The sequence below is a fragment of the Nicotiana sylvestris genome, chromosome 5 (assembly GCF_000393655.2).
Source record: "Nicotiana sylvestris chromosome 5, ASM39365v2, whole genome shotgun sequence".
Taxonomy (NCBI): Eukaryota; Viridiplantae; Streptophyta; class Magnoliopsida; order Solanales; family Solanaceae; genus Nicotiana; species Nicotiana sylvestris.
Window position 1 is genome coordinate 66779221 of NC_091061.1, and position 72089 is coordinate 66851309.

At 41.8% G+C, this 72089-nt stretch overlaps 1 protein-coding gene across 4 annotated transcripts; it reads left to right on the plus strand.

Moving 5' to 3' along the window:
* The first annotated feature begins 6541 nt into the window (after positions 1 to 6541).
* Positions 6542 to 41314, plus strand: LOC104232476 (K(+) efflux antiporter 6-like). 4 transcript variants are annotated; one of them, XM_009785697.2, is made up of 20 exons: positions 6542 to 6937; positions 7774 to 7817; positions 9175 to 9242; positions 9359 to 9437; positions 9569 to 9630; positions 9749 to 9824; positions 9977 to 10051; positions 10507 to 10578; positions 10665 to 10748; positions 10917 to 10985; positions 11815 to 11892; positions 12074 to 12162; positions 13142 to 13238; positions 13335 to 13388; positions 13550 to 13645; positions 38058 to 38246; positions 38525 to 38602; positions 39083 to 39127; positions 40516 to 40605; positions 40889 to 41314. In XM_009785697.2, the coding sequence occupies exons 1-20, from the start codon at positions 6700 to 6702 to the stop codon at positions 40916 to 40918; spliced, it is 1713 nt and encodes a 570-aa protein (XP_009783999.1). In that variant the 5' UTR covers positions 6542 to 6699; the 3' UTR covers positions 40919 to 41314. The 4 variants fall into 4 exon arrangements, with proteins under 4 accessions (XP_009783999.1, XP_070030530.1, XP_009783998.1 ...); XM_009785696.2 differs by having other exon boundaries at positions 6543 to 6937; positions 40736 to 41314; XM_009785699.2 differs by lacking the exon at positions 38058 to 38246 and having other exon boundaries at positions 6544 to 6937; positions 40736 to 41314.
* The last annotated feature ends 30775 nt before the right edge of the window (positions 41315 to 72089 follow it).

Below are 72089 nucleotides of genomic sequence, written 5' to 3' on the forward strand. Positions count from 1 at the left end.
TTGAGACCTTTTAGTATGTGGCCCAGAGGCTTGCATAGTTAACTATTTTGGATCCGGTCTCCGAATCGGGTTACGATTCGAGCTCATTTTAATCCTCAAGTTGTCAAGATTTTTTAGCTGGCGACAATGGCTCTTACGTTGTTTGGTCATAGAGACCTTTGAATATGAGACCCGTAGGCTTGCTTAGCTGGCGACAATGGCTCTTATGTTGTTTTTGCCCGTGGGCTTTTTTTTGTAGGCTTTGTTTCCGCTCATTAAGGTCTTTTCAGAGTATTTTTGCTTGACCCATTGTCGGTTCTAGAGGAGCCTCGATTTCAAGTTGTTGTCGGCGATGTTTCGAGCACCTCGTAAGGTTCATAGCTCATAGGTCGAGTAGATCGACGCTCTTGCATTTTGGAGCTGACATGGTTGGAGCTCGTTTTTGCTTGTTGAGGGAAGCCTGTTTTAATCGGTTATTTTCGAAGTATATTCAGAGTAGTGGCCTGCAATTTTTAGCGACAGTCGATCGTCCCCGAGTCACGTTATTTTGGCTGTATCAGCCGTTTTAACCGTAGTCATATGCATTTGGCCGTAGCCTTTTTTTATCCCAAGTGATAGTTTAGGCGTCTACATCGAGGGTATGCCCTTTAGGGATTCTTACAAATGCAATGTATAGCATAAACTTCGGGATTTTCATGTCTGTTGAGGTCTTACAGTTTGTCATGCCTATTGAGGTCTTACAGTTTGTCATGCCTATTGAGGTCTTATAGTTTGTCATGCCTATTGAGGTCTTATAGTTTGTCATGCCTATTGAGGTCTTACAGTTTGTGTAGAATAGATTTGGTTATGCCGAGTCTGCCCGCTAGGGTCTTACAGTTTCGGATTTTCGAGTGCATGGCGATTGGCGACAGTCTCCGAGTCATCGAGTTTGTTTAAGCTTGAAGACCGCTTCTCGGGAACTCGGAGTTGCATTGTGAGGGCTTTGTGAGCCCGGGGTTCCGACCCTGGGGTCGTGTAGGCGTTTGAACCGTTTAAGTCTTCGAGTATCTCGGGACGTATTTGGCGGAGAGGACTTTGCTGTGAATATGCCAAAATAGCCTTTTTCGAAGTGTGAAATGCCGAAAAGATATCCTTTATTGCTTGGCGTAAACATAGTTTGTAAATACATATTGTCCCGTTAATGCGGGCTCGGCCCGCGTGGGTGCAGCTCCTCGGGCTACTTGGCCCGGTGCATTGCCTCTTATCGGAGCCTCGTTCGTTATTTTTTCAAGGCTGGGCTGACTGTAAAAGGAGTCTCGTAGGCCCTTCAAATTCTTCTTTAGGGAGTGTGCAGACGTCGCCTCGTTGGAGAATCTTGCCGGCAAGAAACCTATTTCGGGAAAAAAAATCCGATTGAGGGAAAAAGAGTGCGACGTTCGCTCGAGGGCTCCTGTGGGGTTTCATGATCGGATGCCTTAACAGTAATACCACCTGAGCATCGACACATTCCAGTTGCTCGGGAGCTGCTCGCCTTCCATGGTGCCAAGCTTATAAGAGCCTTTGCCAACCATCCCGAGGACATGGTACGACCCTTCCCAATTCTGGCCTAGCTTCCCTTCATTGGGGTTTCGGGTGTTGAGAGTAACCTTCCTTAGGACGAAGTCTCCGATTCCGAAATATCGGAGGTTCGTTCTCCTGTTGTAGTATCTTTTGATTTTCTGCTTCTGGGCGGCCATCCAAACCAGCAAGGCCTCCCATCTTTCATCGAGCAGCTCGAGGGCCGTTGCCATGGCCTCGTGGTTTGACTCTTCGCTGGTGTGCCAGAATCTGGCGCTTGGTTCCCCGACCTCTACTGATATTAGTGCATTAGCACCATATAGTAGAGAGAAAGGTGTCTCCCCTTTGCTTGATTTTGGAGTTGTCTGATATGCCCACAGTACTTCAGGCAGCGTTTCTCGCCATTTTTCCTTGGCGCATTCTAATTTCTTCTTCAGGTTTTGAATGATGGTTTTATTTGTGGATTCGGCCTGGCCATTCGCACACGGGTGGTATGGCATTGAAAGGATCCTTTTGATTTTGTTGTCCTCAAGGAACTGTGTTACCTTGCTCCCGATGAATTGCCTCCCGTTGTCGCATGTTATTTTGGATGGGATCCCGAACTGGCATATGATGTGTTCCCATATAAAGTTGATGACTTCCTTCTCTCTTATTTTTTTGAAGGCCTGCGCTTCCACCCATTCCGAAAAGTAATCAGTCATAAACAAAATGAATTTAGCTTTACCTGGTGCCGTTGGCGATGGGCCGACAATGTCTATTCCCCATTTCATAAATGGCCATGGTGATAAAATGGAATGTAGCTATTCGCCGGGTTGGTGGATCATGGGGGCGAATCTCTGACACTTGTCGCACCTTCGGACGAAATCCTTGGCGTCCCTTTCCATGCTATCCCAGTAGTAGCCTGCTCTGATTACTTTTCGGACTAGGGAGTCTGCCCCGGAGTGGTTTCCGCAAGTGCCCTCACGGATCTCTCGGAGCACATAATCCATGTCGCCCAGTCCCAAGCATACTGCCAGGGGGCCATCGAAAGTTCTCCTGTACAGGGCCCCATTTTCGTCGAGCGAGAACCGGGCCACTTTGGTTCGCAAGGCCCTTGATTTTTTTGGATCAGCGAGCAGTTTCTCGTCCTTCAGATAAACGATGTATTTGTTTCTCCAATCCCATGCCAGGCTGGTGGAGTTAATTTCAGTGTGACCTTCCTCGACCACGGACTTGATTAATTGGACAACAGCTCCGGGGAGCAGGTCTTCCTCTTCAGCAGATAATCCCAGGTTCGCCAGGACATCGGCCTCGCTGTTCTACTCTTGGGGTACATGGACTAAGGTCCATTCTTTAAAGTGGCACAAAGTGATTTGGATCTTATCCAGATACCTTTGCATCCTGTCTTCCCGGGCTTCGTAGCTCCCGTTCACTTGACTTACCACGAGGAGCGAATCGCATTTTGCCTCGATAACCTCAACTCCCAAGCCCTTGACCAACTCCAAACCTGCAATCATAGCCTCATACTCGGCTTCATTGTTAGTTAGCTTTGTGGTTTTTATGGACTGTCGGATTATGCCGTCGACGGTCGGCTTTAGGACTATACCGAGTCCGGATCCTCTGACGTTTGTGGCACCATTCGTGAACAGCGTCCATACCCCGAAGTACGTGCATAATTTTAGTAAAAGTTCCTTCTCTACCTCGGGGACGAGGGATGGTGAAAAATCGGCCACAAAATCCACCAGGATTTGGGATTTAATGGCCTTCCGAGGTTGATACTTGATATCATACCCTCCGAGTTCAATGGCCCATTTGGCCAGTCGACCTGACAACTCGGGTTTGTGCAATATGCTCCGGAGAGGATAAGTTGATAGGACACAAATGCGGTGGCACTAAAAGTAAGGCTTCAGCTTGCGCGAGGCGCTTATTAGTGCGAGCGCCAATTTTTCTAGATGGGAGTACTGGGTTTCGGCGTCCCCCAAGGTTCAACTTACATAATACACAGGAAATTGCGTACCTTGCTCTTTTTGGACTAATACACCGCTCACTGCTATTTCGGACACGGCCAGGTATAGGTACAACGTTTCATCCTCCTTGGGTGTGTGCAGCAAAGGCGGGCTAGACAGGTACCGTTTCAGTTCTTCCAGAGCGTGTTGGCATTCCGGAGTCCATTCGAAGTTGCTCTTTCTTTTGAGTAGGGCGAAGAAGTGGTGGCTCTTGTCTGACGACCTTGATATGAATCTACCCAAGGCCGCGATCCACCTAGTCAGCCGTTGGATGACTTTCACGTTGTTCACCACTGTGATTTCTTCGATGGCCCTTATTTTGTCGGGATTGATCTCGATTCCCCTGTTTGAGACCATGAAGCCCAGGAATTTGCCCGAGCCTACTCCGAAGGCACACTTTTCGGGATTGAGCTTCATGTTGTAGCTTCTGAGGATGCTAAAAGTTTCCTGCAAATGGGTCAGATGGTCCTCTGTGCGCAGGGATTTAACTAGCATATCATCAATGTATACTTCCATCGATTTACCTATTTGATGCTCGAACATTTTATTAACTAGGCGTTGGTATGTCGCTCCTACGTTTTTTAGCCTGAAGGGCATCACGTTATAGCAATATGTACCATATTTCGTGATAAACGAGGTCTTTTCCCTATCCTCGAGGTTCATTTGGATCTGATTGTACCTCGAGTAGGCATCGAGGAAGGTGAGGGTCTCGTGGCTGGCTGTGGCATCGATTAGACAATCGATATTAGGCAGCGGGAAGGAATCTTTGGGGCATGCTTTGTTTAAATCTTTATAATCTACGCACATCCTTAGCTTATTCCCCTTTTTTGGCACTACCACTACCTTAGCTAGCCATTCAGGATACTTTACCTCCCTAATGGATCTGATTTTAAGAAGTTTTGCCACCTCTTCTTTGATGAAGGCGTGTTTTACCTCGGACTACGGTCTCCTCTTCTACTTCACGGGTTTGAATTTGGGATTGACGCTCAGCCAGTAGGAGGTTATTTCTGGTGGGATACCTGTCAAATCTAGGTGGGACCAGGCAAAACAGTCAATATTGTTACTAAGAAATTGAATAAACCCTATCCTGAGTTCGGGGGTCAGCCCCGTTCCCAGGTATACCTTGCAATCCGGGAGGTTCTCGATCGGAACGGTCTGCTCCAGCTCTTTGACTGTTGACTTGGTCACATTCGATTCTTCGGGGGCAATGAAATCTTCCTCGTCATGTCCAAGAGTTTGCATGCTTCTCTCCTCGTTTGAGGTCGAGTGTATGGGGATTGGTGTTTCATGGTGGATCGCAAACATTTCCCTTGCTGCACGCTGTTCTCCATGTATCATCGTGATGCTGTCCCTTGTGGGGAACCTTATCACCTGGTGCAAGGTCGAGGGCACTGCCCATATATTATGTATCCAAGGCCTGCCAAGCAAGGCGTTGTATCTTGTGTCGCCGTCGATGACCTGAAACTCGGTGTTCTGGGTTGTGCCAAACGTGTGGATCGGGAGGGTGATTTCTCCTTTCGTTGCTTCTCCGATCATGTTGAAACCGTGGAGGATTTGAGGGATGGGAACAACTTGATCGAGCAACCCCAGCTGTTCTACTACTTCTGACCTGATTATGTTGGCCGCACTGCCCGGGTCCACAAACACGCGCTTTATCCTTGTGTTGTTTAAGAGAAACGAGATCACCAACGCATCGTTATGCGGTTCCCCCCATGGCCTCGAGATCATCTTCGCTGAATATGAGGGTTTCTTTGGATAAGCATTTTCGGGCCGGTCCCTCTTCTGTAGCGGATGTTTTTGTTCGTTTGGACTTGGGTCCTTGGTGATCATTAGTTCCTCCGTTAATCATGTGGACACTATGTTGGGGACCCCTCCATTTCGCTCGGATTGAACCCGGGGGTACACCAGACTCTAGTTGGTCGTGTCCTCTTCTCCGCCGCTTTTGGGGTTTCGGCTTCTCATTTCACTAGCCGAGCCAGGCGTCTTGCCCTGAAAGTGAAGATTCTGGGCAAGAAGAAGTGTGAAAGATAACTCGCGTTTTTGCAGCGAAACCAGCAAGAAAATAATCACTATTATTTTTAGCTCCACGGTGGGCGCCAAACTGTTTACAGTGAAAATGGTAACAATAATTAAATTTGCAAATGAGATTCTAAAAATACGTGATCTATTCTCGAGCTAGTTGTTAAAGCACTTAATGCTAAGAATGTTAAGTTTAATGATGAAATTCGAGTTAAAAAGAGGCAGTAACCAAACCGAAAGGGGGCCGTTGCCCGAGTGCATAGATGGTCGATGGGACCTCGGGGCCGACATTAATATCGATCTCGAACTATCGGGGGCAGTCGAAAATGGGATAACAGGCAGAGATATGATCGAGCAAGGCTCTATGTTACCAATATTGAACAAAGTAGTGAAGAATAAATAAGAGAATGATAAATGCTAAAGCGGCCTCGGGTTAGTGAGAACAACAACTTAGAAGAAAAGAGAGAGAGATATTGTTGCACTTGTGGAGAAATGGAGCAACATCCGCCCCCTGCAAAGAGGTGGGGATCCCCTTTATATAGGAGGGGAATTTCTTGTAATACAAAACATGTTAACCGTGAAAGTACAGAGATAGGACGGCTAGATGTGACACCTCGAAAATAGGCCTTAGATAGGCCGGCCTTAGATAGGCCGGCCTTGTCAGGTCGAGTCGCGTGACTTGGGAACTTCCTCCTTGCTTGATGCAGCACGCTGCATTAGTCGGAATGCTATACCCTTCGGATCAGCTCTAGACGAACACCGAGGATGAGTCTCGACCTTGGCTCCGAGCTTCGAGGGGCATGACCGCGAGATGACCTTACGATGGGGAATTCGGGCCCCCGGATTCGCCGCATACAACGTGGCCGAAAAACTAATAGATTTTAAAAATAATATAAATACGTAAAAACCTGTAACCATTTCAACATTATAAATTATAATTATAATTATAAATGTTAAGAAAAAGAAGAAATACTAGTATGCTATTGGTTACATTAACTCCACACTCAACCCCTACCGCCATCCCTTTCTCTTATTGCCCGTTTGGGGAAAACGTAACTGTAAAGGACCTCAACGTCGGTTGGCGAACTTCCACCAAGAGGGGTGCACTCTGCGCACCTTTAATTTCTCTCTCTAAAACCCTAACTAACCACATTTTCCTCTCTAACTCTCTAACACCGCAATGCCAATGCGAAGAGGGCTCTGCCTGAACCTTCTCCTCCTCCTGTCCTCCTTCTCCTTTTCTTCTGCTGATCCGATACCTGGTGGAGATTCAGAAAATGGCGTCGTCGTCGTCGGTGTCAATGCTACTGCTGAATTGAATGCCTCTGCCGTTGCGAGATCTGAGGAAGGTAGTTTCGCCAACATGATTGATCGAGCTCTGGAAAAAGAGTTCAATGAGACCGAAGAGCAGCCCGGTGGTTAGTCACATCTACCATTTGATTTTCTTCTAGGTTTTGTCTTTGCTGAATTACATTCTTCCAATCATGGGTAAGTTGCAACACTAGGTACATTCAGAGGTGGATTCAGGATTTGAACTTTATGCATTCGGGATTCTAGGACAGCAAGCTCGAGTGCTTGTAACTGGGTTCAAAATTTAACATTTGTACATATTTAGTGGTTTTGTTAAGACACGGGATTGGACCAAAGCTATTTAGTAAAGCACAATGTGGGGCTTAAATTGCACGTCTAAAAGTTGCAGTTTTTCGCTATTAATTCTTTTTAAGAAGCAGTTTTAATATAATTACTTGCTTGCGTGGCAATTTTGTGCTTCTAAAGGCTATTTTTCACACACATGGGGCAATGTAATTGTGTTTCCAGATTTGGTTGGTTGTTCTCGGAGATGTTTTTAGAAACTTGAGGTATTTACTGTTTATGTTCGATGCATAAGATTCTGTTTTGATTTTGTGAAATGGTCTTTAATAACTTCAGAACCCCAACTTGCCCCTAAATCTCAGGAGTCAACGTGGTTCGTTATCACTTCTCTCCGATAACTCGAACCCCCAACCTCAAAGATGGAGGAGGAATGCCCGTCCACTAGGCTATCTTTTGCTTGTTAGAACTTAGAACCCCTAATTTGCTTTGAAAGGGAAATTATTTAGTATCTAAATGAAGTGGACTTGAATAGAGCTGAATGGATAGAGGATTAATATATTATTGATATAGCTGATTGATTGATTTGTCTATTATAAGCTCACATATGTGTCTTTCTCTTTGCTGTCCGTCTATCTCATACTATTACTGTTTCTTGTTTCAGCAATAGATCACGGGAGCTTCAACAATAGTGTCTCGGAGCAGGAGGTTTGCGCGATGTTCCTTTAAGTTATTGTCTTAAGGAGATAATAAGAATAATTGGTTGCCATATGTTAGTAAATGATATTGGTTTGAACTTCTCATGGAGTCATGCTTTATCTGAAATTAATTGCAATAATCTTTAGGTAATTTACTCCTATGAGTAGCTGGATGGATTGGAGTTTGTTGGACTGATGTTGATCCGTGACATGTTGATATCTTGTTTAATGGGTTTACTATGTATTTATTTGCTAGATTCTTTGTAGTTTTAGTTTAGCTCTAAAGGGGAAGTATGTGAAGATGTTTTTATGTCAAAATTGTGGGCAAAGATTTATTTTATATGTTTGCTTTCATTTTGTGTAATACATATCTAATAGTTGTGTATTAATTATGGAACCTTCCTTTATTTTACGTACCCTAAAACTCTATTTAAGGAACCATCTTGAATGTAGTTACTCATAATTTCAAACTAATTCTCTCTCTTCTCTCTCCTTTTCGCGCTTGGCATCATAGTTGCTAGCTGTAGATAGATAACTTTCTGTTTAGGTAGTTGTTTGACCAGAAAACTTTTTCGCCATTGTCCAAGTCGTGGTGAGCTTGTTATCTCGACATTCGTGTTCCATCTAATAGTCAAATGATATCTAGAGTTTGGTCTCGACAAGACAAAACGATCATCAATACCATGTCCAGATACAGACAACAATGCGCGGTCACGTCGTTAGAAGTTCCATAGCCAGGCCCAACACTTGCATCGTCATGTTTCTTTTGCATTTTCCATGGAAAATGGGAATACCTGCTTGTACAGATGGTTAAAATTTGGGAGGTTTAGTACATTGATTCCGTACTTTGTAACGATAATACCAGCTTGATGTGAAATCAATGGATTACTTTGCTTTCTTAAAAAGAAACATAAAACCAATGAAACAAGGGCAGTCAGTGGTTAATTTTCAGCCACATAAGAGGCCACAACAGTGGAAGCTGTGAATGAGTCGTCCCTAGGACTTCTCGACATTCTGGCTCCGTCATTTCTGTTCCTTTTATCACATTCTGATCATACATTAGTCATCATTAATTCTGGAAGGATTTCAATATTAGTTGCTTTAGTAAAATGAGTTACAAACGAATTCTCCAAAGTAGTCATAGTATGTCATTTTGAGGTATTGCCAAAAACATATTTTTAGAGTATTGCAGTTTTTCCTAGTCCATTAGTCAATTTGCTTATCTTACTGTAGAACTTGCAATTTAGAAAAGCAATACAAGAGAGAATCTTATTATGCTTTTTTAAGTTTGATTTTTTTGATTATGGCCTATTTCCAAGTACTGGGGAACATATATATATGCATTTATGAAGCATGTCAATTCTCAGGCAGTTCTGGAAACCGTTGCTAGGGTTGGTAGGGTCAAGTTTAAGAAGAACGAGACAAATGAGGAAAAGTATGCCATGCTATCTTAAGATTCATTACATACTATGCTACTTCTTTAAAGGTCTCCCTGTTGTCACAAGATGGAAAGACTCAATGCTGTTGGTATTCTTTTGAGTTTTGTACTAGGTCATTCCAGTTGCAGAGTGTTTTCAACCTGGATAATGACAATGGAGCAGAAGATACGCCTACATTGATAGATCGAAAGGTACTTCTTACATCTTCAAAAGTTCTTTTGAGAAGATCACCTCTGTGCTCCGCTAGAAAGATGATTATGGATTCCTGACAACACGATTTACTAACTGGTCCCCCCCTCCCAAAAAAATAAAAATAAATCAGGATAATGTTTTTATCATGTCTAATCCGAAGTCAAAGTTTCCAGTGCTGCAGCTAGATTTAAGGTTAGCTTACTCCCTCTTTGCCACATCCTGGTTACTGTAAAACTTAATAACTAATAGAAAGACAAATTTATCAGGGTAGTTTGTTAATCGATCTGATTTTATGTAACTCCATTCGCAGATTGATATCTGATCTGGTTGTTGTCATTGTTTCTGCAACTTGTGGTGGCATTGCCTTCGCGTGTGCTGGACAACCGGTCTGATAACTTCTCCTTTTGCTTGTTCTGATGATAACTGCAATAGCTCCTTTCACTGTCTTCTGCATATGGTCTGTTTGACTTGCGGATTATGTTTATTTGACTTCTTTTATGAATCTTGTTTTATAGCATATGCTACTAATGTCTTGCAGGTTGTCACTGGATATTTGCTGGCAGGATCAATTATTGGACCTGGTGGTTTTAACATTATCAGTGAAATGGTGCAGGTATGTTGATTTCATGTCTTTTTCAGTTAAGTAACTCAATCAACCATTCAATTAATCAATTAACTCATTCCCAAGTTATCTTCAATCAAGTAACTAAGAAAAAAAATTCATGTGGTGTACAGAAATTTCTCTCTTGAATTTATTTGACTTATATATGTTTATGCGTGCTGTTTTGCTTTTGCGGTTTGTGTTCCATTAAGTGTTAATGAGTCATTTTGTACATTTGAGAGTATTGAGATGTGTAGAAGTTATACATTCTGTTCTGCTTCATACTATTAGCACTTTCCAGCAGTTTAAAGTGTTTTGGGTTTCAATGCTTTATGGCTTATATCAACTGTGTTTGTTGTTTGACGGTCATGTATCCTGTGGTGTTAATGGTATTGCTACTATGTTCTAGTATTCTTTCAGTCTTTTTAAATTTATGTTTCCTGAATTCCTGTGGTACAATTTTGCAGGTTGAAACAGTTGCTCAATTTGGTGTTATCTTTCTTCTTTTTGCGTTGGGCTTAGAATTTTCCACTGCAAAGGTTGGCTTTTGGTTATTAAATGAAAACATTTTGTCGTCTCATCTTATAAATTGAAAGAGGATGTGCAATTTAACTTGTAATTGCAGCTTCGCATTGTTCGTGCTGTTGCAGTGTTAGGAGGGTCACTTCAGATAATTCTCTTCATGTGTTTGTGTGGAATAACAGCCTCGGTGTGCAACTTTTATCATCACCTATTTCAGAGCTATTGTTATGACTAGTTCAATTTTAGTTATCTGCAGTCTGGGCAAGCTTTTATCTAAATGTTTGAGGCTCCAGCTATGCAAATTTGAGCTCTTTGATATCACCTTATCTTAACCGTGATTTGTTGATACTTGCAGTTATGCGGTGGGAAAGCATCTGAGGGTGTTTTTGTGGGTGTCTTCTTGTCAATGTCTTCAACAGCAGTGGCAAGTCCTTGTGGATTTTGACTTTATCTTTCCTATTGAATTTATTGGACCGCCAAGTATCTTGTCATGGACTCTTATAGCATCTTTTGCACGAGGGGCGAGGATTGGGAATATTCCAAATAATTTAAGTTCACACAAGGTGTACTTTAGGAGAGAAAAATGGGATAGTTTACCAGTAATAATATAATTCACTATGGTATAATTTAGGGGAGAAGTAGGGAAATGTCGCTGTGAATGCACGGATCACCTTTTATATTGGGTTTCATTAGTTTCAACCCTATATCAGTTGTTTACTTGTTTCTACAAAATGTTAGGAGCTCGGTTGGGTGTTGGAAGACTGGAATTGATCATCAATTTTTGGAGAAATGTATTGACTGAATAATCTTTAAAACAAGTGTATTACAGAAAATTGTGGAAGAGGATTTACTTTAATTCTTTTACAATCACAAGAAAGATGACAAAAGCTTACCAGTTCTTCGTGCATCCTGTTTTGTGCTTAACTTGCTGCTAAAGATGTAATTTCAAATGTTGTTTAGGAATTCCTTTTTACAATTTAGACAAGCAATATTTCTTGGATATTCTCTAAGACCTTAGGCTATCTCAATCCTCTATGGATTTCTTTCTCCCAACGTATTTGCAGCCTAAAATTGCGATTAACTGGATAGATATAACGGGAAGAGTGCGAAAGGAATAAATGGGCAGTCTATATAAGCATATTTCATATTCGGGAAGTCATACTATCTTGAATATTGAATTAGATACATTGTGCTGTACCTAGTAAAATCATATTTAACATACTGAAGAAATAATACATCTTGCTAAATTGCAGGTGTTGAAATTTTTGATGGAAAGAAATAGTGTTAACACTCTCTATGGGCAAGTCACAGTTGGAACCCTTATTCTGCAGGTGTTTTAGCTTCCCATCTTTGTTGTTTGTGATATTGCTATTACTAAAAGTTTTATGGTGCGTTATTTTTCACATGGATGGGCTATAGTTGCTCTAACAATTTTCAATGCTTATTATTTTGCTAGTTCTTTTTCATTAAGAATACTTCCCTTATTGAACTTTTGAGATGTTTCACTGACAGGATTGTACAGTCGGTTTGCTATTTGCACTGCTTCCTATTCTGGGTGGTACTTCTGGTGTTTTTCAAGGAATGGCTTCCATGGCAAAAGTGTAAGCAACAGTGGTTGAAAAGTTCTAAAATTGGAATGCAAGCTCAAATCATTGTGACACGTTTATGCTATTACATGCATAATATCGAAATCGTTGAATGTCCATAATATATTGCTCTAATGTAGTCTTTGGTGTTGCTAATGATTTATCATACATAATCCTTGGGTATGTAGCCTCTCTATCTTCACTAGGTAGGGTTAAGTCTGTGTACACACTACCATTCCCAGACCCCACATGTGGTAATATACTGGATTTGTTGTTGCTGCTGTTGTAATCGGTGGGTATGGCGATTATGGTGCCAAGTAAAAGAATTCTCAAGTTATTGTTGTTAGCTTTATGTAATTTCTAATATTCTAAGCATAATTTTGGACAAGTGTCGGTCAACTATTGTCCTGCATCAGGTTGAATTGTGTGACCAAATAATAGTCAGCTGATAGAGTCATAGGGGTAAGTCTGCATACACACTACCCTCCTCAGACCCCACATGTGGGAATATACTGGGTTTGTTGTTGTAATCGGTAGGTATGGCAATTATGGTGCCAAGTAAAAGAATTCTCAAGTTATTGTTGGTAGCTTTATTTAATTTCTAATATTCTAAGCATAATTTTGGACAAGTGTTGGTCAACTACTGTCCTGCATCAGGTTGAATTGTGTGACCAAATAAAAGTCAGCTGATAGAGTCATTTCACCTTGGTTTGGACCTGATATTCTCATGCAGCTTTTATTTCTGAACTTATCAGCCTAGGGCCATTAGCATTTTTTTGTGGGTGCCCAAGGTGTACGTGTCATACAAAGAGAAACAACCTGAATATTCTTGGGCGCATTTCATTTTGTTGTACATACAATCTGAATTCTAGTTTTGATACTCCTCTCAAAAAAAAGTTCTGTTTTTTTCTAAAATTTTCCGACACTAGTAAATTTATTGAACGTTTTAGCAGTCCGTCATGCCCTTAATTTGCTACTTTTCCTTGGATTACAGGTTGGTGATTTTGTTGATGTTCTTGACCATTTTGTCGATCCTATGCCGCAGTTGCGTTCCTTGGTTTCTTAGATTGATGATAGGCCTATCATCACAGGCGAGTTTGCATCTGCTTGAATAATGCATAATTTTACTATCATTTTTGTTTCCTCAGGTGACTATGAATATTTGATTTACTGGAATTATTCTGCAGACTAATGAATTGTACCAACTTGCATCCGTGGCTTTCTGCTTGCTTGTTGCTGGGGTTTGTCTCCCTTTACTATCCTGAGTAGCATATCAGTGCAATCTGACTATCTTTTTCCTTTAACTGTTCATCCTGATAGTTTTTCAGTTAATCACTTCTCAATCATATGACAATGAGCACATATAGCCTACTGGATAAAATGGGTTGTTGCATCTTGTCAGTGTAGTGATAAGCTGGGTTTAAGTCTTGAACTGGGTTCTTTTGCTGCTGGAGTGATGATATCAACTACTGATCTGGCTCAGCATACTCTTGAACAGGTACAATCTTTTGTACATTTCATATGCACACTGCATTTAGCCTTAAATCTTTTGTTGTTTGCCAGGAGTCCTTTTCAGTTGGATGACTCGTATGTCAGTGTATAAGAAGTGTGAGATTTAGAGAACCTGTAGTTTTAAAGAACTCCTAGCTTGGCTTAGAAGTCAGTTCTTTGTGTAGAACGGACCCGAATAGAAGCTATAGATATAGATGATTATATAACTGATCCCTACTACTTTGGTATTGGAGATGTAGTTGCTTGATTTAATGGCTGTTGTTTGTCATGCTCTCTTCCCTAGCTACATATATCTGGCTTTGGAGTATTCTCAAGTAGTCAACAAACTAAGGGACGTTTTCTATTGAAGGTTTAAGATCCTCAATTGACACTTAGCTGTATCACATTATTAAACTTCATCTATATGGATTCAAAAAATTCAGATTTAATCCTGGTAGTTCAGTCATCAATGTCACCAAACTTCAAATTTTTCAACTTCTTGATAGCTTCAGCCTAGAAACTGAAAACTTTCCTGTGAAATATAAAATCTTTAAAATGGGTGTTACTTAATTTCTTTTCCTTCTCAAAAAATATAAAATCTTTGAAATTGAATTTCAGAGTCCTCTTCCTAATGTAGAGACATTTAAGTTACAAACATCATTTGTTCAAAACTATTGGACAACTTAGGCCACCACATGGTCATCATCTGAATTTGAAGAGCTTGAGATCGAGCTTCAATGAGCATCACTTTTTTATGCTCTCATGTGGTCTAGCTGTTGAAGCAATCTTCCTGTGGCCGGTGGTCTAAAAGGCATTTTTGGGGTGCGCTTTAGGGCGCATCCAGGTGCAAGGTGCATTAAGATCCGCTTGGGGCGGAGGTGAGAGGCGTATGCCTCGCAACATAGGCTGTGAGGCATATGCTTTTGGGTGAACATCGAGCCTCAGACTATGCGTCACCCTGAAGTTTTGTACAAATAAATCTTCAAACTGCCTAAAATAGATGTATGCAACTGGTTGAAGAAGATGAAAAGACAAAGATGAGAACCTACTGCCACCTTCTCCTTCTTTTGCTTCACTTAGTCTTCTTCTTCTGCTTGCCGTAATTGACTTGGTAGACTTGGAAGCCATTGTTGGTGTAGATCTGGAGTTAAGGGAGAGAGGAGCACGAGGTTAGCAATTTTTACAATATGGTAATGGATGCGGCGGAACTAGGGTTAGATCAAAAAGTAATTTCGATTGATAAATTCTAGCCATTAATTTATGGGCCTTCTTTGGTCGTGGGCTCCCTAATGGCCGAAGATTATTGATGTTTCGTAGTACTTAATGTAAACAAAATGAGATAACAATAATTAAAAACTGAGGGGAAATGATTCACTTATAAAGAGTTTTTCATGTATTGTTAAATTAATTTGTATGTTTTTTTTTAAATATAACTTTCTACAAATTTTGAGTTCCTCCTCTCCCTTTCTCTACATATATATATATATATATATATATATATATATATATATATATATATATATATATATATAAATTTTTTTTTGTTTAATTTAATTTCAATTTTAAAAATGTTTAAAATATAAAATTCATGGTACTTAAGTCCCCTTAAGGCTTATGCTTCTCTCCATGACAAGTAAAACACCTTGTCTCATCGCTCCTGCTGTCGGTACCTGTGACCATGCCCGTGAATAATACTTGGTGACAAATTGAAAGATACCCGACTTCTTTTTGAAATTGTAGAGGATCTTTCTTGGAAGTTTGGCAGTTAGGAGGAATTCTGAGAGCCATAATGTTAGGTTTTTTACTGATGCCTTACTAGCCAGTATGCTTTAATCGCTTAGACCAGAATAATGTTTGTTTAAAATATAAAATTCGTGGGACTCAAGTCCCCTTAAGGCTTATGCTTCTCTCCATGTCAAGTAAAACACCTTGTCTCATCGCTCCTGCTGTCGGTACTAGTGAACCATGCCCGTGAACAATACTTGGTGACAAATTGAAAGATAGCCAACTTCTTTTTGAAATTGTAGAGGATCTTTTATTTGGAAGTTTGGCAGGAATTTTAAGAGCCCTAATGTTAGACTTTTGATTGATGTCCTACCGGCCAGTACGCTTTAACCGTTTCTACCAAAATAATGTTTGTTTAAAATATAAAATTCATGGGACTCAAGTTCCCTTAAGGCTTATGCTTCTCTTCCTGACAAGTAAAACACCTTGTCTCCTCGCTTCTGCTGTCGGTATCTGTGACCATGCCCGTGAATAATACCTGGTGACAAATTGAAAGATACCCGGCTTCTTTTTGAAATTGTAGAGGATCTTTCTTGGAAGTTTGGCTGTTAGGAGGAATTCTAAGATCCATAATGTTAGGTTTTTGATTGATGCCAGTATGCTTTAACCGCTTAGACCAGAATAATGTCTGCTTAAAATATAAAATTCGTGGGACTTAAGTCCCCTTAAGGCTTATGCTTTTCTCCATGACAAGTAAAACACCTTGTCTCATTGCTCCTGCTGTCGGTACCTGTGACCATGCCCGTGAACTATACTTGGTGACAAATGAAAGATGCCCAACTTCTTTTTGAAATTGCGGAGGATCTTTCCTTGGTAGTTTGGCAGTTAGGAGGAATCCTGAGAGTATGTTAGGCTTTTGACTGATGTCCTACTAGCCAGTATGCTTTAACTGCTTAGACTAAAATAATGTGTTAAAATATAAAATTAATGGGACTTGAGTCCCTTAAGGCTTATGCTTCTCTCCATAACAAGTAAAACACCTTGGCTCATCGCTCCTGCTGCTGGTACTTGTGACCGTGCCCGTGAACAATACTTGGTGACAAATTGAAAGATACCCAACTTCTTTTTGATATTATGGTAGTTAAAGAGGAATTCTGAGAGCCCTAATGTTAGGCTTTTGACTGATGTCCTACTGACCAGTGTGCTTTAACCGTTTCTACCAAAATAAATTTCTCCATTTCTTGTTGGGTCGTCCAAAATAATGTCTGTTTGCTTGAAATAGGAACCTCCATCTATTCCTGGAAAGAAAAAATTACCTTCCATCAGATGATTGCCATCTAACGCTAAAAATTATTGTTTAAGCCTTTCTTTTAAAGGCAATGGTGAGCCATAAGCTGACTTCCAGTCGGGCACAGTACATTGTTAGGCTTGGGAAAACTGGAAATCTCTCAGGAAGTCTAGCTTTTTCTGTGTTAATACTATATCTACTTATCTTGTAAGATTCCTAAGGCTGTGATTGTGTTACTTTGGTTAAGTCTTTTGATCAGATCTGATTATCGTCGTTGTTTGGTTGTTAGTCCTCTTTTTATTACCTATATCTTTTTCTGTGATATGTCTCTGTTATTAAAGAGAGAGCTACATTGTTCTTCAATTAAGCCGGACTATCTTAGCAGTAAGTAGTCCACTCAATCCTTGTGCATAATAATATTTGTATAGTAGATATTATTTTCAATTGTTTTGGACCACCTAGTTTCAGAACTATTTTTCTGATCGTACTTCCCTTGATTCTCTTAGTGCCTTCTAACCACTTCTTGTAATATTTGCAGTATCAAGTTTTAAACGTTTTCTTCATTTGAACCCACGAGACTGTTACTGCCTGCAAAACACCTTGACCCTCTTTCATTCAGATTCGGTCATTGGAAATTATACCTCTTTGTTAAGTCCCCAGAGATCAGGACTTTTCCCCCCTAGCTCTTGCCGATAACCATATTCTTTGTCCGTCCAGTTCCAACTTCCAATAATGGACTGTCACGACCCCGGTTCCCCCTCCGTGAACCATCGTGACGGCACCTAGTCTCTACGACTAGGTAAGCCTAACAATGCGGAAAATAAAAAAAATTGCGGAAGAAATAATAAAACCGAAATAGTGAAATAAAACAGTGTTTAAAAGTGCCGCTCGGCATACACAATAACAACTCTCGAAATCTGAATACATTTCCCAAAACCCGGAATCTCATGATCACAAGCATTTGAATGTCTACAAGTATCTAACTCCAGAATATCTAACAAAGGAAAGGAAAATACAGAAGGGCTAATACTAAAAAAGGGGAGTAAAAAGGGACTCTTCGGTCTGCGGACGCGACAGATATACCTCGGAGTCTCTACAAGCGCCTCGTCAAGCATGATGAGTCTGAGTGGAGGTACCTGGATCTACACATGAAAAACATGCACAGAAAGGGCATGAGTGTACCACAACGGTACTCAGTAAGTGCCAAGCCTAACCTCGATCGGGTAGTGACGAGGAAGGTCAGGGCCCTACTGAGATTAAATGAAATGTAAGGTGCGACAGTATAAGATAAAGCAGTACAGTTGAAAGATAATAATAAGAATCAATACAGGATAATAAGGATAACTATAACTGAAACAGAAACAGGAACAATCACAAGGAATACCACTCTTCTCAAAGATAATAACCGGGGATCTCTCAGTATCCCGATGATCTCTTAGTCTACCCTCAATACATGCTAGGGATCTCTTGGTATCCCGAGGATCTCTTGGTATCCTCATTATATGCTAGGGATCTCTTGGTATCCCGAGGATCTCTTGGTATCCTCAGTATACGTGCTAGGGATCTCTCGGTATCCCGCACCTCAACTCAAATCATAAATACGTACAGGGGATCTCCCGGGATGCCGTCCCGTAGTCCCAAGGTAAAACACACAACAACAACACAAGGAATACTCAATTTAGCTGAATTTCGTACCAAGTAAAACAGGTAATTCTAACCTAACATGCTTCACATAATACAATTACGTCAGTTTAAGCAATAAAGCAATTAAGTAAATTAAACATGCCTTTTTAAGCTAACAACAGATTTAACTTTCAAGTAGAGTAAGCAGGAAAGGAAAACACAATTAAATCTACTTAAGTGAAAACATGATTTTCAACAATTAGCACAAGTACGCACTCGTCACCTCACGTACAAGCATTTCAGTTAACACAATACCAAATTCTAAGGGGAATGTCCCCCACACAAGGTTAGGCAAGCAACTTACCTCGAACCGGCTCAAAAGTCAACTCGAAACCGCGTTCTTGCCACGAGTACTCGACTCCAAATGGCCCAAATCTATTCAATTCAACTGCATAATGTAAATAACACTTCAAGTAACTGATTCTACAAATAAATTCTAAGCTAATACGCGAAATTAGGTAAAATGACCAAAACGCCCCTCGGGCCCAGGTCTCGGAATCGGGTGAAATTTACATTTTCAGAATTCTCATACTCTCACGAGTCTATACATAACAAGAACACTGAAATCGGAGTTCAATTGACCCCTCAAATACCCATGTTAAGGTCTCTTAATCTCAAGCCCTAATTACCCATTTTTTCCAAGTTTTTCTTTGATGAAATAAGTTGTATTTCATTAACAAGAAGCATCCAGGGGATGCATAGGTTACAAAAGAAGGGAAATATTAGCCCAAATGACAAAAAAAAACTATTGTAAGACTAAGGCGCTGATAAATTCCAAATAAGAGTCAGGGTTATATACAGGTCTAAATTTAACCCAACTAAAAAGATTAACTAAACATTTGGCCTTGAGTGCATGGTTGGCAGTTGAAATGCCATCAAAACATCTATGATTCCTTTCTGTCCATATGCACCGCAAAATACAAGCAGGAATCATAGACCATATACTTTTGATGGACTTCCCAACTCTCCAGGCATTCCAACTCAAGAAAGCCTCCCTGACATTGCATGGCATAGTCCAGTGCAGTCCAAAAAGTGACAAAAACATGTTCCATATACTTGTCGCAACTGGGCAATGAAGAAACAGGTGATTAATTGTCTCTGGGTTGCAAAGACACATGTAACATCTGTTAGGTAGTTGAAAATTCCTCCTAATGAGATTATCGTGAGTTAAGCATGCTCTCTTTAAAGTGATCCAGCTGAAGCATGTGACTTTTGGTGGTAATTTTGCTCTCCAGACAAGCTTCCAAAGCCATTGATCAATTAAGTCTTTGTTGGAGCTTAACTGAAGATAACTTGCTTTCACTGAATAAGTGCCTTCCCTGCTATTGGCCCACTTGAGTTTGTCTCTGCTCTGGGTGTTGAAAGAGCTGTTTTGGAGGCTTTCAAGAAGTGCAAATAGGTCCTCAATCTCCCAGTCATTTAGGTCTCTTCTCTGGTTCAGTCTCCATGTGTCGTCCTCCCTGTTTTGAGCAATTGTAGAATCTGGGTTGGTTGCAACTAGGAATAGTCTTGGAAAGGCCTCCTTTAGAGTAGTGTGTCCCAGCCATTTGTCTTTCCGGAATTGAATGAGTGCCCCGTTTCCCACCTGAAGAGATGTGTTGCAAGAGAAGTCATCCCATAGTCTCCTGATACCCTTCCATAACCCACTACCATAAGGTGTTCTGACAGCATTGGTACACCAGTGACTATTAGCCCCATACTTTGCTTGAACTATCTCCTTCCAAAGGCCAGCATCTTCTTGGTTATACCTCCAGTGCGATTTCATTAACATGCTCTTGTTGTGAAGTGCTAGGTCTTTGACCCCAAGACCTCCTAGTGTTTTAGGAAGTGTGACTTTGGCCCATTTGACTAGGTGGAATTTGTGGCTGGAGCTATTACCTTCCCGTAGGAAAGGTCTCCTAATCTTGTCAAGGTGTTTTTGCACTTTGACTGGCATTGGAAAGAGGGACATGAAATAGGTAGGTATGCTATCCAAAACACTATTGATTAGTGTTAATCTGCCACCTAGAGATAGGTACTGTTGCTGCCAAGAAGCTAACCTTTTCTCAAACTTTTCAACAACTGCATTCCATATTTCACTTGATCTTTGACTGGCACCCAAAGGAAGACCAAGATATGAGGTAGGGAAGGAACCAGTGTTGCAATACATAATATCTGCCAACTCTTCCAGCTCAGGAACCACATTAACGGGGAAAATAATGCTTTTAGACATGTTAATGTGGAGCCTGACATGGCTTCAAAAAGCATAAGAGTGAGGTTAAGAAACTGAACTTGAGATTTATCTGCCCCACAAAAAATAAGAGTGTCATCTGCGAATAATAGGTGTGATACAGAAACTGTCAATCCCGAGTTGCTACCCACATCAAAACCTTGTAACCATTGCATCTGCTTGGCCTTTTCTAGCATTCTACTAAGCCCCTCCATGGCTAGGATGAATAGAAAGGAAGATAGGGGGTCTCCTTGCCTGATCCCTATTTTAGGAGAGAAGAAGCCTATAGGGCTTCTGTTAATGAGCACAAAGTACTTCACTGTGGTGAAGCTATATCTGATCCATTTGATCAATTTCTCTCCAAATCCCATTTGTCTTAGGATTGAAATTAGATATTGCTAATTTAGTTTGTCAAAAGCTTTCTCAATATCCAGCTTGAATAGAAGACCAGGTTCACCACTTTTTTGTCTCCAATCTAGCACTTCATTAGCAATGAGGGCGGCATCAGTGATTTGCCTACCTTTGATAAATGCATTTTGGTACCCCGAGACCAGCCTCCCAATCACCTTTTTTAGCCTAGCAGTTAGGACCTTTGCCACTATCTTGTAGACACTACCAATGAGACTGATGGGCCTAAAATCTTTGAGTTCAATTGCCCCTTTTCTTTTAGGAATAAGACCAATAAAACAGGCATTGAATGATTTAACCATGTGACAATTGTTGTGAAAGTGGTTGAAGGTTCCCATGAGATCCTGTTTTATAGTGTCCCAACACTTTTGAAAAAAAAGCCATTGTAAAACCATCGGGTCCAGGGCTCTTGTCCGGGGCACAAGAACTGATAGCATTCCACACTTCCTCTTCCTCAAAATATGTTCAAGACTATCCTTTTCCTCTGCATTTAGTCTTCCAAGACCTTCAAATGTTGCACCAGGTCTCCAGTTTTCACTCTCTGAGTAGAGTTCTTGATAAAAAACAAGAATCACCTCTTTCACCTGCGCTTTATCTTCAATGATATCCTCCCCACCTGTAGTCTATCAATGCAATTGTATCTCCTATGGGAGTTAGCTATCCTTTGAAAGTATTTAGTATTTCTGTCACCCTCTTTCAACCATAAATATCTTGATTTTTGTTTCCATGATGTTTCTTCTGATTTAACTAACTGCTGTATGTCCATTTTCAATTGCAGGATCTTACTCTTTTTCAGTTTGAGTCTGCACCCTTCCTTCAGTTGCTTGCTCTAGGATCAGAAGTTCTTCCAATGCTTTATTTGTTCTGGTGCTGATTTTGCCAAAGACTTCCCTGTTCCATATGACTAGGTCTCTTTTCAAGAATTTCAGCTTTTGAGAAAGAATAAAATCAGGAGAACCATTTATCACATAGCCGTGCCACCATTGTTTTACCATGTCAGTAAACCCTTCTTGGTGTAACCACATATTTTCGAATTTGATATAAGAGGGTTCAGTAGACCAGTCACCACTTTCTAACACAATTGGCCTGTGATCAGAAACAACCATAAGGAGGGCTAATTGCTTTACAGAGCCAAAGAGATCATTTCATTCTGAGGATATCAAGAACCTATATATTCTGGAGGCCTGCAAAGAGTTTTCCCCCCTCGACCACGTGTAAAAGGCTCCCTGCAATGGAAGATCAACTAAGCCCATATCTTGAATAAAGCCAGAGAAGCTTTTCATAGCCCTTGATCTTCTAATACAATTGAATCTTTCACTCTCGAATCTACAAACATTAAAGTCTCCCCCTACAATCCAGTTTTCATCCCAGAGCCCTCTTACTGCAGCTAATTCGTTCCAGAAATCCACCCTCTCCCAATTAGAGTGAGGCCCATAGACTCCAGTGAAACAGAGTCTAATGTCTACCTGAATTCCTTTTGGCATAGCCGAGATAGAATGTTTCCCTTGCTTTGAATCAACGCAATTCCAAAGTCTTCTATCCCATAAGACAACTATACCTCCTCTAGTGCCGCTGACTTTCAACTCCACCCATTCTACCCATCTAGAGCCCCATAATTCTCTAGCTATAGCCACAGAAAAAAGTTCAGTCTTTGTTTCCTGAAGGCAAAGAATGTCCGGCCTCCATTTTTGTATAAGTGACTTGATGGTATTTCTTTTGCTCATATCATTGAGCCCCCTAATATTCCAACTGATAAGCTTGACTTTCATTCAGAGAATGCCTTGTGGTACCTGCCCCTGTCTGAACCTCCACCTTTGTCATAGTTCACAGTGCATACCAGTTTCTGAGCTTCACTTTTACCCTTCTTTGATTTTTTGTCCCCATTTTTATTCCCCCTTTGTTGTTGGAGTTGAGATCGTCTTTTTTCCTCCATTCTTAGAATCATATCAAATATCTCATGCTCGAAGCCTGCCGAATTTACCTCGAAAGCCTTGCATGCCTTGGCCATGACTATCTTGGTCCATTGGGATGTCTCAATTACCGCTGGAGTATGAACCGTTTGTTTCCCATGGGAAGTGTTGCCATGCCAGGGAAGGAATAGGGTGTCACTGCCAGAAGGAGAGGAAAGGTCGGAGAAGGCAGTGTCTGAAGCATTTGCCATAATTAATTCCCGTTGCAATGATGGAAGTTTGAGAAGAGGAAGAGATTGAATGTGGTCTGCTTCATCATCGGCTTCATCTTCTCCAACGCCTGAAGCTACAAGTTCAGAATCAGATACAGGGGCCACCGAAGAGGGGGGCTTGGGATTAATAACTTATTTATTTCTCTCTCCTGCAGCTTTTATTGGGCCATTAACTGGCCTAGTTGCTCTCCATTCCTGCCTTTGCATCCCTTTTGAAGAGTCACTAAACCCTTTTCCCTTCTTTCTTTTAGAATAATAAGTTTGGTCCAGAGACAGATTGGGTTTTGGGCCCTTAGCCTTATGTTGGGCCACTAACTTAACATTAGTAGGCCCAACCCTAATATCCTTTTGAATTTTATAATCTGATGACATATGAGGCGTGAAGTTTGATGTGGATGCTTCTTTAGACCAAAGGTCACAGGACCGAAGATCAATCTTCTTCTTCATCTTTCCATCTCCGGCGCCGGCTTCATCGACGTGCTTAACGATGGTATCAGTGATGATAGAGATTTCGAAAGCCCATTCCCCTACAACCAGATCAATCTTGTTTGGAATCTCGTGTGCACCATTCCTAACACATATGCGAGCCCATAACAAATGATTTCTCTTCTTCGTATCCTCATCTGCATCGATATAGCCGCCACACTTGTCACCAATGTGCTTCAGAGTGCTTTCCGACCATGCATGTAAAGGAATACCGAAAGCCCTAATCCATCGGTGATTTTGATTTTGCCACTGTAGCTTTAGCTCTGGTAGCCGGAGACCACCAATCAAGAGTGAGTCTTCGCCCATTCCAAACCAATCACCAATTTTAACTCTCTCTGCTTCTTGTCTAGAAGGGAACTGGAAAAGAAAATAGTTGGGCGAAAGTGGTGTAACTATCAACCCCGCTGTCATCCTCCATCTCTTCAGGAACGTTGAATGATCTTTGCACTAGGGCTTGAGCAGAAGAGGTCGTTAAAGAAGCCCACAAGGCAGCAGGAAAGGTATTTGATGAGCTTCAAACTGGTTTCCTCTGACGAGATATCTGACGAGACCTGAATTTGAGCTGCTATTTCTGGCCATTTTTGAATGCTCGCGGCTTCAATGTAAGAGAAATCAGGAGTGGTGAATCTTTGGAGGTTTGGGCTGGATGGCTTGCCTAAGAACCTGAGAATTTTGTTGGCGATTTCGCACCAGCCCACGTTGTAATCAACCTCCGAGATTATAATTGCCGAGTTTCTATTTCCCAGCCATTTTTCTATTCTGATGAAGCGCCCATGGATATTGTAATTCTGGTACTCTATGCAAAAGATCTTGTTGCTTCATCCCCATCTTCTGTAAAGATCTCCTTGACCCCTTGATGCCTGCTTCAGGTTATGACAGACCCATCTCAAGTTGCTTTCATCAATTTTTAACTTACCAGTGAAACGCCTATTGTGTTCAATAAAAAGAAACCACCTGCTTTAGCCCTCACTAATATCAGTGATTTCAAAGGATTTGTCTTCATAGGTGAAAAAGACCTTTTCTCCCATAATAAAATTGGCTAAAACCGTTGAGAGGTCTTGCCGGTGAGAGTGACAGATCAGAGAGAGAGAAAGGTTAGGTGCACGTTTCCCAAGTCGGAGAGAAAAAGTAGAGAGAACATTTTTTTCCCTTATGGATGTGTTTTTCCCAAGTTTTTTACCACTAATTAGACCTTTAATCACATATAAACGAGTTATGAAGTCAAAAATGTTACCTCCAAGTGATTCTCCTTTGGTTTCCTCAAAAATCACTTTCAAAAGCTTCAATCTCGTTCAAAAATGGTGGAAAAATGAAGAAGGGTCGCTGATGGGCTATTTAAATACTGCCCAGATATCCCTTTTTCGCGAACGCGGAAGGCCCCTCGCGTTCGCGAAGCACAAATTCGCTTGGGCCCAGATTCCTTCATCACGAACGCGATACACAGGACGCGAACGCGATGCAAAACCTCCTCCTCCTACGCGAACGCGAGAACACCATCGCGAACGGGTAGGTGTGAAACCTCCCAGCTTCGCAAATGCGGGAGAGCCTTCGCGAACGTGAGGCATTAATTCTCCCCCAGCCCCAGCTCCTCTTCGCGGACGCGAGACCCTACTCGCGAACGCGAAGAAGGAAACCAGAACTGGGCTGCTGCAATTTTTCTACAATTTCAACAAGTTCCAAAATGCCTCGTTGAGCATCCGAAACACACCCGAGGCCCCCGGGACCTCAACCAAACATGCCAACCAATCCTAAAACATCATTCAAACTTGTTTCAATCTTCGGAACGCTCAAAACAACATCAAAACACCAATTTAGCATCGGATTCAAGCCTAAGAACTTCAAAAACTCTCAAAATACGCTTTCGATCAAAAAGTCTATCAAACATCGTCCGAATGACCTGACATTTTGCACACACATCACATTCGACACTATAGAGCTACTCCAGCTTCCGGAATTTTATTCCGACCCTCGGATCAAAATCTCACTATCGAACCGGAAACTTCAAAATTCAACTTTCGGCATTTCAAGCCTAAATTAGCTATGGACCTCCAAAACACAATCTGAACACGCTCCTAAACCCAAAATCACCCAACGGAGCTAACGGAACCATCAGAATTCCATCCCGAGGCCGTCTTCACACTGTTCTGACTACGGTCAAATTTCTAGAACTTAAGCTCTCATTTAGGGACTAAGTGTCCCAAAACTCTCCGAAACTCCCAAAAATTCCTCCTGGCAACTCACAATAGCATAAGCAAACACGGAAAAAGCAGTTAATGGGGGATCGGGGCATAAATTCTTAAAACGACTGGTCGGGTCGTTACATCCTCCCATACTTAAACATTCGTTCGTCCTCGAACGAGCATAAAGACATATCTGAAGTAATGAAAAGATGAGGGTAACGACTGTGCATATCCTGCTCGGTCTCCCAGGTCGCCTCTTAACCGGCTGGCCCCGCCACTGAACCTTCACTGATGCAATGTTCTTTGACCTTATCTTTCGAACCTGCTTGTCCAATATTGCTACTGGCTCCTCAGCATAAGATAGATCCTTGTCCAGCTGGACTGAATTGAAATCCAACACGTGCGACGGATCCCCGTGATACTTCTGGAGCATAGAAATATGAAATACCGGATGAACTCCTGCCAAGTCGGGAGGTAAGGCAAGCTCATCAGCAACATCCCCAACACGCCTCAATATCCAATAAACCTCGGACTCAACTTCCCTTTCTTCCCAAATCTCATAACGCCCTTCATAGGCGAAACCCGAAGCAGAACCCGCTCTCCAACCATATAGGAAACATCACGAACCTTTCGGTCTGCGTAGCTCTTCTGTCTGGAATGGGCTGTACGGAGTCTATCCTGAATCACCTTAACCTTCTCCAAAGCATCTTGAACCAAGTCTGTGCCCAATAATCTGGCCTCACCCGGCTCAAACCAACCCACCGGGGATCTACATCGCCTACCATATAAAGCCTCGTACGGTGCCATCTGAATGCTAGACTAATAGCTGTTGTTGTAGGCAAACTCCGCCAATGGCAAGAACTGATCCCAAGACCTTCCAAACTCAATCACACACGCACAGAGCATATCCTCAAGAATCTGAATAGTGCGCTCGGACTGTCCGTCCGTCTGAGGGTGAAATGCTGTACTCAACTCCACCCGAGTACCCAACTCATGCTGAATGGCCCTCCAGAATCGTGATGTGAACTGAGTACCCCTATCGGAAATGATGGAAACTGGAATACCATGCAGACGAACAATCTCCCGGATATAAATCTTCGCCAACTGCTCCAAAGAATAAGTAGTACACACAGGAATGAAGTGCGCGGACTTGGTCAGCCGATCCACAATCACCCAAATAGCATCGAATTTTCTCAAAGTCCGTGGGAGCCCAACTACAAAGTCCATAGTGATCCGCTCCCACTTCCACTTCGGGATCTCTATTGCTGAAGCAACCCACCCGGTCTCTGGTGCTCATACTTCACCAGTTGAGGCACCGAGCTACAAATCCAACTATATCTTTCTTCATCCGCCTCCACCAGTAGTGTTGTCTCAAATCCTGATACATCTTCGCGGCACCCGGATGAATGGAATAACGCGAACTATGGGCCTCCTCTAGAATCAACTCCCGAAGCCCATCAACATTAGGTACACAAATCCGACCCTGCATCCTCAATACCCCGTCATCACCAATGGTCACATCTCTGGCATCACCATGCTGAACCTTGTCCTTTAGGACAAGCAAATGAGGGTCATCATACTGACACTCCCTGATATGATCAAATAAGGAAGACCGAGAAACTACGCAAGCTAGAACCCGACTTGGCTCCGAAAGATCCAATCTCACAAACTGGCTGGCTAAGGCCTGAGCATCCATCGCCATAGGCCTCTCCGATGCTGGTAAATAAGCCAAACTCCCCAAACTCTCTGCCCGACGACTCAAGGCATCGACCACCACATTGGCCTTGCCCGGGTGATACAAAATAGTGATATCATAGTCCTTCAGCAACTCTAACCAACTCCTCTGGCGCAAGTTTAGATCCTTTTGCTTGAACAGGTGTTGCAAGCTCCGATGATCAGTATAAATCTCACAAGGCATACCGTACAAATAATGGCGCCAGATCTTCATGGCGTGAACAATGGCAGCTAGCTTGAGATCATGAACATGGTAATTCTTCTCATGCACCTTCAACTGTCTAGACGCCTAGGCAATCACCTTACCGTCCTGCATCAAAACCGATCCAAGGCCAATCCTCGAGGCATCACAATAAACAGTGTAAGACCCCGAACCTGTAGGCAATATCAAAATTGGGGCTATAGTCAGAGCTGTCTTGAGCTTTTGGAAGCTCGCCTCACACTTTTCCATCCACTGGAAGGGAGCACCCTTCTGGGTCAATCTGGTCATAGGGGCTGCAATCGATGAAAACCCCTCAACAAAACAACGGTAATAACTCGCCAAGCCATGAAAACTGCGAATCTCTGTAGCTGAGGATGGTGTGGGCCAACTCTGCACTGCCTCTACTTTCTTCGGATCCACCTGAATACCCTCACTCGACACCACATGGCCTAAGAATGCCACGGAATCCAACCAAAACTCACATTTCGAGAACTTAGCATATAACTTCTTTTCTCTCAAGGTTTGAAGCACTGTCCTCAGGTGCTGCTCATGATCTTTCCGACTCCGGGAATACACCAGAATATCATCAATAAAGACAATGACGAACGAGTCATGATACGGCCGGAACACACTGTGCATCAAATGCATAAAGACTGTTGGGGCATTGGTCAGCCCAAATAACGTAACAAGGAACTCATAATGACCATATCGAGTCTTGAAAGCAGTCTTCGGGATATCTGGCTCCCGAATCTTCAACTGATGGTAACCTGAGCGCAAGTCAATCTTAGAAAACACCCGTGCGCCCTGAAGCTGGTCAAACAGATCATCAATACAAGGCAAAGGATAACGGTTCTTCACTGTAACTTTGTTCAACTGGCGATAATCAATACACATACGCATAGAACCATCCTTTTTCTTCACAAACAAGATAGGAGCACCTAAGGTGATACACTGGGCCTAATAAAACCCTTATCAAGCAATTCCTGCAGCTGATCCTTCAACTCCTTCAACTCAGGCAAGCCATACGATACGAAGGAATAGAAATGGGCTGAGTGCCCGGCAACAGATCAATGCCAAAATCAATATCTCTATCAGGCGGCATGCCCGGAAGATCAGCTAGAAACACATCAGGAAAATCCCGTACTATTGGGACTGAATCAACTGAAGGGGTATCAATACTGACATCTCTCACATAAGCTAAATACACGTCGCACCCCTTCTCAACCATTCGCTGAGCCTTAAGGAAAGAAATAACTCTACTGGGAGTGTGATCTAAAGTACCCCTCCACTCAACACACGGTACACCTGGCATAGCCAACGTCACAGTTTTGGCGTGACAATCAAGAATAGCATAATAGGGCGACAACCAGTTCATGCCTAAGATAATATCAAAATCTACCATGCCGAGTAACAATAAATCGGCTCTGGTCTCAAAACCACTAAGAGCAACCAAACACGACTGATAAACGCGGTCCACAACAAGAGAATCTCCCACAGGAGTAGAAACATAAACAGGGGAACTCAAAGAATCCCGAGGTACACCCAAATGCGGAGCAAAATAAGAAGACACATAAGAGTAAGTGGAGCTTGGATCGAATAGAACCGATGCATCTCTGTGACAAACCAGTATAATACCTGTGATGACAGAATCGGAGGTAACGGCCTCGGTACGGGCGGGAATGGAATAGTATCGGGATTGGCCTCCCCCTCTAGGGCGACCTCTGCCTCCCCGACCTCCACCTCTAGCTGGCTGAGCAGGTGGGGTAGCAACTAGAGCTGTAACCATAGCCTGAGAACTCTGCGGGGCACGTTGTGGTTGAGAAGTCTGTGGAGGCGCACTCCTCCCAAGTCTAGGGCAATCCCTCACCACATGGTGTGTGTCACCACACTCAAAACAAGCTCTGGGAGGACGTGGCGGCTATGACTGGCTCGGGCCAGGTCTGCTGGACTGACCTCTGAAAGCACCCCGCGCAGGAGGCGCGCTAGATACCGGAGGTGCATAATAAGGCTCCTGAGGCCTAGGAGGAGTTGGAGTACCACTGGCTGCTGGAAGAGCTGAATGAACAGGGCGACTCATATAACCCTTACCATGACGACCTGCAGCTGGGGCACGGGCACCAGAATAATGGCCCGACTCTCGAGACCTCGTGGCCTCCCTCTCCTCTCTCTCCTTAGCATGCATACCCTTAGTCCTCCTAGCAATGCTCACCACCTGCTGATAAGAAATATCCATCTCCAACTCACGAGCCATGCTAGACCTGATGCTGGGAATAAGCCCCTCAATAAACCGGCGAACCCTCTTGCGAACAGTAGAAACCAAGGCTGGGGCATGTCTAGCCAAACTGGTGTAACAGACAGCATACTCCGAGACAGTCATAGCACCCTGGCGCAAATGCTCAAACTCTACGCGCCATGCGTCCCTGAGGCTCTGAGGAACAAACTCCCTCAGGAACATACCTGAAAACCGAGTCCAAGTCAGTGAAGCTGCCTCATTCGGACTGTCTAACTCATAGGTGCGCCACCACTCATAGGCGACTCCTCGAAGCTGGAAGGCAGTGAAAGACACCCCACTCGATCCTGATATACCCATAGTGCGGAGGATACAGTGACACTCCTCCAGAAATCCCAGGGCGTCATCTGAGGCTAGCCCACTGAATACAGGAGGATCATACTTCTTGAACCTCTCAAGCCTCCGCTGCTCATCCTCTGAAACCGCTGCCATATCCTCGGGCTGACTTGGGGCTGCAGGCGGTACAGGAATAACCTCGGGAACCTGATCCACATGCACTCGCTGCTCGGGAGTGCGGGCGTCGGGAGTTTGTGCTCCTCCCCCGGCCTGAGATGTAGCTGCAGCAAGGGGAAGCAACCCTGCCTGAGCCAAAGTGGTGTACATGCTCATGAACTGTGCCAGAGTCTCCTGAAGTGCTGGAGTAGTAGTAGCAGTAGGCGTGTTAGGTGCCTAGACTCCGGTTGGAACTGCTGGTGGTACCTCGGTGGCAACTCGCGCAGGTGCTGTGGCTGCACCACGTGCGCGTCCTCGGCCTCTACCCCGACCCCGGCCTCTGACGGTTGCAGTAGGGGGCGCGGGTGCCTGATCATCTCGGGTAGCGCATGTCCTCACCATCTGTGAGAGAATAGAAGACAGAAGTTTAGAATTGTGATATCAAAATCTCGCACGACAAGGAAATCAAATGAAGTGGAATTTTCCTAACAGTTACATAGCCTCTTGTAGATAAGTACAGACGTCTCCGTATCGATCAACGAGACTCTAATAAACCGGCTTGTGATTCATGACTCCTATGAACCTAGAGCTCTGATACCAACTTGTCACGACCCCGGTTCGCCCTCCATGAATCATCGTGACGACACCTAGTCTCTACGACTAAGTAAGCCTAACAATGCGGAAAATAAACCAATTTGTGGAAGAAATAATAAAAACGAAATAGTGAAATAAAACAGTGTTTAAAAGTGCCGTTCGGCATACACAATAACAACTCTCGAAATCTGAATACATTTCCCAAAACCCGGAATCTTATGATCATAAGCCTTTGAATGGCTACAAGTATCTAACTCCAGAATATCTAACAAAGGAAAGGAAAATACAGAAGGGCTAATATTAAAAAGGGGGAGTAGAAAGGGACTCTTCGGTCTGCGGACGCGACAGATATACCTTGGAGTCTCTACAAGCGCCTCGTCAAGCATGATGAGTCTGAGTGGAGGTATCTGGATCTGCACATGAAAAACATGCATAGAAAGGGCATGAGTACACCACAACGGTACTCAGTAAGTGCCAAGCCTAACCTCGGTCGGGTAGTGACGAGGAAGGTCAGGGCCCTACTGAGATTAAATGAAATATAAGGTGCGACAACAGTGTTTTAGATAGCGTGCGGCGACAAATAGCGATGAGAGCCCGCTTCACTGAGGCGAGAGAGGCGCAGCGAAGCACTCACCTTTTTGATGTGAAGCGACAATTTATACAAAAACATAAAATGTTATATACATATAACTAAAAACTCAATAACAATAATATATTAATAAATATATCATCAAAAATTAAAGACTCAATAGATAGTCATAAATTCATAGTAGATTCATAAATTAAAGACTAATAGTTCTACTCTATAATACTATTTCAATTTTCAACGCTGTTTTATAAAAAAAAATTATCAAGTCAATATGCAATTAATTCTACTCTATAATACTATAATTCTATACTTGAAATAACATTGCAAACAAAACAGAGCAAACAAAAAAAAGGCTACTGCCTCTGGAAAAACATCAAGAAAGAAGAAAACAAAAACAGAGCAAAAAAATAAAAGGCTACTGCCTCTGGAAACAGCAAAATAAGAAGAACAAAACTGAAGAAATTGCCTCTGGTTAAACAGCAAATAAAGAAGAAGACAAACAGAGCAAAAAAAAATAATTAAGAGAGTAAGAAAGAACTCAGTTTTTGCTCGAAAAATACAGCACAAAAACAGACCCTATTGACTCTGTTTCTTTTCGAAAAACAGAGGAAAAAAATAGAAAGGAGAAAGGAAAAAGGAGAGAAAGGAGAAAGGAGAAGAAGCATACCCGTGAAGCTTGAAGAAGACGAAGGATGAAGAATAAGACTGAGCCCTAAAAGTCTGTTGTTTTGTTCGCAGGTGAAAAGCTCGAAGACTTTTGTCAAAAAGCCCTAATCCCGACTTAAGTATTGCCCTTTCTCTTTTTTTTTTTTATTTTTAAAATAGCGACGCAACAGTCGCTTCTCGCGACACAGTCACCTCACGCTACACAGAGAGAGGCGAACGCTATATTGAATCGCAACGCAACAACCCATCTGTAGCGACACATGCTCGCCTTGCATTGCTACACGCTTTTAGCTGTAGCAAGCGCTATTTACAACAATGTGCGACAATATAAGATAAAGCAGTACATTTAAAAGATAACAATAAGAATCAATACAGGATAATAAGGATAACTATAACTGAAACAGAAACAGGAACAATCACTAGGAATACCACTCTTCTCAAAGAGAATGACCGGGGATCTCTCAGTATCCCGAGGATCTCTTAGTACCCTCAATACATGCCAGAGATCTCTTGGTATCCTCAATATATGCTAGGGATCTCTTGGTATCCCGAGGATCTCTTAGTACCCTCAATACATGCCAGAGATCTCTTGGTATCCTCAATACGTACAGGGGATCTCCCGGGATGCCGTCCCGTAGTCCCAAGGTAAAACGCACAGCAACAACACAAAGAATACTCAATTAAGCTGAATTTCGTACCAAGTAAAACAGGTAATTCTAACCTAACATGCTTCACATAATACAATTACGACAGTTTAAGCAATAAAGCAATTAAACATGCCTTTCTAAGCTAAAAGCAGATTTAAATTTCAAGTAGAGTAAGCATGAAAGGAAAACACAATTAAACCTACTTAAGTGAAAACAAGATTTTCAACAATTAGCACAAGTACGCACTCGTCACCTCACGTACAAGGCATTTCAATTACCACAATACCAAATCCTAAGGGGAATGTCCTCCACACAAGGTTAGGCAAACCACTTACCTCGAACCGGCTCAAAAGTCAACCCAAAACCGCGTTCTTGCCACGAGTACTCGACTCCAAATGACCCAAATCTATTCAATTCAATTGCATAATGTAAATAACACTTCAAGTAACTGATTCTACAATTAAATTCTAAGCTAATACGCGAAATTAGGTAAAATGACCAAAACGCCCCTCGGGCCCACATCTCAGAATTGGGTGAAATTTATATTTTCAGAATCCTCATACTCTTACGAATCTATACATAACAAGAACACTGCAATCGGAGTTCAATTGACCCCTCAAATACCCATGTTAAGATCTCTTAATCTCAAGCCCTAATTACCCATTTTTTCCAAGTTTTTCTCCACTAATTAGACCTTTAATCACATATAAACGAGCTATGAAGTCAAAAATGTTACCTCCAAGTGATTCTCCTTTGGTTTCCTAAAAAATCATCCTCAAAAGCTTCAATCCCGTTCAAAAATGGTGGAAAAATGAAGAAGGGTCGTGGATGAGCTTTTTAAATACTGCCCAGATATCCCTTCTTCGCGAACGCGGAAGGCTCCTCGCGTTCGCGAAGCACAAATTCGCTTGGGCCCAGATTCCTTCGTCGCGAACGCGATACATAGGACGCGAACGCGATGCAAAGCCTCCTCCTCCTACGCGAACGCGGGAACACCATCGCGAACGCGTAGGTATGAAACCTCCCAGCTCCGCGAACGCGAAGCATTAATTCTCCCCCAGCCCTAGCTCCTCTTCGCGAACACGAAGAAGGAAACTAGAACTGGGCTGCTGCAATTTTTCTGCAATTTCAACAAGTTCCAAAATGCCCCGTTGAGCATCCGAAACACATCCGAGGCCCCCGGGACCTCAACTAAACATGCCAACCAATCCTAAAACATCATTCAAACTTGTTCCAATCTTCGGAACGCTCAAAACAACATCAAAACACCAATTTAGCATCAGATTCAAGCCTAAGAACTTCAAAAACTCTCAAAATACGCTTTCGATCAAAAAGTCTATCAAACATCGTCCGAATGACCTGAAATTTTGCACACACGTCACATTTGACACTACGGAGCTACTCCAGCTTCCGGAATTCCATTCCGATCCTCGGATCAAAATCTCACTATCGAACCGGAAACTTCAAAAATTCAACTTTCGGCATTTCAAGCCTAAATTAGCTACAGATCTCCAAAACACAATCCAAACACGCTCCTAAATCCGAAATCACCCAATGGAGCTAACGAAACCATCAGAATTCCATCCCGAGTCCGTCTTCACACTGTTCCGACTACGGTCAAATTTCTAGAACTTAAGCTCTCATTTAGGGACTAAGTGTCCCAAAACTCTTCGAAACTCCTAATAATTCCTCCCGGCAACTCACAATAGCAGAAACAAACACGGGGAAAGCAGTTATCAGGGGATCGGGGCGTAAATTCTTAAGACAACCGGCCGGGTCGTTACATAGACCCACTCTACCAGAAAAAAATGTGGCCAGGGATTGGGCACCTTCCTTTTTATTTAATTATCTTTTCTCTACCTTAACTCAATTGTTCCATCATTATTTTTTTGCCTTTGACATTTCTATTTTTTCCGTAGAGTTTGAGATTGAGTAGGATGACATGAGATACAAGTCGTATAGTTTTGAGAACTCCTTCCTAGTTTTGATTGGGGACAAGAGGAAGTTGAGTGGGTGAGTTATCATCTTTTGTCTTGAACCCTGAATCCTCAGCATTCACCTTAAAATTGAGCGAATTATTGCTGCAACACTTTTTGCAAAAGTTCTGATGTGCTGAACTTTTTGGTCGTAAGCCTTAACTTTTTTTTTTAATGGGTAAGGAGTGGCACGACCCAAATTGGAGGGTCATGACTAGCACTCGGGCCATATTTGCCGAGCACCAACGTACATTTTATCTAACCTTCCTTATTATCTTTAAAGGTTGACGAGATCAATATAAATGGTAGACATGGATCATGAGCAACCAACAATGAAAGATAAGGGCATGGACATACATAACATGGGATGACCAGACAATCAAGAAACTATGTATAAGGTACGAGCTACCACGCTACCATGAGAGACTATACAACAAAAATCAGCCGACAAAGCATACCAAACTATACCTGAGTCGACACTTGTCTATGAGCCTCTAAAGGAACATAAGTGCTACAACATTGCCGGAACAGGGCCCCGATATACCCATAATGTCTATAACAAAAATGCATACCAAGATCACGGCAAGTCCGGAGAAGGGATCTCGCCAATAACCGCTGAACTGGGCAGCCTACTGTGGTGTGGGAGTTGCATCTACCCGTTTATCAGGACCTGCAGTGCTGCATGCACCGTCCACAAATAAAAAGGACGTCAGTACGAATAAAGTACTGAGTATGCAAGGCAGGAAAGCATAAGTATGAATAGTAATGTAAATAGGGATAGAGAATATACAACCTGCGATATCTATGTACCTTTGAGGGCTACTGACATGAAATGCATGACACAGACATATATATATATATATATATATATATATATATATATATAAACTTTGAAAACATACGCCTTTGTAGGCATCATCATCATCATATCGTATCCAGCCATAATAGGCTCGGTAGAAACGTACCCGACCATCATAAGGCTCGGTAGAATCGTACCTGGCTACGTGGAGCTCGGTAAAACCCAACTGATCAGTGGTTGCACAATAAGTGCCGTACTCGGCCGTCTATAGCGTGACTCGGTAGAGTAAAATAGATACATATATATAATGCATGCTAGACTCATTGGAAAAATATTCTGAACCTTTCGGAGTGACGTAAGGTCGGTCCTCTGTACACGTTATTAGGACTAACTCTTCATCATGAATCTTATAAGAATCAGGAAGTACCAACAACATTGATAACATAAGAATAAGAGAAGCAACATCAACATCAATTGCTCCATAAGAATAGAAACAATGTAAGCAGTGGCGGGGTTTAGGGGGGCAGAAGGGGGTTCACCCGAACCCCCTTCGCCGAAAAATTACACTATATATATAAGGCAAAATCTGTTTTTTAACTCTATATATTAAGTTTTGAACCCCCTTAAAACAACCCAAAAGTGTAGTTTAGTGGTCAAGGGGGTTCAAAACCTTCATAAGGTCATAGGTTCAATTCCTACTAGCTACAATTTTTTTTTTTTGAACCCCCTTCCTGGAGATCCTGCCTCCGCCACTGAATGTAAGTACTGCTAGCTTCTAAGAGTAGAGTATCTTTGGAAGCTCGTTCACTACATTATGTACAAATCGGAGTCGTGCAAAAGAAGGAAAGGGATAGCCTCACATACCTTGTATATACTGCCCAACTTCAAGCTATGTAAATGTCACGACTCCTTAGTCTATAATAGGAGAAATGACACTATCGGTACCGTTTTAGGGTCGTAACTATTATCTATCGACCGCAACCTATTTTACGATAAAACGGACAATACCTCCCCTATTGAGCCTCCCACAAGTCAAAACAATCACCAAACAACCCAAACAACATCAATAATAATCATATTGAGCCTCTCAAAATAGTCCACCAACCAACAACATTACTACCAAGCCTTTCGACATATATTTCACAAGTTCTAGCTTCAATGACTTAGCCGCAACTTGGATAATCTTACATACATGTAGAGTAAGAGGTTCCTTACCTTTAAACAGAAAGAACAACTCCAATATGACCTTAATTGTCCACGAAATATCCCTCCAATCCTGCAACAAGTACAATGAAGCGAAACTAGTAATCAATTAGGGTTTTTCGGCACTAGAATCACTTTAGAAGACTTGAAATCACCTAGTGTTTATATTAAAACTTGAGGGAGTATTTACAGAACATAAACCACCTAAAACAACCTCCACACGAGCTGGAACAACACAAAAATGAGCAACAATAAGAAGAACAAGAAACTTACTAGCGCCACGGGATTCCCGACACTTGATTTGTGTTGTTTGCCCTTTGTTTGGGTCTTGGATCATGAGAGAAATGTTTTTAGGGTTCTAAGGTCTGAATACACTGAAAAATAATGACTTAAAACGGGTTTGAGGCATCTTATATATACCCATATGTCTTAAACCGCCTGTGTGGGCCCCATAGAGAGCTGCTTGGCGCAGTCTCGCTTAAACGCGAATATCTCTCTACTCTGAGATCGTATCGACAAACGGTTAGTTGGAAACTAGACTCATAGATATTCAATTTGGTGGGTAGATCACCCCTTAATTCCTAGTAAATTGGGAGAAAAACTTAGTAACATTTGACCTAAAGTTTAAGTAAAATTATGAACCTAAGTTGTGACAACTTTTGTTGACTTTTGTTTCATAACTCGTTTGACTTCAAGACTTATGATACAGACATTATATGATTCAAATACCTTAAAACACGACCTTTTGAGTATATTAATCACCTCTAGGTTTACCCGAAAATACAGGTTACAACATTCTTGATTTGTTTAACTTCTAATACTTGTTAACCACCCTTGTATCATTTAAGACCAATAGAGTTAACTTCTTATCATCTTAAAGATAGTCTATTCATGGATTTACGTCGACTACCTTACAGCATGAACTAACGTACGTGCATATGCGTTGTAACAACAAGGTAAGGAATCAAACCCTCACCAACAAGGTGAAAGTTAGGTAGCCAACTAACTGAGTTACTAAGATCCCCGTAAGTCTTAACTAGTTCTTAGCTTTTGTTTAGATCGATAAGTGTCATTTCCAAAACGTATCATTGGTCTTGGCTCTTAGTTGTGTTTTCATTCGTTGCAGGTTGAACCAATCCGGAACTTCTTTGCTGCTCTTTTTCTATCCAGCATTGGCATGCTTATCCATGTTCATTTTCTCTGGAATCATATCGATATTTTACTGGCAGCTGTTATATTGGTCGTCATTATAAAAACTATTGTAGTTGCCACAGTAGTCAAGGGTTTCGGTTACACCAATAAAGCTGCACTTCTTGTAAGTAGTCCAAATTGTTTGACCAGAAAGGTTGCTCTAGTGGTAGAGATCCCTTCACCTCCAACCATGAGGTTGGGGGTTAAGAGTCACTAAGGGGAAAAAGTGGAGAATACCACTGTGGCCCCTGAGCAGGAGGGTTCTGGTGGGTAGGATTCCCAAATCAAAAAAGTACTCCAAACTGTTTTATGTCCTATTGTCCTAAATAAAGCAGTTGGTTAAACTATGTATTTGTACCTCTAGCTTTGCATCACGAAGTCTTTTTTGAATGGTATGTCCAGGTTGGAATGTCTCTGGCTCAAATAGGGGAGTTTGCATTTGTTCTTCTCAGTCGCGCCTCAAATGTTCATCTAATTGAGGTAGTGGTTCAGTTAAAGTACTTTGCTAGCAGAACTAGAAAAAATGTTCTTATATTTGTCTGATAATATGATGTCGTGCTATTTTAAGTAGCACTTGGGAGGAATATCTGTTAAGACTGGAATTGCAAATGATTTTATAAATTTGAGGAAAACTCTCTTGTTTCTAATTTTCTTTTGGTGCACCCTTGAGGTCCCTATTTGCATAGAAGACTGGTTGTCTTTTGTAGAGAACCGTATTTTTGGTGTAGGTTCTCTACCTTTTGATATACGAGTATTATATGGGTTTTCCTTTTTTACATCCACAAATTTACTTACCTTATCAAAAGAGGAACATCTGTTTGCACTGTCGTGAAATAAAAAATTGATCAAGTAAAAAAAATACTCTGCTCGTGTTGCCACTCCTTTATGTAATTTCAATCTGGGTTGATGTTAAGGATTGATGACCTTGTGATGAGTAATGAAATTTGGTCGCTGCTGCAGGGTAAAGTGTATATGCTGCTTCTGGGCACAACTGCACTTAGCCTGGTATGTAATATGTTGCTTTCTCCATTTTTAACACAAATAGGAGTGTGCCTTATGTCTCTCTTTTTTGACTTTTAAAGATTCTCATATCTGTTTTTGTTGTTGGCAATCTAGTTAAATGGTTCTGTGCACTGCAGGCTCTGTACCCACTGCCAATGGCGGAGCCAGGAATCCTAACAAGAGGATTCCAAAAAAATGCAAAAATGCTATATATAAAAGCTTCTCTTATCTTAAGGGGATTCAATATTGTATAGATATACAAAAAATATTTGTTTTTACCCTACTTGCACGGTGTAATTTCCGGATAAAGGGGATTCAGTTGAACCCCGTACCGTTTAGCCTTGGCCAACTGCACTTTTAGACTGTTTTGAGATTCATGGTGACAACTTCACGTAGTGCACCCTTAGGTTGTGAGCACAAGTCTAAAAAGGCGCTAATGGAAGGGCGTAGCATTAATCTGCCTCGATATATAACTCTCCTTTTGGATGCTTTATGTTTCAATGAGTAGCCTAATTCTATTGAAATTTCATGGTCCAGGCAGGTTTTCCTAGTATGCTTAATCTGCTAGTCATCAGGGTAGGGTTTCACAGGGTTCAAGGTTTAGGGTTTAGGAATTCCTTTTCTTGAGAAGGTAACGTATCTGTATATATATAAACAGGAACTACACAAAGCAGTGTCATCCTTCATAATTACAAACAGAAGTACAATCTGATTTCCTATCCCTGACTACCTCATAAATAGTCTAAGACTTCAAAAATGGACTCAGCTTCTTGTAAATACTCCTGTTTACACCAAAAATAAAAAAAGGACTAAGCAGTTCGCCTTCAACTTTTGGATGGAACTGCTATTGTCTTCAAAACATCTTTGATTTCTCTCGTTCCAAATTGTCCATCAGATGCAGACTGGGACAATCTTCCATCGCTTCTTGTGTCCTGACAGGTTACCATCTCTATTCCAGCATGGTAGGGCTTCCTGGATTCTCCTTGGCATGATCCACCTAATTCCCCTCAAGTTAATGAACAACTTCCATAATTGATCTGTCATTCTACAATGTAAAAGAGATGACTGATTGTCTCTGCCTCAACACCACATAAAATAACATCTGTAACATAACTGGAATCCCCTCTTGATGAGATTATCTCGAGTTAATCTCATCAAGTTACTGTTGGTCATTTATGCCTGGTCCAGAATTTTATCAGGTAACCTCAAAATACCACCAATGAGCCTCATGCAAACTGTATTGATAATTTGGGGAAGACAAATTATCAGCATTACATGGCCCAATCTATTTTTTTTTTGGAATGTTCACTATAGTAATTATACTTAACTGTTATACTTTGTTAAAAAAAAAACTGCTGGTATTTTGTGCTCATTCCAAACCATTTCTGCAGGTTACAACACCTTTGCTTTTCAAGCTAATTCCTGCTGTTGTGCACCTTGGTGTTCTACTGAGATGGTTTTCCCCTGATATACCAAATGAGGTAGCTCTTCCTTTAAAAACTGCCGATTCTCTCTGTTTTATCAGCCTGTCTACACTTCTAATGGTTTTTCTCGGAATACTTGGGTTAGCTAAGAGTTTTGAGGTATCTTCAAAATGATTTTTCATCCCAGATTGGATCTAAAGGAGATATCATGCGTGCAGACAGTTCTAAGTGTATTACTGTGCTGATCCAAGGCCCTCATGATTCATGATAATAAATAGAAACATGAACCAGTAAAGCGATTCTCACACTTACCTGATGGCATTCTTATGCTGGGGGACAGGTGCCCAAGAGTGCAAAGGCTGTTGACTGATTGGACAATTTATCATCATGAAGCTCCTTTTATGCGCCAATCGGATGGTTCTTTGATATATCGGAAACTGGTCGCCATATGCAGAGTGTGTATAGATCTATCTGCAAACAATATTCTGGCACTTGTTTCCTGGTACGGTGTTACTCCCCAATGGACTACTCTGTACAACCCCGTCATTTGTAATGCAATTGTTCATATTCTTTAATCTCTAGTTTGATTTTGTGGAATTGGTGTCTTAATCAGGTTTCTTAATATTTCAAGTTGATAAGTGTAAATAGCTGATATACATACTATTTTAGTGTTAGCAATGAAGTCGTGCATTTTATTGTATACCACTGATCCTATGACCTCCATTTGTTTCACAAATTCATTGATTTTCTGCTTTATTTTATTTTATTTTCTTTGCCAAAAAGATCTGTCAAGTCTTTGCATATTGTGGCTCTGCGAGTAATAGATTTGTGGCACTCTTTAGAACTACAAAACGACAAAATCGTGATGGAAAACTTTGCCGCCCGATTTGATTACTAAGTAGCAGGTGATAGTTGATCCGAAAGAGTTCATTAAATGTGGATGTCAAATCAAGTCTGGTCGAAGTAGATCAATGTGGTCATGTGGTCTGGCCCTTTCTGGGCCTCACACATAGAGGAAGTTTGGACTACCTTTTTCTGTTTGTACTGATTCCCCCCCCCCCCCCTCCCCTGGCACCAAAAGCAGTATAGATTCTTTTGTTGTCTTCCCCTTTGTCCTTTATATATGGGGTATGCTGGGAGAATTCTGTTTGATAATGTCCCTATTTTTTCGAAGTCTGCACTTTATGATGAAGCTTCTAAAGGAAGAGGCAAACGGCTTAACTAAAGACCACAGGAAAGGGCTTGTGAGGGAGGGTTGTTGTGGTCCTTCACAAAGGTAGCATTTCTTGCTTCTCTATAACTTCTAGTAGCGCCAGCTATAACCACAACTTTTTAGCAGGTGTGTCAGCTTCTTTGTCACGGTCTCCTATGCAATTCTTCTGAAACCACGCAGTCGGGTAATAACATAAATTTCCCAAATCCGGCAAATTGGCTATCAGAATAGGGTGATGCTGTTTTAACCATGAAAACACTTTTAAGGTACATGAGTTGGAGTTGGTTGAAGAAATGAGACTGACCCTTATTCACCGTGACCCATCCATAAAATTTTATGTAAAATTTCATCAGAGGAGCAGTGTTAGAAAAATTTCATATTGTTACTCCGCACATTCTTCTATTTAAGGAATTTAAACAAAAATCTGAACCATATTTTGATTTTTAAAGAATTTTGGTGACATCTTAAATAAAAGTTCCATATATTTTCTCTTGCTTGATATATTGAAAATGTTGATCTTCTAGTTAATTCTGAGTTTTCATGTTTTTCTTTGGAGTAGGGAAGCAATACAATCTCTAACGACAATCATTAAGCCTATTTATCCAATACAGACACCAAACCAATACACATGTATGGAGTGCAAGTAAAATTGTTTCACTGGGCATGTTACCAAGGGACAATCTCCATCCCGTATGAACTAGAAGCACGCCCAACAAATTTTATATCCTGCGAATTAGGAGCACATGCAAGTTTACGTAAATCAAATGATTGCTTTTGATTTAATCAATCCATTAACTACTAGAAAATAATCAAGAGGATAGAAACTTAAGCCATGAATTCAACCCCTTGCAAAAAAAACAAAAAAAAAACAAAGGTCTAATCCAACATGGTTTGATCCTTCACTGGACCTCAACTGAGAGCTTAGTGCACAAACTGCTGCGCTCCCTGTTTGTAATAGATAGAGAGTGAATGATGATTAATCCTCCAAACTAATAGAGCGATTGAGTCCGGCTCAAGCAAGTGAAAGGCATGGTTTGGAAACTAATAAGAATTCCAACCTTTCTTTGGTTGCATACAATTGTGTGTATTGGGTTGAACTAACAAGGCGTCATGGGAAAATTAACAAAAACAAAAAGAGGCATAATACTTTAATATGATTTGGTCAAGTAACTTACATATGAACGATTCAATAAAAATAAAACTCTCCTTAAATAAATTTAAAAAAACTCTCAAAACCTAAAATATTACATTGTGGATGCTATTGGATTATTGTGTGAGAAGAAAAAATTCTCAATTTATGGATTCCACCAAAAAAATATTTTCAATCAAGAAAAGTAATTCAAATTATGATAGAAAATCAGGGCAAACTCTAACATTGTGTGAGTGTGTGTGTATGGGGTGGTGGTGGTGGTGGAGGGAGTCCCGAACCAAAGTGCTGTCTTTTTGGACTCAAAACACAAAAATGGGTGAAATAAACAATTAAGAATTATTTTATATAATACATTTCTTCACTGCGCTATACCTTAACGACACGTTTGTTCTTTAAGGTATAACGCATGGGTTACATGCGCTAAATTTGAAATTTACTGACCTATCAATAATTCATCTGAACTTTGCTGACCCACCAATAATTGAAGGTATAGTACATGCATAATACGCCTTATATATAGCGCCTCTTATGCATGTTATACCTTCAATTATTGTACGCCGGACTATTATTTTTTGCTTATTTAAGGAGTTTCAGAATTTTAGTAAAAATTCATTCATGTTCCTTCAGGTCTTCTAAAGTATTTGTTTTCTTAATTTATTTTGCATTTTGTCATAATGTCCGAAGAGCGACAAATTAGGGTTTCATTATATTGGGGGAGTAGGGAAGAAGGGGCGAGGTTGTGGTGGAGAATAACTCAGTACGCTATAGTTGTTCTCCGCAGTGTCATGTTAAGTTGCCACTTACAATGGAGTACGATAGATTGATATCGTTGTTATGTAAAAAAATGAGTGTGAGAAAACATTCGATTAATATTAAAATAATCACAAGATATCTGTATTCTGTTACTCCGCAAGGGGTTGCTTGTTATACTGAGTTCAATATCGAAGACAATGAAACTCTGATAGGTTTTTTGAGAACTCCGGTTGAACACCAGGAACTTCTTGTGATAAAAATGTTGGAAATATACGTCAAGGCTGAAGACGTTCTTAATATTGAGGTTCCGCAAAATAGAGATAACCCTCAATCATCGGGTGGTTTTTTTGGAGCAGTTTTATCCGAACAGGTTCCATTTGAAAGAGTTTGGACAGATCTAAACTTATCTCCACGGGCGAATGAGGAGCGATGGCATAATTTCTCCCCAAGTTTACATAATCCACAAGCCGAGTGGTAAACTTCAATTTTTTTTTGTATTACGATATTTTTTTATGTATTGTATTTGTATTAACACTCATATATTCGTTCCCCTGCCAGATATGAATTTTACAAGTTATGAACCAATGGACAGTTGAAATATGCCTAGTTTTAGTGTGTCGAGATCTGGCAGATGCGCAGAGTCAGGAAGATGATAGTGATTATGACAGCAATGTTGATAAGTCTGGAGATGACACACCCTCCATGATGAGGGTGATGATAATGAGGATCAGAATGATGAACCTGATTTGACGAGGAAGCATGCTCCACCTCCCGTTAGACCGAGACTGTACGAGTCCCATCTGTCATTTTATTCACGGGAGATTCCCCACTTTGATCAGTTGTCAAGTATGCCGGATGTGGATGCCTTCACAAGGGATCTTAACGACATTTGGACAGAAATATGGGATGAATCTAGACCAGCGGTGCTGTCAAAGAATATGTTTTTGCTAATAAAGCATGTTTAAGCATGGCAGTGCGAATGTATATCATAAAAGAGTGTCGTGAGATCGTGGTTCATGAGTCATCTCCGAAAGTATACAAAGTTATTTGTCGTAGATGGTTTCAAGGTTGTAAATGGATGCTGCGTGCGCGAAAGTTGAAAATAAATTTGTGGATTGTGGGGAAATACATTAGCACCCACACTTGTGAAATGGAAACATTCAATGGGAATCATTTTAACTTGAATATTGACTTGATTTCTCTTGTCTTGATTCCACACATTGAAACGTCCATAAGGTATAGGATTAAAGAGTGTATAACATCTGTCCACCAGGTATATGAATGTACTATTACCAAAATAAAGGCATTTCTCGGGCGTAAACGTGTGTTTGAGATTGTTTAAGGTAACTGAGATAAGTCCTTTGCCGCTCTACCCAGGTAATGGCTCCATTGCAACACATTAACCTCGGAACTATTGTTGAATAGAAGCTTGAGCGGAGTCCGGAAATACCAGAATCCATATTCAGATATGTGTTTTGGGAATTTAAATCAGCCATTGATGGTTTTGTACATTGTCAACCGATAATATCCATAGACGGCACTTATGTCTATGGAAAGTATGCTATTAAGTTGTTGATCGCTGTTGCAGTAGATGCTAATGGAAGCATATTTCCCCTAGCATTTTCTATTTGTGCCAATGAAAGCCAAGAGACGTGGATATTATTTTTGAATCACTTGTAGGAGCACGTTGTCAGACATCGTTCATGTATTTGTCTAATATCTTATCGCCATGGCGATTTTTTAAGTTCTGCACGTAATTTGTGTGCATGGTAGGAACCGTATACCTACCACCGTTACTATGTTAGGTACTTGAAGGACAACTTCCAGAGGGCTCACCCGAACAAGGACTTGCATGATTTAATATGGATGGTTGCAATAGATCGCCAAGAGTGTAAATTCAGGAAGTGAATGGAATTGATTGGGCAGGAAGACCCAGAAGCCTATCGCTGGTTGATGAGAGATGAGCTTGACAAGTGGACTTTGCATAAGGATGGTAAGAAGGTGGAGAATTTTGACTACAAATGTATCAAAGTCTTTCAACGGGCTGTTGAAGTCTGCACGTGGATTGCCTGTTAGTGCCATATTGGGGATATCATTCAAGCATATGTCATAGATGTTTGTTGAAAGATCTAGAAGTGCATCGTCATTGATGGAATGGGGTGTTGAATTTATGCCACAACCAATGAAACGATTTGGGAAATATAGAAGCGAGTAGAATGGCGTACATTTTTGCAGTATTGCAGGGAGCGAAATATTTTTGAAGTTCGCACTGGTCTGCATCAAAACCACGAGAATAATACACACACGGTCAATGAATCCAGAAGATTATGCTCGTGTGAGAAATGATCAATCTATCACTTGCCATGCTCACATGCCATGAAGTGGTTCAACATGCAGGTTTTGCGGCAACGAGGCACGTTGATAAAGAATATAGTATTGGTGCATACGCAAATACCTATAGTGGACAGTTGCAGCCAGTGGGTGTCACACCTCCTTTTTCTGCCCCCGAGAGGGTACAAGGAGTTTTTTCCAATTAAAGGACAATCGAAGCGGGATTTATTTATTTATTTCAGAGTCGCCACTTGGGAGATTTAGGGTGTCCCAAGTCACTAATTTTAATCCCGAATCGAGGAAAAGAATGACTCCATATTACAGTCTGCGTACCAGAAATCTGGATAAGGAATTCTGGTAACCCGGGAGAAGGTGTTAGGCATTCCCGAGTTCCGTGGTTCTAGCACGGTCGCTCAACTGTTATATTCAGCTTATTTATCTGATTTTAATACAATTATGAACCAATGTGCCAATTTTAACTTTTTACCACTTTATTATTATGATTTTTAAAAGAATGTGAACATCGCTTAAAACACGTCTTTGGACTGCGTCACATGAAATGCACCCACAATCCGGAACAAATTTTATTTGATGTTTTGAGATTTGAATTCGGGTCGCATGAAATGCACACCCAAGCTTAAGAAGGTAAACTATTAAACACGCGCCTAAAGAGACTATCGCGTTGTTATTTTGGGAAGGCCGTGAAATTCACTAAACGGCCCGTCACGCAAACTAAGTATTTTAATATATACATTTAACGAGGGCCCCGCAGCTTGTGCGCTTTATTTGGCGATGCTCGTCTCATTTTTATTTTAAAAGGATATCCTATAGTGGCTACGTTTCTTGTTGCGTTTGTCTCTACTAATGAAAGCAAAAAATGATCCTACTTAATTACATACTTACAAGTTATTTATAGTGGGGTCCCGAATGCTTTCGCAAAATCCGAAGCCTGACCGCATACATGGGCAACCATTTGGATATTATGGGCCCAAGCCCAGCACACACAGTATTGGCTGGACCCGAGCCAATGCCTTTCCGATGAAGACCTGGTTAGTTCATTCGATTTGGGTTCGACATTCATAAGGTTGAAAAGTAAACTTGTGCTATTTGCTCTAAAGGTATGGTTTGCAAGTTTTAACGAGGCAGCTTATCAAAGGTAATGAGATTAACTAACAATGGATAGCTCATACTTAACATGCATTAAAGGATATGCTAACCACAAACATAACTAAAGTCTAAGATATAGCTTACTATACTGTCAACCCTTTTTATCTACCGGCCTATATACACAATGTGATATCAAGTTGCCATACATTGACGTTCACTATGCATGAGGGCTACCTCCACTATCCAAGCAGAAGATGTAAACTATTATACACCACCTAATGTTCAATATACAGGTTACATATGAAAATAAACAACTTCAACTCTTCTCTTTTGTATTCATGCTCAACTTTCAATTCACATTGACAATGTATCAGTGGTGTACCTGGTATTGAGAAAAGCACAGAAGAAAAGGAATGATCAGTGGAGGCAGTAGCATACATAGCAGCAGCAACAAACAGAAACCAGCAAACAACAGCAACAAAACCCAGCCACAGATCTTTATAACCCAGGCAAGAAAATCCAGTTTGCAACCCAATGATACCAAACAAATGCAGGCAAAGCAGGGAGGGAAACAGATGCTAGAAAACAGTATCCTCTGATTGTTATGCTCCAATTCCAGCACAATCCTAACCCTATATTACTCTGAAACTAGACTGTCCTCATAATGTTGAAAGACCAGCCCCTTTTTCTTTTTCTCTGAAGACTAAAAAATGTCCAGCCCTTTAATTGTTCTGAAACAGCTTATTTATAAGCCAATCCAGGTCAGTCAAACTGCCCGGATCCCTTCAGGCTTTAACCTGCCCATACCCCTTAATTCCCCATGCCTAAGCATCTTCTTGATGCAAGTCATTTTAGTTCCCCACTATAGCATGCTTGTCATATTGATTCATTCAAGAGTCATGGGTTCAATAAAGTATTCATTTTAAACTCCCATGCTCTTATGTTTTGTCCACACTAATACTAGATTAATAGTATTTTTGATTAAACAATTGACAGCCCATTAATCCTAAATTTGTCAATCTTTGACACCAAAATTATCCAACAAAACCCCTGATCATTACTGCCATGCCCCCACCCTTTCATTCTATTGAATCTGCCAGTTATAACCATTTGAAAACTAGTTCGAACCCCCACAACTAACAAACAATAACCTATAATCAGTTCAACACAACCGTTCAACAAAAATCAGACAGTAAGAGTTAAGTTGTTGCCATTTAATACTGCAAAAACAAACGACAACATGTGTCGAGTCGACTTTGCGAGTATACTAATTAGTCGCTGATCAACTAAAATCAAAACAGAACAACTGAGTGATTCAGGCATTTTTCGGACAAAAATGGAGCTTAGAAACTTAATCATTTGACGACGTTACTCAGGTCGACTATACGAACTATTACACGTAACAATCAATCGACAAACAACATAGACTAAACAGGGCACCAAATCATTTCAATACTCGGGACATTTAACATGGAGTATACGAAACTTAACTAGTCGACAATATCAATCGAAGCGAATAGACATCTCATAACATACACTTAACACTGAAAAAAGAAATCGACCAAATAAAAGGGTCTTTGAAGGTGGGGGGATTGACAGAAAAATAATCAAAAATCCAGAAACAAATCTACGAACATATGAATAGCACATAAACAGAAGGAAAGAAAAGAAGAATACACTGGAAGCTTACATCAAAACGAACCAGGCTTGGCTTTCAGGGTTCTTGAGCTCAGATTTGGGGTTCGAAGAGTTCTACTTATATTCGACCGGAACCAAAGTTGATTAGGGTATGAGGGATGTCAAGGGAGTGACTAGGGTGAATTTGGGACTCATCCGGTGACTTAGGGTTTTGGCTCGAACCTTCGAATGATTATTCGAGACGTTCCAGGAAGATTCGAGCCAAACCATTACCAGATCGGGGTTGAGGGTGGTCTTGTGTCTTAAAGGTGTTAGTCTGGTGGTCATCGGCGTTGTTGCCGCCGGGTTTAGGTGAAAGGGGAGCTATGGCGGCTGCCAGGGTTTGGGGTGTTTGGGTTTGCCTTTGAGGGAGACGAAGGAACAGGGTGGGGTTCTTGGATAGGGGGCGGGATAAAAGGGTTAGGTTTATATACGAATTAGGGGCTTAGTTCCTGGCCGTTGGATCAAGTGAGATCGATGGCCAGGATCTATTCATTCAAGAGGGACGACGTCGTTTGGGTGTGATGGTGGGTGAGACCGGGTAGGGGAATGGATCGGGTCAGATTAACGGGTCTAGGGGAGGGCCTGGATCCGTTGGATCAATGGGGTTGGACGGCTCAGATCAAACGCCCTGAAACAACGTCATTGTGGTTAAATGAGCGGCATGATCGGGACCATTCATTTGAATCAAATCAACGGATCAAAACAAGGACGCCGATACGGCATCGTTTGGGGCCGTGCTTGGGCAGCCTGGGTTGGACTGGGTCTGTTTTGGTTTTGGGCCTAATTTTGGGGCCCAATCCGATTTTTAACAACTCTTTTCTTTTTCCTTAATTACCAAAATTAAACAAAATTCCCTAAAAAATAACAATAAAATTACACATATATTATTTAACACCCATAATAATTAACACACAATTTAACATTAAATAAAAATCGCTCAACGTCCGGAAACACACATGCATATATTTTTTGATTTTCTTTTAACCAATGTTATGGTTAATTAATTTCTAAATGGCCGATTAATTCCTAAATGCATGCAACATGTATTTTTGTATTTTTGTTTGCGGACAGAACGGTTATCAAAATGTCACGCGTATTCTCAAAAATTGTACACCAAGGAAAACCGTTTTATTTTGAATTTTTGGGAGTAATTCTCATACAGAGCAAAAAATCACGTGCTTACAGCTGCCCCTCTTTGCCCGAAGACACGAAGGGTTTTCGTGCAAAGATAAAGCGAGCGATTTTTGCTCATCCGAGTACTCCGTGCGAAACATCTTTTTTGAAAAAGATTTGACCGAACCTTTTCTTCAGAGGTTTCCTACATATCCTGGGCTAAACAGGAATCAGGTCAATGTAGTTCGGGAAGTTTCGGTAGCTGGGACTACCATGTGACTGTAATGTTCGCTGTTGTTGTATGATGTTATTGTTGCTCTATGTTGGCATTGATGCTCTACCAGTCCCCTTATTACATCGTGCTTAAAAAGAAAATAAGAAGCTAGACTAGACTTCAGCTTGTCCTTGTTGCCTTGCTTTCTTGTCGGCTTGTGTTTTCCTCCGATGCTTCTGTTCCGTGAATTTGGGGATGATACTGGCCTTTTGCCTTTCTGAATACCCGTTTCACCATTTCGCTCGGCCTGCCAGGGATATGGTTTTCCTCATTTGAGCTTTCCAGCGGTTCCTCTGGGGATACGACTTTCTTCATCAGATTTGCTATGCTGGGCACATTTAATGTTCAACAAACCGCTTCTTTCAAGGCGCGTCTTTTCTTCCTTTTTGACTCATGCGCCTGGATTTGTGCTGGGACCTTTTGTCGCAACCTTCCGTTTCCCGGGGCTGGGGTCTTTTATCGTTACCTGCTGGGGATTTCTGATGTAGCCTTCTTCCTTCCGGTGGGCTGCTGATTCCAATATCTGCAGTATAAAACTCAAAAGTATTTCTCTCGTTATGCAGGTTGGTGCCTGAATGCAATTCATGAAATGTATTCCTTTGTTATGCAGGCGGGCGCCTAAAACAAAATGAAAAGACAGAAATGTATTCCCGCATTATACTGGTGGGCGACCTAGAACAGAAATGTATTCCCGCATTATACTGGTGGGCGACCAAGAACAGAAATGTATTCCCGCATTATACTGGTGGGCGACCTAGAACAAAATGTATTCCCGCATTATACTGGTGGGCGACCTAGAACAAAAATGTATTCCCGCATTATACTGGTGGGCGACCTAGAACAGAAATATATTCCCGCATTATACTGGTGGGCGACCTAGAACAGAAATGTATTCCCGCATTATACTGGTGGGCGACCTAGAACAAAAATGTATTCCCGCATTATACTGGTGGGCGACCTAGAACATAAATGTATTCCTGCATTATACTGGTGGGCGACCTAGAACAAAATGTATTCCCGCATTATACTGGTGGGCGACCTAGAACAAAAATGTATTCCCGCATTATACTGGTGGGCGACTTAGAACAGAAATGTATTCCCGCATTATACTGGTGGGCGACCTAGAACAGAAATGTATTCCCGCATTATACTGGTGGGCGACCTAGAACAAAATGTATTCCCGCATTATACTGGTGGGCGACCTAGAATAAAAATGTATTCCCGCATTATACTGGTGGGCGACCTAGAACAAAAATGTATTCCCGCATTATACTGGTGGGCGACCTAGAACAGAAATGTATTACCGCATTATACTGGTGGGCGACCTAGAACAGAAATGTATTACCGCATTATACTGGTGGGTGACATAGAAAAAATGTATTCCCGCATTATAATGGTGGGCGACCTAGAACAAAAATGTATTCCCGCATTATACTGGTGGGTGACCTAGAACAAAAATATATTCCCGCATTATACTGGTGGGCGACCTAGAACAAAAATGTATTCCCGCATTATACTGGTGGGCGACCTAGAACAAAAATGTATTCCCGCATTATACTGGTGGGCGACCTAGAACAAAAATGTATTCCCGCATTATACTGGTGGGCGACCTAGAACAGAAATGTATTCCCGCATTATACTGATGGGCGACCTAGAACAGAAATGTATTCCCGCATTATACTGGTGGGCGACCTAGAATAAAAATGTATTCCCGCATTATACTGGTGGGCGACCTAGAACAAAAATGTATTCCCGCATTATACTGGGGGGCGACCTAGAACAGAAATGTATTCCCGCATTATACTGGTGGGCGACCTAGAACAGAAATGTATTCCCGCATTATACTGGTGGGCGACCTAGAACAGAAATGTATTTGAATTTGTTTCCTCGCTCCTCCGAAAAGTTTTTCGAACAACGGCAGAAAATTTGCTGCCTCGGTTCTGGTGACCTTTCTTACGGCTTGTTTTTCCGCCATCATCAATCTTTATTTTCCTGTAGAAATCAAAGAGAATCTTGTTAGTTTTAACATGGTGAGTGATCGTGTCACTCCTGTTGGGGTATGATTGTTCCTTTCCTTTTCCTTGCTCTGCGCTCCTAAAAACTGGTTGGGGAATAAAGTTGCTTGCTGGGGTGACATGCCTGCTGGGGATGGTTTTCCATTTATCCCTTCCTTACTTTCTCGTTTCAGAACAAGTTGTGGGAGTCCTCCTTAATCCCAAAACTGCTCCCTTAGCAGTTTATTTCCTACCAGAACTGCAAGGCACAAAATGTTATAACCTGGGGATAACCTTTAGGACTGTTAGGGTTATCTTGCAGCGGATTAATTTTCCCTTCCTGTGGTGTCTGACCACCTTGGACCTGGGTCCGTGATTTATCAACATTCTGCGGGGAAACCTTCTTGGAACTTGGTCCACAAGTCCCTCACTCGTCGTTTTCCGCTTTCTTCACGTCACCCTTAACTTTCTAAACAATTTGTCCTTTAGTTTTGCAACAAACGCCTTTTGTCTTATTTCCTCGGCTTTTGGCTCGTCCCCTTCGTCCTTCCTTCGTACCGATTTGGCCCCTGGTAGTAGACTCTGAAAAATCCTTTTTAAAACAAATTTCTGGAAAGAAATGAAAGGATAGAAAAAAGAAAAGTCTCTCTGAACAAATGCTGGGAGGGAAAGAGGAAAAGAAATGAACTTATCTGGATGGCATAACTGGTCCTTATGATCATGTCGTGCACCAGGGATCCCGACCCAGTCTATTTGTACCAATCAACCTGCCTGATGTCCTTACTTGCTGGGGATAAATAGGTGTCCACTTCTTCGCGAATGCGGATCTTTTTGCCAAACTGTCTTGTCGCCTTACAGTGCCCTTCGAGGGGTTTTCACTAATAAGACTCTCTCATTTCTCTCAACTCCCGGCGCCTTATGGTGCCTGTGAAGGTTTTCACCGATAAGACTTTCTCATTTTATATCTTTCATCTTTCGTCGCCTTATGGTGCCTGCGAAGGTTTTCACCGATAAGACTCTCTCATTTTGCCCATTCAACGGGGAATTGGGGTGCTGCCGACATGACTCTCTCTTTCAGAGATTCTTTCTGGCTATCAATTCATTTCTCATTTATGATCCCCTTCTTTGCTGGAGATCAGCGTATTATCCTCGGCTTCCATTGTCCTAACTTGGCACTCCTCGGATATTGATCGAGAGGTCTTTTTTGGATATCAGTGTTGGGTTGTGTGTCAAAAACGTAACTTCGATGGGTGAAGTGTTACAACTCTTGGAATCAAACCCTTTTGGATATTCAAAACATAATTCCTGCCCCAGTTTTCTGGCTTGGGGAATTTTATATTTACACTTTGTTGAGCTATGCGCATTACGCACACTATGATCGAGCCGTGAGGCGCCTACGTATCCTCTTTGAGGAATCAGGTCAAACGTAGTTCCCACGGTTTTGTTTTTCTTGCGATTTTTATCTTTTTTTTTCATTTTCTTTTAATTTCTCTTTTTTTTTCATCTTCCTTTTCATACTTTTTCCCATTAGTGATTCCAAAAGAGGGGTATGAAAGAATAACTTAAGGCTCAAAAGGGGGAGCAAGGGTTAAAAGTGTTTGGATAGAAGAAAGAATTGCCTCCGTCATTTCATTATCCAATAAGTACCAAATACAAACAAACGAACCAATAACTATCATAATCGAAGAAATTACGCATAATATCTTTTGACCGCATCAGAATTTATAGCCATGTCGACACATCTTCCCTCGATATCTGTTAGGCACAAAGCACCGTTGGACAACACTCTGGTCACGATATAAGGCCCTTGCCAATTTGGGGCGAACTTGCCTTTTGCTTCGGCCTGATGCAGGAGGATCCGTTTCAATACCTGCCGCCCTACTTCAAATCTTCTGGGGCGTACCCTTTTATTGTACGCTCTTGCCATTCTTTTCTGATACAACTGGCCATGACATACTGCTGCCAATCTTTTTTCATCTATTAAGCTCAGCTGCTCTAAACGAGCTTTGACCCATTCATCATCATCAATCTCGGCTTCAGCGACAATCCGGAGGGACGGAATTTTGACCTCCGCTAGTATTACTGCCTCAGTTCCGTATACCAACAAATAAGGAGTTGCACCTATGGATGTCCGGACTGTGGTGCGATAACCCAACAAGGCAAAGGGTAATTTCTCGTGCCATTGTCTGGATCCTTCCACCATCTTCCGCAGTATCTTCTTGATGTTCTTATTGGCTGCTTCGACCGCTCCATTCGCCTTGGGACGAGATGGGGTGGAATTGCGGTGTGTAATCTTGAATTGTTGGCATACCTCTCTCTTCAGGCTGCTGTTAAGATTTGCGCCATTATCCGTGATGATCACTTTTGGTATCCCAAACCTGCAGATGATATGGGAGTGAACAAAATCCACCACTGCCTTTTTAGTTACCGATTTGAAGGTTTTAGCCTCGACCCATTTGGTGAAGTAGTCGATGGTCACCAAAATGAACCTATGGACGTTGGATGCTGGCGGCTCGATAGGCCCAATGACATCCATGCCCCATGCAACAAACGGCCAGGGTGCTGACATCGTATGTAACTCTGTTGGCGGAGAATGAATCAGATCTCCATGTATCGGACACTGATGGCATTTCCTCACGAAATCGATACAGTCATGCTCCATGGTGAGCCAATAATACCCTACTTGAAGGATCTTCTTTACCAATACATATCCGCTCATATGTGGCCCGCAAACTCCAGCATGTACCTCTACCATAACTGTCGTGGCTTGACCGGCATCTATACATCTTAACAATCCCAAGTCCGGGGTTCTTCTGTACAACACTCCCCCGCTGAGGAAGAAACCATTCGACAAAAGCCGAAGGGCTCTTTTTTGGTCTCCAGTGGCCTGTTCCGGATATATCCCCATTTTGAGGTACTCTTTTATATCATGAAACCAAGGCTCGCCATCTACTTCCTCTTCTACCGCGTTGCAATAACCGTGCTGATCACGAACCTGGATGTGCAAAGGGTCAACATACATTTTGTCAGGGTGGTGTAACATTGACGCTAAGGTGGCCAATGCATCCGCAACCTCGTTATGAACTCTCGGAATATGTTTGAATTCCACTAATCGAAATCGCTTGCTCAGATCGTGCAAACATTGACGATATGGTATGAGTTTCAAATCCCGTGTTTCCCATTCACCCTGAATCTGATGTACCAAGAGGTCCGAGTCTCCCAAGACCAAAACGTCTTGGACATCCATGTCCGCAGCTAATCACAGACCCAAAATGCAAGCTTCATACTCGGCCATATTATTGGTGCAATAGAAGCGTAGTTGAGCTGTAACAGGATAGTGACGTCCTGTTTCAGAAATGAGTACTGCTTCTATTCCAACCCCTTTCGCGTTCGCGGCTCCATCGAAGAAAAGCTTCCAACCTGGTTCCTCGGGTAATTCCAGCTCACTCGTATGCATCACTTCTTCGTCGGGAAAATACGTTCTCAAAGGCTCGTATTTTTCATCAACGGGATTCTCTGCCAAATGGTCGTCCAGCGCTTGGGCTTTCATGGCCGTCCTCGTCACATAGACGATATCAAACTCTGTGAGCAGAATTTGCCATTTTGCTAACCTCCCTGTGGGCATAGGTTTCTGAAAAATGTACTTCAATGGGTCCAAACGGGATATGAGATAAGTAGTATACGAGGACAGGTAGTGCTTTAACTTCTGAGCCAACCAAGTTAGGGCGCAACATGTTTTCTCGAGTTGAGTGTACTTGGCCTCATATACTGTAAACTTCTTGCTAAGATAATAAATGGCCTGCTCCTTCCTTCCTGTGACATCGTGTTGCCCCAGTACACAACCAAACGAATTTTTCAGGACCGTCAGATAAACAATTAAGGGCTTCCCTGGCTTAGGCGGAACCAACACGGGTGGATTGGACAGATACCCTTTGATTTGGTCGAAAGCCTCTTGACACTCTGCCGTCCAGTTTACCGCAACATCTTTTTTCAGCAGCCGAAATATGGGTTCACAAGTCGCCGTGAGTTGGGAAATGAACCTGCTGATGTAATTGAGTCTCCCTAACAGACTCATTACCTCTGTTTTGTTTTTTGGCGGCGGCAAATCTCGGATGGATTTGATCTTGGATGGGTCTAACTCAATACCCCGTCGACTGACGATGAATCCTAACAGCTTTCCTGATGGAAGCCCGAATGCGCATTTGGCCGGGTTGAGCTTGATATCATACCTTCGGAGTCTTTGAAAAAATCTCCTTAGGTCTGCTACATGGTCTCCCTGATGCCAAGACTTTATGATCACATCATCTACGTACACTTCAATTTCTTTGTGTATCATGTTGTGAAACACAGTAGTCATCGCTCGCATGTACGTTGCCCCGACATTCTTTAATCTGAACGGCATTACCCGATAGCAGTAAGTTCCCCATGGCGTAATAAAAGCTGTCTTTACGCATCTTTTTCGTCCATTAGGATCTGATGATATCCTGCATAGCAATCCACAAAGGATCCGATCTCGCGCCCGGCGCATTTATCGATCAGGATATGGATGTTGGGCAATGGAAAGTTATCCTTGGGAATTGCTTGATTGAGATTGCGGTAGTCGACACACACCCTGATTTTCCCGTCCTTCTTCGGAACTGGCACCACATTGGCCAACCACTCGGGATATCGAGTGACCCGAATGACCTTCGCCTGCAGCTGCTTAATCACCTCTTCTTTGATCTTTACACTCATTTCTGTTTTAAATTTCCTTAGCTTCTGCTTGACCGGAGGGTATGCCGGGTCAGTGGGCAATTTGTGAACCACTAGATTGGTGCTTAATCCCGGTATATCATCATATGACCATGCAAAAACATCTTTTAATTCCACGAGGGTTTTGATCAATTCTTCCCTGACGTTTGGCTCAATGTGGATGCTGATTTTGGTTTCTCTGACATTATCCGCGTCCCCTAGATTCACAACCTCAGTGTCATTTAGGTTAGGCTTGGGTTTCTCTTCAAATTGGCACAGTTTTCGGTTTATCTTTTCGAAGGCTTCATCCTCATCATATTCAGACTCATTGTCACAAACGACCTTTTGTATCATTAAGTCGGACTCGGATTGATTTATTAGACTAGGTCGAAGATACGCTGTGCATGCCATGTCATTAGAACCAGTAAAAAGAGAACTGTTCAGAAAGAAAAAGAACAAAACAAAATTAAAATGAGATAAAAGAAGAGAACTTTATTAAACTTGCGGGATAACAGGGTTCACACTTTTACAAAACAAAAATAAAATTTGGATTACACCCTGGAATAATCCGAACAAAAAAACATAAATCAAAGCCTACTACCAAGACTCTCCCGAATAGGAAGAGGAGTAATCGTCCAATTGTTGGTTTTGTCCTCAGGCCCCACGAATTGTATGTCCACTCTGCTGGAACTCTCTCCAACTTCTACCATATTGACATCCGCGAATAGCCTCTCGAAACTCTGATTCAGGTCCCCGTCCATCCCAATCAATGGTCCGAGAACTTTTGGGACCGGTGGCCCCTTGGTACTTACTCTGACAAAAGATCTTGAGAGACGGGGCACAGGTTTGGGAAGAAACCAGACTTTCTTCTTCATTTTTCGCGCTCGCTTTACATCTGCCGCAGTTGGTTTGAACCCCAACCCAAAGGTTTCCAAATTTTTGGGCAGGGAGACAGGTTGGACAATCCCCTGAAGCTTAACCCCCAGGCCTTTTCCTGGCACAAACCCATTGCCCAGCATTTCTGAAACCATCATGACCGTTGCGGAAGCTACCCTAGGGTGTTGAATGATCTCACCCTCAGAAATCTTGTTTGCCGACATTGCATCGAAAATCTGGTAGACCCAAGGACCCTTGTCATCATTGGTCTCTATGAAGGGCACAATGGCGCCACCCATGGGGCATGCAGTGTCCTCGCTGTGCAGTACGACCTCCTGTCTATCCGACTCGAACTTGACCATTTTATGCAAGGTGGAAGGCACTGCTTTGGCTGCGTGGATCCACAGTCGTCCTAACAGAAGGTTATAAGATACCGTGGCATCTAATACCTAGAACTCCATGGTAAACTGGACTGGACCGATGGTTAATTCAAGTACAATATCCCCCACAATGGCTGTTCCATTTCCGTCAAATCCTCGGACGCAAATGCTATTCTTGTAGATTCTTCCGTGGTCGATCTTTAACTGGTTCGGGGTGGATAACGGACAAATATTGGCACTTGAGCCGTTATCCACCAATGCCCGAGTAACTACCGAATTTTCACATTTGACAATTAGGTAGAAAGCTTTGTTATGCTCCGTGCCTTCTACCGGCAGATCATCATCTGAGAATGTTACCCTGTTCACCTCAAAAATTTTGTTGGCAATTGTTTCCAGGTGATTTACAGAAATCTCGTTGGGCACATGAGCCTCATTCAGTATCTTCATCAGGGCCCGACGATGTTCATCAGAATGGATTAGTAATGATAGCAGCGAGATCTGGGCCGGTGTTTTCTTCAACTGTTCAACCACGGAATAATCTTGCACTTTCATCTTCCTCATGAATTCCTTAGCTTCTTCTTCGGACACAGGTTTCTTTGTTGCAGCTGGGTTGGGTTTTCTCAACTCCACCGGAGTAAAACACCGTCCTGATCGAGTTAGCCCTTGCGCTTCACAACTATCTTCCTCCACTTGTTTTCCTTTGTATATCACCACTGCCTTCTCATACTTCCAAGGCACGGTCTTGCCATCAATCATCGGCAGTTGGAATACAGGCTTTATGGTGACCAGTTCCCTGTACACCCCTTTCAACACAACTGCGGGTGTGGGTGGAGTCCCTGATATTACCAACTTGGCTGGCTCGGATTTCTTTGTTATGGTGGATGGACTTTTTCCCAGTATCACTACTGGCTTGATGCCTTCTCCCTGCGACTGTACCCCCGGTCTTCCATTAGTCGATCCTTCTTTCGGAGCGGCCTGGATCATCATCACTGTCTGCGAGGGCTTCCTCGTCTCTCCTCCTTCATACACCAACTCGATCATGTGAGCCTCGTGGTGTGTTGGCAATGGGTTCTGGTTGATGTTAGGTGCCTCCGGCGTCTGGACCTCGATCTTATTGGCATCAATAAGATCTTGTATTGCATGCCTTAACTTCCAACACTTTTCGGTATTATGCCCCAGCATCCCTGAACAGTACTCACAGCTTATTGATCGGTCCAAATCTTGGGGTGGGGGATTTGGTCCTCGAGTCTCGACAGGACTAACCAAACCCAATTGCCTCAATTTGTGGAAAGCGATGTAGGTTTCTCCCAACTTAGTAAAAGTTCTATGTTTCTGTAGCCTGTCATTCCTAGCAGCTTGATTTCCCCGAAAGCCTGCCCCTGGAGGGTTTCTATATGCCCTTGGTGGAGGATAGGTGTTTTGTGGTGGTGCATATGTGTTCTGGGGAGCCGGCGCGCGCCATTGCGGGCGAACCGGAGGCTGAGTGTATGTCTGGGCTTGGTGTACGGAGAAATATGGTTCTTGAGGTGGATAGTAGTGCTGTGGTGGGCTGTATGGGTAGTTTGGCCTGTGGGGTCTTGGTTGGTTGTAGTGTGGCTTGCCAGACCTGGACCAACTGCTTGCCTCAATCGTGGCGATTTCTTCTTTCTTCCTTCTTCCCAGCGCACCTCCCGTGCCGCTCTGAATAGCCTGGGTCGTTGCTTTGAGTGCCGAGTAATTCAGGATTTTGTCAGACTTCAGACCCTCTTCTATCATGACCCCTATCTTCACTACTTCATTGAAGGATTTTCCAACCGTCGTCACCAAGTGACCAAAGTAAGTTGGATCCAGTGTTTGCAAGAAGTAGTCCACCATTTCTCCCTCTCTCATGGGAGGATCAACTCTGGCCGCTTGTTCTCTCCAGCGGAAACCAAACTCACGAAAATTTTCCCCAGGCTTTTTTTCGGTCCTCAGCAACGTGAGATGGTCAGGGACTATCTCGAGATTGTATTGAAAATGACCTGCGAAAGCCTGCACCAGATCATCCCAAGTGTACCATCTGCTGGAATCCTGCCTGGTATACCATTCCAGTGCCGATCCACTCAGGCTTTGGCCGAAATAAGCTATCAGTAGCTCATCTTTACCGCCTGCCCCTCTCATTTTGCTACAAAAACCCCGCAAATGTGCCATGGGATCACCGTGACCTTCATATAAATCGAACTTAGGCATCTTGAACCCAACCGGGAGTTGGACGTCCAGGAAAGGGCATAGATCCTTGTAGGCCACACTGACCTGGTTGCCCAATCCGTGCAGGTTCCTGAAGGACTGCTCCAGGCTTTTGAACTTCCTCATCACCTCATCTTGTTCTGGGACTTTAACCGGCCTTTCAATCTCTGCCGGTACCTCTAAGTGCGGGTTGTAGGTATGGGGTTCTGGTGCATGAAATGTGGGCTCAGGGGGATAGTATTGCGTATCATGAGCCTGAAACAATGGCTCGCTGGTTGATCTTTGCAAGGTGGCTTATGTGGGTCCCACAAAAGTGGGAACATTTGGTGTTGGGAGAGGTTGATGGGGTGGTTGAGCTTGGGAATCATGGGGGCTTCTCTCCTAATGATAACGGTGATTCGGGAGGCTTGTTGAAGGGCCGGAGTGAGGGTATTCCGGCATGTGCCCTAGTGGCTCCGGGGTCTTTTGTGCTTTGGCTAGAGCTAACTGCATTGCATTCATCTCTAGTCCCATCCTTTCTATCTTTTCCATCGCTTCTTTTAACAACTGGCTCAGCGGTCTTTCTTCCTCGGTACTATTCTCTGAAGTAGTCATGCTCGTTGCTACCGGTCCTTTGGATCTGGTTTGGTAAGGGTGTGTTGCCAGAATGCTTTAACAACTAACTGTCTGAGATCTCGGTGGAAAACAACAAACTTGTTAGCGTTAGAGTTCAATAGATTTGATAACAACACATTGGGGATGCAATGCTCCTAGGCAGTTAACCGTTTCTAACATGCTTTGCTTCAAACAACATGCGTCATCCCGGCTTGCTTATTTGTCCCTTTAAAGTACTCTGGGAACCCCTGTATTTTATTATATTTTTGTATTTTCTTCTTCTTTTTCTTTATTAATGGCAGTCGAATCTTATGTGGATTGCCTACGTATCACGTCCCTGCGCGAATCAGACCGGGCGTAGTTCTGCCACAAAGTAAAGACACACAAAAATTCTTTCGGAAGCCATCAATTCATCACAAAAATTTTCTATTACAAATTACTTCAAACAAAGAACAACAGTAGTACAGATTCTGAAGTTCTTAATCTGATTTGATTGAAGAAAAGAAAACAACATATGGGAAGACAACAAAGCCAATTAAACAAGACTCGAACAAAGGGCTAAAATTCCAACTTAGGGGCCCGCGAGGCATCCTTCGGCCTTTCCGCGGTCCTTGGTGTAAGGTCTCTCTGCAAGCTCTTCAACTCATTCATGATCCGGTGGACGCAGACCATGATGGAAACAAGGAGGGTCTTCCGAGGTATTTGCTCACATGCTAGGCATCTCATGTAGATGTAGTGCCCAATCTCATCAATCCTTCCTCGAATGTTGTCCCTTTCAACGAACATTTGCTCTATTCGCCGGTTTTTTAATCCCAGTGCTTGAGCATTGTCGGCAAGTCGATCCTGGAACATCTCCATTTGTCTTTCCATTCTGGTCATTGCATCGTAGCAGCGTCTTCTGTCGGCCTGGGCGTCTCGTGCTTGTTTGAAGATCCGCTCCTGAAGAGTGGAGTTCGTTTGCCTTAATATCCCGATGCTCATTTCATAATCCCTTATGACTTGTTGCAGACGCTGCCTCCAGGCCAGTGTACCTTTTGCCCATCTGACCCTCATTCTGGCTATGCAAACTTCCGATCTCTCTAATTCTTCCCGGCTTTTGTTGACCTGATTCCTCAAATCTGCTATCAATCTTTCGTCGGAGCGACGTTTCTGCCGGTCGCTGTTACTCTTACTGATTTGGCGAATGCGGGCCTTCAGTGTCTGGTTCTCTTTGGCTAATTTGTTCTTTTTAGCCTGCTCAGAGGCGACTTGCACATTGTTCTCAAATGCAAGCCTTTCGACTTGTCGCTTTAGCGTCCCGATTTCAACTCGGTAGCCTTCCTCCCTCCTTAACCAGCCCCACTGCTCTTGCAAATCATCCGTGAATTGTTGGATGTGGGCTCTTTTAGCAGGTCTCTAACGAATCTGAAACCTTCTTTCGAACCAAGCATCGTACTTTGGGTCTACCTTACCTTTAGCCAATTCTCGCACCATGGTCTTGGGTTCCAAGAATCTACATTCATGCCACAGTTTTCTATTCTTCCCTTCGGGAAATACGACTCCCGGGCTTAGCTCAATGGCGTGCTTGCTTAGATCTTCATCAGTAGGAATTACTTGAAACCTGCCTAGCTGGCGCAATACCCGATGAGGAGCATATGGCTGGATGCTGCGAAGTCCCATTAGAAGAACATGACATTCTTCAGCTGCCATGTATATCACCTCAGTATCAGTCAGCCAACCGAATGCCCACTCAATCTGGTCGGCTGTTGTTGACCTTAATCGTGTGAACCATGCCTCGACACCTTCAGGGAATTTGACGCCTGTCATGCGTTTCTCAAAACCGCTGATACAATTTCTTTCCGTCAACCCGTGGTTCATGTATCCTGCTCGGTGATGGAGGTGTTCTTGCATCCATAGCTAAAGTAACAAGTTATACCCCTGGAAGAACTTGCCTCCTTCTCGGCATATAGTCAGAGCTCGGTAGATTTCGGACAAAATCAAAGGAACCACAGTACTGTCAGTTCTTTTGATTGCAACATCGGCCATCCCTACCAAACCTATCTCTACTTTCTTATCTTGGCGGGGGCAGACCATGATTCCCAGGAATGCTGTGATAAAAGCCAAAGTACGTCTTGCTTCCCATTTGTTTCTGTTCCCGCCATGAGTTAATCCGAGGTTTGGTTCCTTAAAACCCTGAGGAGTTCCGTACCGTTGATACAAGAATTGGAGAGCACAACATCCTCTCGACAAATCATCATTTTGTACCTTCCGACTAATGCTTAGCAAATCCAAAAACGCGTGCGGAGATACTGGACTTGGCGAAAGTAAATATTGTCCTCTTAACCTCCCATTCAATCCCGCATATCCGGCGACTTCCTCTAGTGTCGGTGAAAGTTCAAAGTCAACAAAACGGAATACATTGCGGGTTGGGTCCCAAAACGGTATTAGAGCTTCAAGAATATCTGTCCTTGGCTTAATACTCAGCAAATTGACAAAACCTCCCAATACTTTTCCCACTATCTCTTTGCTATTGGCTTCCAGATCATTCCACCACATGTGGAGTTGTAGAGGGACCTCTCTAAGGGCCGAGAATGATTCATTTTGCTTTGTGCTCATCCTGCACATTTATTAGGGTAATTAAAGAAAAATTCTTACTACACTCAAAACAGAACTATCTATACTTGATTTTTGAAGATGAAGGATTTGGTTTTTCAAATACGGCCTTTTAGCACTTCAGGGACGAAGATTTTCAAGGCTGTGTGGGTCAACTGGACCAAAAATCCTAAACATGACCCAAAAGGTGGCTCTTTGTGCAAAGGCAGCCTTCCGGCGTCCCTTTCGGGAACATTCGGCTATGTTTTGACAAAACAGCATCACCTGACTTATTCATGACAGAATTAAAAATTTGACAGGTTTTTTTTTGTTTTTGGCTATTTTAGCAAAAGGTGGGGTTGGACCCGATGAGGGTTGCCTACGTATCTCACACCCGGTGAGAATCAAACCGGCGTAGTTCATGCAATAAACTGACTAATTTTTCGAAACCAAACATATTTTTTCTTTTCTTTTGTAGCAAAAAAAACTATTCTCTTTTTCGTTTTTTTTTAATTCTTTTTATTCTTTTTTTTTTGAAAATAAAGCAAGTTAAAATAAAAGACTCATTCCTACACTTTTTCTGCTTTTTCTAGGCAAACAAACAATTTTAGAAGTACAAATATTTTTTCAAAATTTCGATAGCGTTCCGACAGTACTAGGACACTGGTTTTATTTTTTTATTTTTTTTTATCATCTAACTATCCACTTGCTATTTTTCTCCTTTTCAACGAATAATAAAACAACCTATCCCCAAAAATAAAGACTCCTTTTTTTTTTTGCTTTTAGTAAAACAAACTATTAAAAATAAAATATATATATATTTGTTTTTTAGAGTTTCGACACTATTTGGACATTGTTATTTTTCGAAGCAGAAGATTTAACCCTATATACTGCAAATTTTTCCAATATTCAAAATCGGTCGCTATGCGAGTCTGGAACAAGTAAATGCATAAGGCCTACAGGATGCAGCAGGATGGTCTTTTCATTTCAGGTTGCTAGTCCTAGACGGACCCAACCCCTGTGTTGAGTCCCCTAAGTCAAAAATGCACATGATGCAAATAAGCGTTCCTACTAGGGATCCGGCATGTGGCTTCGTTATACTAGGTTCAGAACCTGGGTGTTTGTTCTAGACCTGGCTTACCCGAGCGGACAGCTCGAGCCGAGGGGGCAGCGTACCGGGAATACAGAAGCTTCACCGGCTTAGCAACTTGTCCGAACCTCGTTCTAAATTGGGATTTGACACTATACAGAAAAGAAGTCGTACGAAGTACACCCTTCTTCATGATTCAGAAGACTCAGAGAGGATATGGGTTTCGGCACAGTTTATGTACAGTTCACAAAATATCAAAGCGGTAAAAGCAATTATTTAGCACATTAAGCACAGATCATGTAACAAAATCAGATAAATCTGAACACAACAATTTATTCTAAGCTCGATTTCTAACCCTGAACCAGTGGTTCTGGGCCAAGTCCCCAGCAGAGTCGCCAGAGCTGTCACACCTCCTTTTTCCGCACCCGCGAGGGTGCAAGGGAGTTTTTCCAATTAAAGGACAATCGAGACGGGATTGGTTTATTTATTTCAGAGTCGCCACTTGGGAGATTTAGGGTGTCCCAAGTCACCAATTTTAATCCCGAATCGAGGAAAAGAATGACTCCATATTACAGTCTGCGTACCAGAAATCTGGATAAGGAATTCTGTTAACCCGAGAGAAAGTGTTAGGCATTCCCGAGTTCCGTGGTTCTAGCACGGTCGCTCAACTGTTATATTCGGCTTATTTATCTGATTTTAATACAATTATGAACCAATGTGCCAATTTTAACTTTTTACCACTTTATTATTATGATTTTTAAAAGAATGTGAACATCGCTTAAAACACGTCTTTGGACTGCGTTACATGAAATGCACCCACAATCCGGAACACATTTTATTTGATGTTTTGGGATTTGGATTCGGGTCGCATGAAATGCACACCCAAGCTTAATAAGGTAAACTATTAAACACGCGCCTAAAGAGACTATCGCGTTGTTATTTTGGGAAGGCCATGAAATTCGCTAAATGGCCCGTCACGCAAACTAAGTATTTTAATATATACATTTAATGAGGGCCTCGCAGCTTGTGCGCTTTATTTGGTGAGGCTCGTCTCATTTTTATTTAAAAAGGATATCCTATAGTGGCTATGTTTCTTGTTGCATTTGTCTCTACTAATGAAAGCAAAAAATGATCCTACTTAATTACATACTTACAAGTTATTTATAGTGGGGTCCCGAATGCTTTCGCAAAATCCGAATCCTGACCGCATACATGGGCAACCGTTTGGATATTATGGGCCCAAGCCCAGCACACACAGTATTGGCTGGACCCGGGCCAATGCCTTTCCGATGAAGACCTGGTTAGTTCATTCGATTTGGGTTCGAAATTCATAAGGTTGAAATGTAAACTTGTGCTATTTGCTCTAAAGGTATGGTTTGCAAGTTATAACGAGGCAGCTTATCAAAGGTAATGAGATTAACTAACAATGGATAGCTCATACTTAACATGCATTAAAGGATATGCTAACCACAAACATAGCTAAAGCCTAAGATATAACTTACTATACTGTCAACCCTTTTTATCTACCGGCCTATATACACAATATGATATCAAGTTGCCATACATTGACGTTCACTATGCATGAGGGCTACCTCTACTATCCAAGCAGAAGATGTAAACTATTATACACCACCTAATGTTCAATATACAGGTTACATATGAAAATAAACAACTTCAACTCTTCTCTTTTGTATTCATGCTCAACTTTCAATTAACATTGACAATGTATCAGTGGTGTACCTGGTAATGAGAAAAGCACAGAAGAAAAAGAATGATCAGTGGAGGCAGTAGCATACACAGCAGCAGCAGCAAACAGAAACCAGCAAACAACAGCAACAAAACCCAGCCATAGATCTTTATAACCTAGGCAAGAAAATCCAGTTTGCAACCCAATGATACCAAACAAATGCAGGCAAAGCAGGGAGGGAAACAGATGCTAGAAAACAGTATCCTCTGATTGTTATGCTCCAATTCCAGCACAATCCTAACCCTATCTTACTCCGAAACTAGACTGTCCTCCTAATGTTGAAAGACCAGCCCCTTTTTCTTTTTCTCTGAAGACTAAAAAATGTCCAGCCCTTTAATTGTTCTGAAACAGCTTATTTATAAGCCAATCCAGGTCAGTCAAACTGCCCGGATCCCTTCAGGCTTTAACCTACCCATACCCCTTAATTCCCCATGCCTAAGCATCTTCTTAATGCAAGTCATTTTAGTTCCCCACTATAGCATGCTTGTCATATTGATTCATTCAAGAGTCATGGGTTCAATAAAGTATTCATTTTAAACTCCCATGCTCTTATGTTTTGTCCACAATAATACTAGATTAATAGTATTTTTGATTAAACAATTGACAACCCATTAATCCTAAATTTGTCAGTCTTTGACACCAAAATTATCCAACAAAACCCCTGATCATTACTGCCCTGCCCCCACCCTTTCATTCTATTGAATCTGCCAGTTATAACCATTTGAAAACTAGTTCGAACCCCCACAACTAACAAACAATAACCTATAATCAGTTCAACACAACCGTTCAACAAAAATCAGACAGTAAGAGTTAAGTTGTTGCCATTTAATACTGCAAAAACAAACGACAACATGTGTCGAGTCGACTTTGCGAGTATACTAATTAGTCGCTAATCAACTAAAATCAAAACAGAACAACTGAGTGATTCAGGCATTTTTCGGACAAAAATGGAGCTTACGAAACTTAATCATTTGACGACGTTACTCAGGTCGACTATACGAACTATTACACGTAATAATCAATCGACAAACAACATAGACTAACAGGGCACCAAATCATTTCAATACTCGGGACATTTAACATGGAGTCTACGAAACTTAACTAGTCGACAATATCAATCGAAGTGAATAGACATGTCATAACATACACTTAACACTGAAAAAAGAAATCGACCAAATAAAAGGGTCTTTGAAGGTGGGGGGATTGAAAGAAAAACAATCAAAAATCCAGAAACAAATCTACGAACATATGAATAGCACATAAACAGAAGGAAAGAAAAGAATAATACACCGGAAGCTTACATCAAAACGAACCAGGCTTGGCTTTTAGGGTTCTTGAGCTCAGATTCGGGGTTCGAAGAGTTCTACTTATATTCGACCGGAACCAAAGTTGATTAGGGTATGAGGGATGTCAGGGGAGTGACTAGGGTGAATTTGGGACTCATCCGGTGACTTAGGGTTTTGGCTCGAACCTTCGAATGATTATTCGAGATGTTTCAGGAAGATTCGAGCCAAACCATTACTAGATCAGGGTTGAGGGTGGTCTTGTGTCTTAAAGGTGTTAGTCTGGTGGTCATCGGCGTTGTTGCCGCCGGGTTCAGGTGAAAGGGGAGCTATGGCGGCTGCCAGGGTTTGGGGTGTTTGGGTTTGCCTTTGGGGGAGACGAAGGAACAGGGTGGGGTGCTTGGATAGGGGGCGGGGTAAAAGGGTTAGGTTTATATACGAATTAGGGGCTTAGATCCTGGCCGTTGGATCAAGTGAGATCGATGGCCAGGATCTATTCATTCAGGAGGGACGACGTTGTTTGGGTGTGATGGTGGGTGAGACCGGGTAGGGGAATGGATCGGTTCAGATTAACGGGTCTAGGGGAGGGCCTGGATCCGTTGGATCAATGGGGTTGGACGGCTCTGATCAAACGCCCTGAAACGGCGTCGTTGTGGTTAAATGAGCGGCCTGATCGGGACCGTTCATTTGAATCAAATCAACGGATCAAAACAAGGACGTCGATACGACGTCGTTTGGGGACGTGCTTGGGCAGCCTGGGTTGGACTGGGTCTGTTTTGGTTTTGGGCCTAATTTTGGGGCCCATTCCGATTTTTAACAACTCTTTTCTTTTTCCTTAATTACCAAATTAAACAAAATTCCCTAAAAAATAACAATAAAATTACACACATATTATTTAACACCCATAATAATTAACACACAATTTAACATTAAATAAAAATCGCTCAATGTCCGGAAACACACATGCATATATTTTTTGATTTTCTTTTAACCAATGTTATGGTTAATTAATTTCTAAATGTGCTATTAATTCCTAAATGCATGCAACATGTATTTTTGTATTTTTGTTTGCGGACAGAACGGTTATCAAAATGTCACGCGTATTCTCAAAAATTGTACCCCAAGGAAAATCGTTTTATTTTGAATTTTTGGGAGTAATTCTCATACAGAGCAAAAAATCACGTGCTTACAGTGGGTGCTGGGCATTATTGGCCACCGGAATCATTTAAAATAGTGTGTAATAAGTATTATGTGAGTCAACGACAAGTGCAATAAAGAATACAGATACAGAACCAAATGGATTTTGGTGATACCGTTTATGCACGTAAATGGGGCATGTGTTCCCAAATAGGATACGATCGCCGTAAATGTCTTTCAGCTGGTTTGGGAAGTGGTGGTAATTCAGCTCCAGGTGACAGTTCATCAAATGTGCCAAATTATCAAGGATAAACGTAGTGTTTTGTTGCCATATTCTTGTTGTAATAAATGTCTGTAAAGGTTAAGTTTGCATCATTATTGAAATAAAATTATGCTTCCAATAGAGTTAAATCAAATTGATATTTAGCATTAAAGATTCATTCAATACAAAAATTTAAAGTATTTTCCAAGAAATAAATAAAAAAATTCATTTGCCATTATCGTCACTGTCTGGCACTATTTCATTGTCATTGTCTTCATCTTCTTCGTCAATATCTTGTACGCACCCTTCCGGACCGATGGCATCATAATCTACGCCCCAGTTGATACACATTTTTTGTATTTCATCGCTATCATCAATAAGACTACTTGCTTGATTTCTACAATAATATGATACTCCTACGTCCAACGTCTGTGGTAGAAACTTAGGTAGCCCCTCCCACTCGACAACTGCTAGAAAAATTGGATAATCATTGTCTTTATGCAATTTTTTATTTTCTAATAAATTCTAACACTGATCCTCCATTCCTTGTAGGTAGTTAAGATCATATAGTGCATGATGAACGGCTAGTGCCTTTTCCATCTCTAAAATCTCCTTTATCAAATGCCGAATAACTTCTGGTTCATCTTTGTATGTGTTTGTTTGGAAGGTTGCAGACAATGCTTGTGGTACAACTAGCCCATGCCAGTGGCATAGTACTTCATAATCACACTGTTTTGAGTAAAAGGGAGTTCATTGTAGTTTTTCGCCCCAAATTTACTTACCTTCAGGCTTTGTAGAATGAGCTTTGCCCTCAATAATGTGCCCTGCAACTTTGAGATCAGTGTGTATATTGATATGCTTATTTTTCAAGGGACGTAGAACACCATACCACTTGTCATCAACCAAATCAGTATAGCAACCTAGTATATTTTTTTCAAGATAGGGATTGATTGTGTTATGACGTGTTCCATGTGGATCTATTGAACTACCTTCACCTTTTTGCCTCTTCTTAAACCACTTATTAAATGTTAATAGCATTTCTGAAATGGATGTTGTAATGGGTATTGAAATGGTCTTTAAAATCTCTTGGTTCAACTTAAGAATAACTAAACTGCACGAACTTGTATATTAAACATAACGCATCACCAATATGCATTATGTGTATTGTCATGTCGACCTGAAAAGGCTGTTGACCCAAAAAAGCTGTCGACCTGAAAATGCTGCACCCACTTGTATCCTAAAGAATTATTAACACGTGAAACGTAACACATCACCAATATGCGTTATGTGTATTGTCATGTCGAGCTGAAAAAGTTGTCGACCTGAAAAAGTTGTCGATCTGAAAAAGCTGCACCCACTTGTACCCTAAAGAATCATTAGCACGCGAAATTTAGCGTATCACTAATATGCGTTATGTGTATTGTCATGTCGAGATGAAAAAGCTGTCGACCTGAAAAAGCCATCGACTTGAAAAAGTTATCGATCTGAAAAGCTGTACCCACTTGTACCCTAAAGAATCATTAGCACGTGACACGTAGCGCATCACCAATATGCGTTATGTAAAGTAAAATTACTCCTAGATGCCTATAAATACCTCGCGCATTTTAGTTATTATTTGCGTTGTAACGAAACGAATAAAACAACTTCCCATTAATTTTTCATTTTTGAGCATTAAGCCATGTCTGTATGCAATGACGTACCAAGGTGTAACGTGCGATTTTGAAGCCATGTTGGTCAAATTGCAATTTGGGGCGCGGACGTTGGATATGTAAACAAGTTGTAAGTTATTATTATTAGAAAAAATATTTTTTAATAGTTTTTATATAACATGTTAATTAATAATCTTTTGTTATCATCCCCATTTGTAGGACGAAAACCAATGTAATTTTGAAGAATGGTATGATGAACCCATTAACCAGGAATACTACAAATCATGTTTGCTAAACATTTGAAATCTAACCGGTGAGCACTAACTCCAGATCTTGAAGCTGCAGGAACAACTTGCGGCAGTGAAGGAGAAACTAAAAGAGGTGGAAGAAGAAAATAATCGGTTGGAAGAGAAATTTAAGTGGTTGAAGCATAGAATAATGGGTGATGATGACTAAACAAACTCATGTATGCGTTTAGTGTAGTTTTTTATTTTTATGTTGTATGTGTCATGTATTATCTTTAATTGTTAACGAATTTAAATTAATGTTAAGTTGTCTTTTTTTTGTTCTAGTGTTAAACAAATAATAACCCGAAAAATTAAAAACACATGTGCAAATTATGTAAAACATAAATAATTTTGCTATTATATATTTAATGTCATATATACAACTAAGAATACATATCAATGAGTCCCACAACCTGTATACTTTAAAGCATTGGCTGGCCTGAGTGTATTCCATCCCGCCCGGCTACGCTATCAGGATCATCCTCATCACGTCGCCTCTTTATCGGAGGATGCGCTGCAACATGATCATTAGTAAGGCTTGCAGGCTCGGTAGAAGCAGCCGTTGGGCCAGCAGTAACCTACAGAATAATAAGATATTTTAGATATGAAATATAGAATACTAACATATGTGTTATGAAAAAAATTTAATGGTCATACCATGGTCTCAGTGGGCTCATGCATAAGATCATCTGTCCTCGGCAAATTAGTATTGCACAATGTCGCCTCTGTGACGGGCGATGACAGAATATTTTAAAAAATAAAAACACTTTAGATATTACCGACTAATCTATAAGATAAAAATAAATTGAAATAATAGTAATACAAACAAACCTGCGCCTGAGTAGCGACACAATACTCTATCGGAACATCGAGGTGCACTGGAATAGATGAAGTATGTAAAATATCCTCAGCATCCCTCGGTGATGGGCCATAACTCAGATGTCGCCCACTATGCACCTCTCGTATCGGACGATCAACAACAACAGTCGATGGCTATGGACGATCAAGAAAATACTGATCCCACTCCTATTGCGTAATGGTCGTGCCCGCAATCAACAATGGAGCTGACAAGGTCACCTGCGAAGTCCCTGGTGACAACTGAAGGCTAAATGAC

Bases quoted from the DNA above. Each gene is read 5' to 3' on its own strand.
- LOC104232476 (XM_009785696.2), top strand. From the start codon at position 6,700: ATGCCAATGCGAAGAGGGCTCTGCCTGAACCTTCTCCTCCTCCTGTCC. The intron at 11,893-12,073 runs GTGTTTTAGCTT...TTTCACTGACAG, and splicing joins TTGGAACCCTTATTCTGCAG to GATTGTACAGTCGGTTTGCT. The intron at 40,606-40,735 runs GTAGCTCTTCCT...TTTTCATCCCAG, and splicing joins CCCCTGATATACCAAATGAG to ATTGGATCTAAAGGAGATAT.